This window comes from Camelina sativa, chromosome 14 (assembly GCF_030686135.1).
Source record: "Camelina sativa cultivar CO46 ecotype springtype chromosome 14, ASM3068613v1".
Lineage (NCBI taxonomy): Eukaryota > Viridiplantae > Streptophyta > Magnoliopsida > Brassicales > Brassicaceae > Camelina > Camelina sativa.
Genome location: NC_141893.1, coordinates 20,842,069 through 20,914,157, shown reverse-complemented (window position 1 = coordinate 20,914,157; position 72,089 = coordinate 20,842,069). Strand labels below are relative to the sequence as shown.

Sequence of the window (72,089 nt, the reverse complement as noted above, 5' to 3'; positions counted from 1 at the left end):
TGAATTTGGAGTGTTTAGACAACACTTAAACCCGTTTTATCCCAAAACCGGCTTAAACCAAGAAAACAGGCTAAAACCGAGAGAAAACATTGTTTCGAAGCAGTACACAGCTATGTTACTCTTTCGAGGGTCAAAATATGTAACAATCCAATTCGTTTGACTAATTATAAAGGTTTGGGTTAAATTTGGAGTGTTTAGACACCACTTTTACCCATTTTGTCCCGAAAAAGGCTAAAACCGAGAAATCATTGATTCGAAGCAGTAAACAGTTATGTTACTTTTTATAGGGTCAAAATATGTAACTATCCAATACATTTGACTAATTATAAGAGTTCGGGTTGAATTTGGAGTGTTTAGACACCACTTTTACCTATTTTGTCCCGAAACAGGCTAAAACCAAGAAAACACTGATTCGAAGCAGTAAACAGTTTTGATACTGTTTCTAGGGTCAGAATGTTTGACAATCCAATTCTTTTAACTAATTATAAAAGTTCGGGTTGGATTTGGAGTGTTTAGACACCAGGTTTACCCATTTTATCCCGAAAGAGGCTAAAACCGAGAAAACATTGATTTGAAGCAGTAAACATCTATGTTACTCTATATAGGGTCAAAACATGTAACAATCCAATGCATTTGACTAATTATAAGAGTTCGGGTTGAATTTGGAGTGTTTAGACACCACTTTTACCCATTTTGTCCCGAAACAGGCTAAAACCAAGAAAACATTCATTCGAAGCAGTAAACAGCTTTGTTACTGTTTCTTGGGTCAGAATCTGTGACACTACAATGCATTTGACTAATTGTATGAGTTCGGGATCAATTTGGAGTGTTTAGACAACACTTAAACTCTTTTTATCCCAAAACAGGCTCAAACCAAGAAAACAGGTTAAAACCGAGAGAAAACTATGATTCGAAGCAGTACACAGCTATGTTACTCTTTCTAGGGTCAAAATATGTAACAATCCAATTCTTTTAACTAATTATAAAAGTTTGGGTTGAATTTGGAGTGTTTAGACACCAGGTTTACCCATTTTGTCCCGAAAGAGGCTAAAACCGAGAAAACATTGATTCGAAGCAGTAAACATCTATGTTACTCTTTATAGGGTCAAAATATGTAACAATCCAATGCATTTGACTAATTATAAGAGTTCGGGTTGAATTTGGAGTGTTTAGACACCACTTTTACCCATTTTGTCTCGAAAGAGGCTAAAAGCGAGAAATCATTGATTCGAAGCAGTAAACAGCATTGTTACTGTTTCTAGGGTCAGAATCTGTGACAGTCCAATGCGTTTGACTAATTGTATGAGTTCGGGATGAATTTGGAGTGTTTAGACAACACTTAAACCCGTTTTATCCCAAAACAGGCTTAAACCAAGAAAACAGGCTAACACCGAGATAAAACATTGATTCGAAGCCGTAAACAGCTTTGTTACTGTTTCTATGGTCAGAATGTATGATAATCCAATGGATTTGACTAATTGTAAGAGTTCGGGATGAATTTAGAGTGTTTAGACAACACTTAAACCCGTTTTATCCTAAAACAGGCTTAAACCGAGAAAACTGGCTAAAACCGAGAAAACAGGCTAAAACCGAGAGAACACATTGATTCGAAGCAGTAAACAGCTTTGTTACTGTTTCTAGGGTCAGAATGTTTGACAATACAATGCATTCGACTAATTGTATGAGTTCGGGATGAATTTGGAGTGTTTAGACAACACTTAAACCCGTTTTATTCCAAAACAGGCTTAAACCAAGAAAACAGGCTAACACCGAGATAAAACATTGATTCGAAGCAGTACACAACTATGTTTCTCTTTCTAGGGTCAAAATATGTAACAATCCAATTCTTTTGACTAATTATAAAGGTTTGGGTTAAATTTGGAGTGTTTAGACACCACTTTTACCCATTTTGTCCTGAAAGAGGCTAAAACCGAGAAAACATTGATTCGAAGCAGTAAACAGCTATGTTACTGTTTCTAGGGTAATAATCTGTGACAATCCAATGAATTTGACTAATTGTAAGAGTTCGGGATGCATTTGGAGTGTTTAGACAACAATTAAACCTATTTTATCCCAAAACAAGCTTAAATCGAGAAAACAGGCTAAAACAAAAAGAAAACATTGATTCGAAGCAGTAAACAGCTATGTTACTCTTTCTGGGGTCAAAATATGTAACAATCCAATTCTTTTAACTAATTATAAAAGTTCGGGTTGAATTTGGAGTGTTTAGACACCAGGTTTACCCATTTTGTCCCGAAAGAGGCTAAAACTGAGAAAACATTGATTCGAAGCAGTAAACATCTATGTTACTCTTGATAGGGTCAAAATCTGTAACAATCCAATGCATTTGACTAATTTTGAATTTGGAGTGTTTAGACACTACTTTTACCCATTTTGTCCCGAAACAGGCTAAAACCAAGAAAACATTGATTCAAAGCAGTAAATAGCATTGTTACTGTTTCTAGGGTCAGAATCTGTGACAGTCCAATGCATTTGACTAATTGTATGAGTTCGGGATGAATTTGGAGTGTTTAGACAACACTTAAACCCGTTTTATCCCAAAACCGGCTTAAACCAAGAAAACAGGCTAAACCCGAGAGAAAACATTGTTTCGAAGCAGTACACAGCTATGTTACTCTTTCTAGGGTCAAAATATGTAACAATCCAATTCTTTTGACTAATTATAAAGGTTTGGGTTAAATTTGGAGTGTTTAGACACCACTTTTACCCATTTTGTCCCGAAAAAGGCTAAAACCGAGAAATCATTGATTCGAGGCAGTAAACAGTTATGTTACTTTTTATAGGGTCAAAATATGTAACTATCCAATACATTTGACTAATTATAAGAGTTCAGGTTGAATTTGGAGTGTTTAGACACCACTTTTACCTATTTTGTCCCGAAACAGGCTAAAACCAAGAAAACACTGATTCGAAGCAGTAAACAGTTTTGTTACTGTTTCTATGGTCAGAATGTTTGACAATCCAATTCTTTTAACTAATTATAAAAGTTCGGGTTGGATTTGGAGTGTTTAGACACCAGGTTTACCCATTTTATCCCGGAAGAGGCTAAAACCGAGAAAACATTGATTTGAAGCAGTAAACATCTATGTTACTCTTTATAGGGTCAAAACATGTAACAATCCAATGCATTTGACTAATTATAAGAGTTTGGGTTGAATTTGGAGTGTTTAGACACCACTTTTACCCATTTTGTCCCGAAACAGGCTAAAACCAAGAAAACATTCATTCGAAGCAGTAAATAGCATTGTTACTGTTTCTAGGGTCAGAATCTGTGACAGTCCAATGCATTTGACTAATTGTATGAGTTCGGGATGAATTTGGAGTGTTTAGACAACACTTAAACCCGTTTTATCCCAAAACCGGCTTAAACCAAGAAAACAGGCTAAAACCGAGAGAAAACATTGTTTCGAAGCAGTACACAGCTATGTTACTCTTTCGAGGGTCAAAATATATAACAATCCAATGCATTTGACTAATTATAAGAGTTCGGGTTGAATTTGGAGTGTTTAGACACCACTTTTACCCATTTTGTCCCGAAACAGGCTAAAACCAAGAAAACATTCATTCGAAGCAGTAAACAGCTTTGTTACTGTTTCTTGGGTCAGAATCTGTGGCACTACAATGCATTTGACTAATTGTATGAGTTCGGGATCAATTTGGAGTGTTTAGACAACACTTAAACTCTTTTTATCCCAAAACAGGCTCAAACCAAGAAAACAGGTTAAAACCGAGAGAAAACTATGATTCGAAGCAGTACACAGCTATGTTACTCTTTCTAGGGTCAAAATATGTAACAATCCAATTCTTTTAACTAATTATAAAAGTTTGGGTTGAATTTGGAGTGTTTAGACACCAGGTTTACCCATTTTGTCCCGAAAGAGGCTAAAACCGAGAAAACATTGATTCGAAGCAGTAAACATCTATGTTACTCTTTATAGGGTCAAAATATGTAACAATCCAATGCATTTGACTAATTATAAGAGTTGGGGTTGAATTTGGAGTGTTTAGACACCACTTTTACCCATTTTGTCTCGAAAGAGGCTAAAAGCGAGAAATCATTGATTCGAAGCAGTAAACAGCATTGTTACTGTTTCTAGGGTCAGAATCTGTGACAGTCCAATGCGTTTGACTAATTGAATGAGTTCGGGATGAATTTGGAGTGTTTAGACAACACTTAAACCCGTTTTATCCCAAAACAGGCTTAAACCAAGAAAACAGGCTAACACCGAGATAAAACATTGATTCGAAGCCGTAAACAGCTTTGTTACTGTTTCTATGGTCAGAATGTATGATAATCCAATGGATTTGACTAATTGTAAGAGTTCGGGATGAATTTAGAGTGTTTAGACAACACTTAAACCCGTTTTATCCTAAAACAGGCTTAAACCGAGAAAACTGGCTAAAACCGAGAAAACAGGCTAAAACCGAGAGAACACATTGATTCGAAGCAGTAAACAGCTTTGTTACTGTTTCTAGGGTCAGAATGTTTGACAATACAATGCATTCGACTAATTGTATGAGTTCGGGATGAATTTGGAGTGTTTAGACAACACTTAAACCCGTTTTATTCCAAAACAGGCTTAAACCAAGAAAACAGGCTAACACCGAGATAAAACATTGATTCGAAGCAGTACACAACTATGTTTCTCTTTCTAGGGTCAAAATATGTAACAATCCAATTCTTTTGACTAATTATAAAGGTTTGGGTTAAATTTGGAGTGTTTAGACACCACTTTTACCCATTTTGTCCTGAAAGAGGCTAAAACCGAGAAAACATTGATTCGAAGCAGTAAACAGCTATGTTACTGTTTCTAGGGTAATAATCTGTGACAATCCAATGAATTTGACTAATTGTAAGAGTTCGGGATGCATTTGGAGTGTTTAGACAACAATTAAACCTATTTTATCCCAAAACAAGCTTAAATCGAGAAAACAGGCTAAAACAAAAAGAAAACATTGATTCGAAGCAGTAAACAGCTATGTTACTCTTTCTGGGGTCAAAATATGTAACAATCCAATTCTTTTAACTAATTATAAAAGTTCGGGTTGAATTTGGAGTGTTTAGACACCAGGTTTACCCATTTTGTCCCGAAAGAGGCTAAAACTGAGAAAACATTGATTCGAAGCAGTAAACATCTATGTTACTCTTTATAGGGTCAAAATCTGTAACAATCCAATGCATTTGACTAATTTTGAATTTGGAGTGTTTAGACACTACTTTTACCCATTTTGTCCCGAAACAGGCTAAAACCAAGAAAACATTGATTCAAAGCAGTAAATAGCATTGTTACTGTTTCTAGGGTCAGAATCTGTGACAGTCCAATGCATTTGACTAATTGTATGAGTTCGGGATGAATTTGGAGTGTTTAGACAACACTTAAACCCGTTTTATCCCAAAACCGGCTTAAACCAAGAAAACAGGCTAAACCCGAGAGAAAACATTGTTTCGAAGCAGTACACAGCTATGTTACTCTTTCTAGGGTCAAAATATGTAACAATCCAATTCTTTTGACTAATTATAAAGGTTTGGGTTAAATTTGGAGTGTTTAGACACCACTTTTACCCATTTTGTCCCGAAAAAGGCTAAAACCGAGAAATCATTGATTCGAGGCAGTAAACAGTTATGTTACTTTTTATAGGGTCAAAATATGTAACTATCCAATACATTTGACTAATTATAAGAGTTCAGGTTGAATTTGGAGTGTTTAGACACCACTTTTACCTATTTTGTCCCGAAACAGGCTAAAACCGAGAAAACATTGATTTGAAGCAGTAAACATCTATGTTACTCTATATAGGGTCAAAACATGTAACAATCCAATGCATTTGACTAATTATAAAAGTTCGGGTTGGATTTGGAGTGTTTAGACACCAGGTTTACCCATTTTATCCCGGAAGAGGCTAAAACCGAGAAAACATTGATTTGAAGCAGTAAACATCTATGTTACTCTTTATAGGGTCAAAACATGTAACAATCCAATGCATTTGACTAATTATAAGAGTTTGGGTTGAATTTGGAGTGTTTAGACACCACTTTTACCCATTTTGTCCCGAAACAGGCTAAAACCAAGAAAACATTCATTCGAAGCAGTAAACAGCTTTGTTACTGTTTCTAGGGTCAGAATCTGTGACACTACAATGCATTTGACTAATTGTATGAGTTCGGGATCAATTTGGAGTGTTTAGACAACACTTAAACTCTTTTGATCCCAAAACAGGCTCAAACCAAGAAAACAGGTTAAAACCGAGAGAAAACATTGTTTCGAAGCAGTACACAGCTATGTTACTCTTTCTAGGGTCAAAATATGTAACAATCCAATTCTTTTAACTAATTATAAAAGTTCGGGTTGAATTTGGAGTGTTTAGACACCACGTTTACCCATTTTGTCCCGAAAGAGGCTAAAACAGAGAAAACATTGATTCGAAGCAGTAAACATCTATGTTACTGTTTATAGGGTCAAAATATGTAACAATCCAATGCATTTGACTAATTATAAGAGTTCGGGTTGAATTTGGAGTGTTTAGACACCACTTTTACCCATTTTGTCCGGAAACAGGCTAAAACCAAGAAAACATTGATTCGAAGCAGTAAACAGCATTGTTACTGTTTCTAGGGTCAGAATCTGTGACAGTCCAATGCGTTTGACTAATTGTATGAGTTCGGGATGAATTTGGAGTGTTTAGACAACACTTAAACCCGTTTTATCCCAAAACTGGCTTAAACCAAGAAAACAGGCTAACACCGAGATAAAACATTGATTCGAAGCCGTAAACAGCTTTGTTACTGTTTCTATGGTCAGAATGTATGAAAATCCAATGGATTTGACTAATTATAAGAGTTCGGGATGAATTTAGAGTGTTTAGACAACACTTAAACCCGTTTTATCCTAAAACAGGCTTAAACCAAGAAAACTGGCTAAAACCGAGAGAACACATTGATTCGAAGCAGTAAACAGCTTTGTTACTGTTTCTAAGGTCAGAATGTTTGACAATACAATGCATTTGACTAATTGTAAGAGTTCAGGATGAGTTGAGAGTGTTTAGACAACACTTAAACCCGTTTTTAACCTAAACAGGCTTAAACCAAGAAAATTGGCTAAAACCAAGAGAAAAAATTGTTTCGAAGCAGTACATATTGATCAAGGTGACCGTACGGACAAGGTGACCGTACGGACATAGGACCGTACCGTACGGACACCGTACCACACTCAATGTCACATGGGCCAAAATAACGAGACAAGAGGAGTGTGTGTGTGCTCGGCCCATACAAGAGGTCTAGAATCATCTATTCTAGCCGTTGGAGTGAGAAGAGGAAGAAGTCACATGTTCTCTTAAGCCAACGGATGGGTCACTCTCACCTTGGTCGCATACACCTCTCTCCTAATGTCACTATCACTTGTTTCTATTCTTGTCTTAGGAAGGTTGCCCTACTTCTAGTGTCTATTTAAAGGTTGTAAGACAACAATTGTATATGTCTATTCTAGTGGAACCGATTCTTCTTCTTCTTATTCTATTTGTTCACCTAATCTCTCTATCTCAACTCTTCTAAACTCTCAAGTCTTTCGCTAATTCTAACATGGTATCAGAGCAAGGTTGTTGTTCTTGACAATCTAGTTCCACTATTCTCTTATTCTCTAACTCGCCTTACTCTACCTCTCATCCTTACCGTTCTTATTCTCCGGGTAAACGCTTTATCCAACGGTCCATAGCATCCAAGCCATGGAAAACGCTAAACCTCTTGTTACACCGGTTGTTCTTAAGGGAACAAACTACTTGCTGTGGACAAGAACCACAAGAACCGCCCTTGGAGGTCGTGGCCTTTGGAGTCATGTCACAACCGACTATGTTTCAAAGCAAAACCTCAAAGGAGAAGATGAAGGCGCTTCTGAAGGGGAAGTAGAGGAAGAGAATGAGAGAAAGGCCAAGTGGTTTCAAGAAGACCAAGTGGTCCTGTCTGTTCTCCAGAACTCCCTAGATACGCCAATCCTTGAAGCCTACTCCTACTGCGAGACGACCAAGGAGCTTTGGGAAACGCTTAAAAGCGTGTATGGTAATGTCTCTAACTTGACTCGAGTCTTTGAAGTTAAGAGAGCCATCAACAGTCTGAGCCAAGATGACTTGGAGTTTACTAAGCACCTTGGTAAGTTCAGGGCCCTTTGGTCGGAGCTTGAGGCCTTACGGCCAAGTTTCCTAGATCCGACGGTTCTTAATGAGAGGAAAGAGCAAGACAAGATCTTTGGTCTCCTACTCACACTCAACCCAGCCTTTAACGACCTCATGAAGCACATTCTAAGAGGAGACAAGCTTCCTAGCTTTGAAGAAGTGTGTTCCCAAGTTCAAAAGGAACAAGGCTCACTCGATCTATTTAGTGGTAAGGGGGAGCTAATCACGGCAAATAAGGGCGTGTACAAGCAGGAAGAAAGGAAGGTGTGAGTGTGTGACCACTGCAAGAAGAAGGGTCACATGAAGGACAAATGCTGGATACTTCACCCCCATCTTAAACCAGCAAAGTTCAAAGCAAATCTCTCCAAGGAAGTGGTAGGTGAAAAAGGGGCCGGGCCATCAAGGCAAGGAGAAGAAACGGCCATGACTGCGTCCTATGGAGAGGTGGTGAGGAAGTCTGATATAGAGGCCCTTATTCGTTCCATTGCCTCACTCAAAGAATCTGGTAACTCGTTTCTTGCTTCTAAACCAAGTAGGTCTCTTGTTGTTGACTCGGGTGCTTCTCACCACATGATCAGTAACCCTAGTCTAATTAACAACATAAAACTGGCTTTAGGGAGTGTTATTATTGCTAATGGAGAACACATACCTGTGAAAGGAGTAGGGGACTTGAAATTGTTTGATAAATACTCAAAAGCTTTCTTTATGCCTACCTTCACTTCTAATCTTTTATCGGTTAAGAGGGCCACTAATGATTTGAATTGCTATGCTATCTTCGGTCCTAATAGTGTTCATTTTCAGGATATTGAGACTGGGAAAGTTCTTGGAGAAGGACAAGGGAGTGGAGATCTCTATGTCCTAGAGAAAACTTCACCAAACTTAGATACATCTATTAAATCTTGTTTTGTTGTTAATTCGAATATGGTGTGGCATGCTAGGCTAGGTCATCCACATTCTCGTGCACTTGGTTTAATGTTTCCTAGTGTTTCTTTTGATAACTCAAGTTGTGAGTCTTGTATCCTTGGAAAACATTGCAAGTCTATTTTTCCAAAGTCAACTACTATTTATGAACATTGCTTTGATTTAGTTCATTCGGATGTATGGACATCACCATGCCTATCTAGGGATAATAACAAGTATTTTGTGACATTTATTGATGAAAAATCGAAATATACTTGGGTCACACTATTACCATCTAAAGATAGGGTGTTTGATGCCTTTGTTAATTTTCAAAATTATGTTACTAATCACTTCAATGCTAAAATTAAGGTGCTAAGGTCGGATAATGGTGGGGAATACACAAGTCACAAGTTCAAAGAACATCTCTCTAGGCATGGTATTCTCCAACAAACTAGTTGTCCCTATACACCCCAACAAAATGGTGTGGCCGAAAGGAAGAACCGACACCTCATGGAAGTTGCGCGATCAATGATGTTCCACTCACATGTTACAAAGAGATATTGGGGGGATGCTGTGATGACCGCATGTTACTTGATCAACTGGATACCAACCAAAGTTCTAAATGATCTGTCACCATTTGAGGTATTAAACAAATTTAAACCATCTCTTGATTACTTACGCGTCTTTGGTTGTGTTTGCTTTGTGTTAGTGCCTGGAGAGCAGCGAAGCAAACTGGATGCGAAAAGCACAAAGTGTATGTTCATCGGTTATTCAACGACTCAAAAGGGGTACAAGTGCTATGACCCAACCACAAGCCGGTTATATGTCTCTAGAGATGTTCGGTTCATGGAGAATATTGGCTACTTTGATAATAAGGATTGGGACATCCTTAAGGACCTCTCACACTCACCAAATGACCGGGCCTCCAGCTTAAAGTTTCTTCTCGATCATCTTGGTCAACCGTCTCCGCCAACAGGTCCTATCCGGTCCGCGCCTCGTCTGCCATCCACAGTAGGAAGGCAGGATCATGATACTGTCCCTGAAGGTGACTTCCCCTCAGATCACACTATTCCTGAGCCAAGCCCACCCGTAGCCGGCGGCCATGGTGACCCTGCCCCCATGCCACCTACCGCAGCACCCTTGGCCGGTACCGGAGGTCACTCGGATGGGGCCACTACGGACGAAGGCAGTATTGAATCCTCTGGTGTCGTTCTGCCTATGCAACCGGTCCTACGAAGGAGTGACCGTGTTAAATCTCATCCGTCCACTTGGAGAGATAAGCGCGTCTATTACAACGGCCAAGCCGTTGCCCATCCTATCCAGGCGGTCTGTTCACTTGAGCTGCTCCCAAGAGATCACCAAGCATTCTTTGGCCAAGTTGATGCTCACTAGGTCCCTCAAACCTATGACGAGGCTAAGAACCACAAGGAATGGTTAGAGGCTGTCCATGACGAAACTGGTGCCATGATCCGGAACCACACGTGGGACAAAGCCGACCTTCCCAAAGGCAAAAAGGCCGTGAGCTCCAAATGGGTTTTCACCATCAAGTTCCTAAGCACCGGCGCCATTGAACGTCACAAAGCCCGGTTGGTTGCACGCGGCTTCACCCAAACGTATGGTGCTGACTACACGGAGACGTTTGCACCGGTAGCCAAACTCCACACGGTTCGGGTCGTCCTTTCCATTGCCGTCAACCTCTCATGGGATTTATGGCAGATGGATGTCAAGAACGCGTTTCTTCAAGGAGAATTAGACGAAGAAGTTTATATGACGCCTCCTCCGGGCCTTGAAGACCTGGTCGCTCCCGGGAAAGTCTTGAGGCTCCGTAAGGCCATCTATGGCCTCAAACAGTCCCCGCGTGCCTGGTATCACAAACTGAGCTCTACCCTCAAGACTCAAGGTTTTCGCCGATCGGAGGCCGATCACACTCTGTTTACACTTCAAACATCTCTTGGCCTTGTGGTGGTGCTTATCTATGTCGACGACATCATTGTGACTGGCGACGATAAGGCTGGCATTGAGGACACCAAACAGCACCTCAAATCTGCCTTTCATATTAAGGACCTAGGGGAACTCAAATACTTCCTTGGCATTGAAATCTGTCGATCTCCGGAGGGGCTCTTCCTCTCTCAACGCAAATATACCCTTGATTTGTTGGCTGAAACGGGCAAGCTTGGCGCGTCTCCGGCTCCTACACCACTTGATGAGGACTACCAGCTCAAGCGAAAGGGGGAGAGCATTCGGGCACAAGAAGGCCAACCACGGGCACCCATGGATGAGCCGTTCCCGGATGTCACACGCTACCGCCGGCTTGTAGGTAAGTTGATATATCTTACCATTACGCGCCCTGACATATGTTATGCTGTGAACCAGGTCAGTCAACACATGCAAGCTCCAACCAAGTATCAATGGAGCATGGTCGAGCGGATTCGAAGCTATCTCAAGGGGAGTCCGGGTCAAGGCATCTGGATGGGCAAGAACGATAACACTGAGATAGTGGGCTACTGTGATGCGGACTACAATGGAGATACCTTGGATAGGAGGTCAACCACTGGATATTGTACCTTCATTGGTGGAAATCTAGTCACATGGAAGTCTAAGAAGCAAAAGGTGGTATCTTGTTCAAGCGCGGAGGCCGAGTATCGAGCAATGCGGAAGCTAACAAACGAGTTGACTTGGTTAAAGGGGCTGCTCAAGGATCTTGGTATTGACTCAAAGCAACCGATCACTATGCATTGTGATAATGAGGCTGCAATCCACATAGCCACCAATTCTGTTTTCCATGAGAGAACTAAACACATTGAAAGCGATTGCCACAAGGTTCGGGAGAAGATTGAGGAAGGTGTGGTATTACCGTGTCATACTCGGAGTCAAGATCAATTGGCTGATATATTCACCAAGTCTGCGAGTCCTAAGGTTTGTGACTATATTCATAACAAACTAGGACTTGTAGACATCACAAGACCTTGATCATCTTCTCTAATCCGTGGACAGCACACTCTTTTTCCCTTGACTTAGTTTTGTCCCATGAGGTTTTCTAAGTCAAGGTTTTTAATGAGGTGCTGCTTCACGGGTTCCAAGCTTAGCCAAGGTGACCGTACGGACAAGGTGACCGTACGGACAAGGTGACCGTACGGACATAGGTGACCGTACCGCATGTTACTTGATCAAGGTGACCGTACGGACAAGGTGACCGTACGGACATAGGACCGTACCGTACGGACACCGTACCACACTCAATGTCACATGGGCCAAAAAAACGAGACAAGAGGAGTGTGTGTGTGCTCGGCCCATACAAGAGGTCTAGAATCATCTATTCTAGCCGTTGGAGTGAGAAGAGGAAGAAGTCACATGTTCTCTTAAGCCAACGGATGGGTCACTATCACCTTGGTCGCATACACCTCTCTCCTAATGTTACTATCACTTGTTTCTATTCTTGTCTTAGGAAGGTTGCCCTACTTCTAGTGTCTATTTAAAGGTTGTAAGACAACAATTGTATATGTCTATTCTAGTGGAACCGATTCTTCTTCTTCTTATTCTATTTGTTCACCTAATCTCTCTATCTCAACTCTTCTAAACTCTCAAGTCTTTCGCTAATTCTAACAGTACACAACTATGTTACTCTTTCTAGGGTCAAAATATGTAACAATCCAATTCTTTTGACTAATTATACAAGTTTGGGTTGAATTTGGAGTGTTTAGACACCACTTTTACCCATTTTGTCCTGAAAGAGGCTAAAACCGAGAAAACATTGATTCGAAGCAGTAAACAGCTATGTTACTGTTTCTAGGGTAATAATCTGTGACAATCCAATGAATTTGACTAATTGTAAGAGTTCGGGATGGATTTGGAGTGTTTAGACAACAATTAAACCTATTTTATCCAAAAACAAGCTTAAATCGAGAAAACATGCTAAAACAAAGAGAAAACATTGATTCGAAGCAGTAAACAGCTATGTTACTCTTTCTAGGGTCAAAATATGTAACAATCCAATTCTTTTTACTAATTATACAAGTTTGGGTTGAATTTGGAGTGTTTAGACACCACTTTTACCCATTTTGTCCTGAAAGAGGCTAAAACCGAGAAAACATTGATTCGAAGCAGTAAACAGCTATGTTACTGTTTCTAGGGTAATAATCTGTGACAATCCAATGAATTTTACTAATTGTAAGAGTTCGGGATGAATTTTGAGTGTTTAGACAACAATAAAACCTGTTTTATCCCAAAACAAGCTTAAATCGAGAAAACAGGCTAAAACAAAGAGAAAACATTGATTCGAAGCAGTAAACAGCTATGTTGCTCTTTCTGGGGTCAAAATATGTAACAATGCAATTCTTTTAACTAATTATAAAAGTTCGGGTTGAATTTGGAGTGTTTAGACACCAGGTTTACCCATTTTGTCCCGAAAGAGGCTAAAACCGAGAAAACATTGATTCGAAGCAGTAAACATCTATGTTACTCTTTATAGGGTCAAAATATGTAACAATCCAATGCATTTGACTAATTATAAGAGTTCGGGTTGAATTTGGAGTGTTTAGACACCACTTTTACCCATTTTGTCCCGAAACAGGCTAAAACCAAGAAAACATTCATTCGAAGCAGTAAACAGCTTTGTTACTGTTTCTAGGGTCAGAATCTGTGACAATACAATGCATTTGACTAATTGTATGAGTTCGGGATCAATTTGGAGTGTTTAGACAACACTTAAACTCTTTTTATTCCAAAACAGGCTCAAACCAAGAAAACAGGTTAAAACCGAGAGAAAACATTGATTCGAAGCAGTACACAGCTATGTTACTCTATCTAGGGTCAAAATATGTAAGAATCCAATGCATTTGACTAATTATAAGAGTTCGGGTTGAATTTAGAGTGTTTAGACACCACTTTTACCCATTTTGTCCCGAAACAGGCTAAAACCAAGAAAACATTGATTCGAAGCAGTAAACAGCATTGTTACTGTTTCTAGGGTCAGAATCTGTGACAGTCCAATGCGTTTGACTAATTGTATGAGTTCGGGATGAATTTGGAGTGTTTAGACAACACTTAAGCCCGTTTTATCCCAAAACAGGCTTAAACCAAGAAAACAGGCTAAAACCGAGAGAAAACATTGTTTCAAAGCAGTACACAGCTATGTTACTCTTTCTAGGGTCAAAATATGTAACAATCCAACTCTTTTGACTAATTATAAAGGTTTGGGTTAAATTTGGAGTGTTTAGACACCACTTTTACCCATTTTGTCCCGAAAGAGGCTGAAACCGAGATAAAACATTGATTCGAAGCAGTAAACAGTTATGTTACTCTTTATAGGGTCAAAATATGTAACTATCCAATACATTTGACTAATTATAAGAGTTCGGGTTGAATTTGGAGTGTTTAGACACCACTTTTACCTATTTTGTCCCGAAACAGGCTAAAACCAAGAAAACATTGATTCGTATTGATCATAAGACACTCGAGACTTGAAAGTGTCCGTATGGCCGTGTCCATACGGCCGTGTCCGTACGTACGTCCGTACACTTACTAATAAGGCCGAGCCATATCGAATGAAATGAGAAGAGGGGAGGCTGGACTACTTAGCAAAGCCCATTAGAAGAATCTCGAAGGAGCAATAGAGCCGTTGGAGGATAAGGTCACGGGTCGCCTCCCTTAAGGAGACCAAGTCATGTCACTTTCACCCTTGGGATTGTCCCACTCCTTCCTTTATGTCCCTATCCAAGTTGTCGAGTGTATTAGAGGGTTGCCCTAGTTCCTTTCTTACTATTTAAAGTCCTTAGCCGACATTGTAATCGACATACTAAGGGAATGATATGTTTTCTCACTTCTCTCTACATAGTTCACTCAATCCCTTTCAAATTGTTCTCTTTGCTTCCGTCTAAAACTAACATGGTATCAGAGCAAGTTCTTTGATCCTTGACTCTCTAAATCTAGTTCTGTTCTTCCTTATACTCCTAAACCATCTAAATACTACTTCATTTCAATATTCTACCTAGTTCATTCTACTTTGTCGTTTCAAATCGGTAACAATGGATAACACCAAAACCATTGTAACCCCGGTAGTGCTCAAAGGAGCAAATTACTTGTTGTGGAAGAGAACCACAAAGACCGCACTTAGTGGCCGGGGGCTGTGGATCCATGTGGAAACGGACCAGCTTCCCAAGAAAGCTACTAAGGAAGATGGTAAAGAAGAGAAGGAAGAAGACAAGGAGGCTGATCTCGAGAAGGAAGTTAAGTGGTTCCAAGAAGATCAGACCGTGCTTGCCATTCTCCAAAACTCGCTAGACGCACCTATCCTTGAAGCCTGTTCATACTGCGAGACGGCCAAGGAGTTGGGGGAGACGCTAGCGAATGTCTATGGGAACGTGACCAACCTAACCCGAGTGTTTGAAGTCAAGAAGGCAATCAATGGGCTTCATCAAGAAGATTTGGAGTTCACAAAGCACTTTGGGAAGTTTAGGTCAGTATGGGCCGAGCTTGAGATGCTCCGACCGAGTACAATTGATCCGGCCATCCTCAACGAAAGAAAGGAGCAAGACAAGGTGTTTGGCCTCCTACTCACCCTTAACCCGGCGTTTAATGACTTAATCAAACATATCCTCCGGGGAGACAAGCTGCCTACGCTTGAAGACGTTTGTTCCCAAGTGCAAAAGGAACAAGGTTCCCTTGGTCTCTTTAGTGGAAAGGAAGACTTGGCAACTGCAAACAAGGGCGCCTACAAACATGACGAGCGGAGAGCCATGGTGTGTGACCACTGCAAAAAGAAGGGACACATGAAGGACAAGTGCTGGGTTCTTCACCCTCACCTCAAGCCGGCCAAGTTCAAAGCGAACCTCTCACATGAAGGACCAAGCGGTCAAGGTTCCGGTGCAGCAAACCAAGGCAGTGCGGCGGCTACGGCTATGGCAGCCTCGTTTGGGGATCTTGTGAGGAAGTCTGACCTGGAGGCTCTCATCAAATCCATTGCCACGCTAAAAGAATCTGGTACCACCTTCTTTGCCTCACAGCCTAGTAAAACCCTTGTTGTTGACTCGGGTGCTTCTCACCACATGATAAGTAATCCTAGTCTTATACACAACATAAAACCGGCTGTGGGTAATGTTATTATTGCTAATGGGGATAGAATACCAGTAAAGGGTGTAGGAGACTTGAAGCTCTTTGACAAGGATTCAAAGGCTTTCTTTATGCCTACTTTTACCTCTAACCTCTTATCGGTTAAAAGAGCTACAACTGATTTAAACTGCTACACTATCTTTGGCCCTAACAGTGTGCATTTTCAGGATATTAAGACTGGAAAGGTTCTTGGAGGAGGAGATGCTAAGGGAGATCTATATGTCCTAGAAAAAACCTCATCAAGTCCATCTAATGTGTTTTCGCTTATATCAAACCTTAGTAGTATTTCGAGTGATGTTTGGCATGCTAGACTAGGCCACCCTCACTCTAAGGCTTTTAAATTAATGTTGCCTAATGTTTCCTTTGATAATTCAAGTTGTGAACCTTGTATTCTTGGCAAACATTGCAAGTCTATTTTTCCTAAGTCAACTACTATTTATGAACATTGTTTTGATTTAGTGCATTCTGATGTTTGGACCTCACCTTGCTTATCTAGAGATAATAACAAGTATTTTGTGACTTTTATTGATGAAAAATCAAAGTACACTTGGCTTACTTTGTTACCATCTAAAGATAGAGTCGATGATGCATTTGTTAACTTTCAGAATTATGTCACTAATCATTTCAATGCTAAAATAAAGGTACTAAGATCGGACAATGGAGGAGAATACACAAGTCATAAACTTAGAGCTCACTTGTCCAAACACGGCATACTACAACAAACTAGTTGCCCTTATACGCCCCAGCAAAATGGTGTGGCCGAGAGAAAGAACCGGCATCTTATGGAGGTGGCAAGGGCGATGATGTTTCAAACCAATGTCACCAAACGCTTTTGGGGAGACGCCGTGATGACAGCTTGTTACCTGATCAATAGGACTCCCACCAAAGTCTTACACGATAAATCACCATATGAGGTATTGAATCAAAATAAACCCTCATTGGATCACTTACGCGTATTTGGGTGTGTGTGTTTTGTCTTGGTACCAGGTGAACAAAGGACTAAGCTCGACGCCAAAAGCACCAAATGCATGTTCATCGGCTACTCGACGAGCCAAAAGGGGTATAAGTGCTATGATCCCACCACCGGCCGCTTACTTATCTCCCGAGACGTGAAGTTCCTTGAACAACAAGGATACTACGAGACAAAGGACTGGGACGGCCTCAAGGATCTATCTCATTCCAACTCCGATCGAGCTACCAACCTAAGATTCCTACTGAATCATCTTGGTGTCACAATGCCATCTACTCGCACGGACCAAGACCAACCTGATCAGGCTCAGCCAGAACTAACTGAAGACTCTACACCAACCTCCTCCGAGCCGCCTAGTCAAGAAGATGATCAAGAGAATGCTTCGGAGCTGCTTGATCTTTCCGCTGATGAACCTCTTGATTTATCAATCCCTGGTATCCCGGAGGCTCGTGGTCACCCGAGTGCTGACAATGATACACATCAACAAGAATCCAGCATAGCTCTTCCTCGTCGGAGTGAACGGCTCAAGTTTCACCCGTCCACTTGGAAAGACAAACGGGTTTATTACAACAACCAGGCCGTGGCCCATCCGATTCAAGCTGTGTGTTCACTTGACCTGCTCCGTCCAGAACACGCTGCCTTCCTCACCAAGATCGATGCTCAGTTTATCCCACAAACCTATGATGAGGCCAAAGACCACACTGAATGGTTAGATGCTATTGATGAAGAGACCGGGGCCATGATCCGCAATCATACTTGGGACGAGGCAGATCTCCCCAAGGGAAAGAAAGCGGTCAGCTCTAAATGGGTGTTCACAATCAAGTATCTAAGTAATGGTGCTGTGGAATGGTACAAAGCTCGTCTGGTTGCCCGCGGCTTCACCCAGACCTATGGCACCGATTATACGGACACGTTTGCACCGGTGGCCAAACTTCACACGGTACGTGTTGTTCTCTCCCTAGCCACCAATCTATCATGGGACTTATGGCAGATGGACGTCAAGAATGCGTTCCTTCAGGGGGAGCTCGAAGAAGAAGTCTATATGCACCCTCCTCCGGGCTTAGAGGCTACAGTCGCTCCAGGCAAAGTTCTTCGCCTCTGCAAGGCCATCTATGGCTTGAAGCAGTCCCCTAGGGCGTGGTACCACAAACTCAGCTCCACGCTTCGCCAGCATGGCTTCACACGATCTGAAGCCGACCACACTCTCTTCACTCTTAGGACTAAGAATGGTCGAGTGGTCGTTCTCGTCTATGTTGATGACATAATCATTACCGGCGATGACCGTGATGGGATCTCTACCACTAAGGCTCTGTTTCACTCCACCTTTGATATTAAAGATCTCGGAGAGCTCAAGTACTTCCTTGGCATTGAAATTTCTCGATCACCGGAGGGGCTGTTTCTCTCTCAACGGAAGTATGCCCTTGACCTTCTCCGTGAAACTGGCAAGCTAGGCGCCAAACCGGCTCCCACACCCCTTGAAGAAGGTTACCAGGTCAAGCGAAAGGGGGAGATGCGGAACGTAACCAAGCTGGCTGAGCCATATGAGGATGTGGGCAGATATCGTAGGCTTGTGGGAAAGCTCATCTACCTTACAATCACAAGACCGGATCTTTGCTATGCAGTAAACCAAGTTAGCCAACATATGAAGGCTCCAACAAAGTTTGACTGGCAAATGCTCGAACGGATCCTTTGTTATCTCAAGGGAAGTCCTGGCCAAGGCATCTGGATGGGGAAGAACAACGATACTGAATTCGTGGGCTATTGTGACGCGGACTATGCAGGTGATACAACTGACCGGAGATCCACCACAGGGTATTGTACGTTCATTGGAGGAAACCTAGTCACTTGGAAGTCGAAGAAACAAAAGGTTGTGTCCCAATCAAGCGCCACGTCAGAATATAGGGCCATGAAGAAGCTCACCAACGAGCTTACATGGCTCAAAGGCCTCCTCAAGGACCTTGGAGTAGAGACTGAAAGACCGATCACCATGCATTGTGACAACAAGGCTGCAATACACATATCAACCAACTCGGTATTTCATGAAAGAACTAAGCACATTGAGGTAGATTGCCATAAGGTACGAGAGAAGATAGAAGAGGGTGTGATCCTACCATGTTATACGCCAAGCCAAGAGCAATTGGCAGACATCTTCACAAAGGCTACTAGTCCACAGATTTGCGAATACATCTCCAGCAAACTTGGACTAATAGACCCTACACATCCGTGAACAAACTCCTCTAACCCGTGTAGATCACACTCTTTTCCTTAACATGGCTTTGTCCCATGTGGTTTTCCATGTTAAGGTTTTTAATGAGGTGGTCTCTCGCGGGTTCCAAGCTTAGCCATTCCACTTGGCTAAGCTTGAGGGGGAGTATTGATCATAAGACACTCGAGACTTGAAAGTGTCCGTACGTCCGTACGTCCGTACGTCCGTACGTCCGTACACTTACTAATAAGGCCGAGCCATATCGAATGAAATGAGAAGAGGGGAGGCTGGACTACTTAGCAAAGCCCATTAGAAGAATCTCGAAGGAGCAATAGAGCCGTTGGAGGATAAGGTCACGGGTCGCCTCCCTTAAGGAGACCAAGTCATGTCACTTTCACCCTTGGGATTGTCCCACTCCTTCCTTTATGTCCCTATCCAAGTTGTCGAGTGTATTAGAGGGTTGCCCTAGTTCCTTTCTTACTATTTAAAGTCCTTAGCCGACATTGTAATGGACATACTAAGGGAATGATATGTTTTCTCACTTCTCTCTACATAGTTCACTCAATCCCTTTCAAATTGTTCTCTTTGCTTCCGTCTAAAACTAACAATTCGAAGCAGTAAACAGTTTTGTTACTGTTTCTAGGGTCAGAATGTTTGACAATCCAATTCTTTTAACTAATTATAAAAGTTCGGGTTGGATTTGGAGTGTTTAGACACCAAGTTTACCCATTTTATCCCGAAAGAGGCTAAAACCGAGAAAACATTGATTTGAAGCAGTAAACATCTATGTTACTCTTTATAGGGTCAAAATATGTAACAATCCAATGCATTTGACTAATTATAAGAGTTTGGGTTGAATTTGGAGTGTTTAGACACCACTTTTACCCATTTTGTCCCGAAACAGGCTAAAACCAAAAAAACATTCATTCGAAGCAGTAAACAGCTTTGTTACTGTTTCTAGGGTCAGAATCTGTGACAATCCAATGCATTTGACTAATTGTATGAGTTCGGGATGAATTTGGAGTGTTTAGACAACACTTTAACCCGTTTTATCCCAAAACAGGCTTAAACCAAGAAAACAGGCTAACACCGAGATAAAACATTGATTCGAAGCAGTAAACAGCTTTGTTACTGTTTCTATGGTCAGAATGTATGACAATCCAATGGATTTGACTAATTGTAAGAGTTCGGGATGAATTTGGAGTGTTTAGACAACACTTAAACCCGTTTTATCCTAAAACTGGCTAAAACCGAGAAAACAGGCTAAAACCGAGAGAACACATTGATTCGAAGCAGTAAACAGCTTTGTTACTGTTTCTAGGGTCAGAATGTTTGACAATACAATGCATTTGACTAATTGTAAGAGTTCAGGATGAATTGAGAGTGTTTAGACAACACTAACCCGTTTTATCCCAGAACAGGCTTAAACCAAGAATACAGGCTAAAACCGAGAGAAAAAATTAATTCGAAGCAGTACACAACTATGTTACTCTTTCTAGGGTTAAAATATGTAACAATCCAATTCTTTTTACTAATCATACAAGTTTGGGTTGAATTTGGAGTGTTTAGACACCACTTTTACCCATTTTGTCCTGAAAGAAGCTAAAACCGAGAAAACATTGATTCGAAGCAGTAAACAGCTATGTTACTGTTTCTAGGGTAATAATCTGTGACAATCCAATGAATTTGACTAATTGTAAGAGTTCGGGATGAATTTGGAGTGTTTAGACAACAATTAGACCTGTTTTATCCCAAAACAAGCTTAAATCGAGAAAACAGGCTACAACAAAGAGAAAACATTGATTCGAAGCAGTAAACAGCTATGTTACTCTTTCTGGGGTCAAAATATGTAACAATCCAATTCTTTTAACTAATTATAAAAGTTCGGGTTGAATTTGGAGTGTTTAGACACCAGGTTTACCCATTTTGTCCCGAAAGAGGCTAAAACCGAGAAAACATTGATTCGAAGCAGTAAACATCTATGTTACTCTTTATAGGGTCAAAATATGTAACAATCCAATGCATTTGACTAATTATAAGAGTTCGGGTTGAATTTGGAGTGTTTAGACACCACTTTTACCCATTTTGTCCTGAAACAGGCTAAAACCAAGAAAACATTGATTCGAAGCAGTAAACAGCGTTGTTACTGTTTCTAGGGTCAGAATCTGTGACAATCCAATGCATTTGACTAATTGTATGAGTTCGGGATGAATTTGGAGTGTTTAGACAACACTTAAACCCGTTTTATCCCAAAACAGGCTTAAACCAAGAAAACAGGCTAACACCGAGATAAAACATTGATTCGAAGCAGTAAACAGCTTTGTTACTGTTTCTAGGGTCAAAATATGTAACAATCCAACTCTTTTGACTAATTATAAAGGTTTGGGTTAAATTTGGAGTGTTTAGACACCACTTTTACCCATTTTGTCCCGAAAGAGGCTAAAACCGAGAAAACATTGATTCGAAGCAGTAAACAGCTATGTTACTCTTTATAGGGTCAAAATATGTAACTATACAATACATTTGACTAATTATAAGAGTTCGGGTTGAATTTGGAGTGTTTAGACACCACTTTTACCTATTTTGTCCCGAAACAGGCTAAAACCAAGAAAACATTGATTCGAAGCAGTAAACAGTTTTGTTACTGTTTCTAGGGTCAGAATGTTTGACAATCCAATTCTTTTAACTAATTATAAAAGTTCGGGTTGGATTTGGAGTGTTTAGACACCAGGTTTACCCATTTTGTCCCGAAAGAGGCTAAAACCGAGAAAACATTGATTTGAAGCAGTAAACATCTATGTTACTCTTTATAGGGTCAAAATATGTAACAATCCAATGCATTTGACTAATTATAAGAGTTCGGGTTGAATTTGGAGTGTTTAGACACCACTTTTACCCATTTTGTCCCGAAACAGGCTAAAACCAAGAAAACATTGATTCGAAGCAGTAAACAGCTTTGTTACTCTTTATAGGGCCAGAATCTGTGACAATCCAATTCATTTGACTAATTGTATGAGTTCGGGATGAATTTGGGGTGTTTAGACAACACTTAAACCCGTATTATCTCAAAACAGGCTTAAACCAAGAAAACAGGCTAAAACCGAGATAAAACATTGATTCGAAGCAAGACACAGCTATGTTACTCTTTCTAGGGTCAAAATATGTAACAATCCAATTCTTTTGACTAATTATACAAGTTTGGGTTGAATTTGGAGTGTTTAGACACCACTTTTACCCATTTTGTCCCAAAAGAGGCTAAAACCGAAAAAACATTGATTCGAAGCAGTAAACAGCTAAGTTACTCTTTATAGGGTCAAAATATGTAACAATCCAATGCATTTGACTAATTATAAGAGTTCGGGTTGAATTTGGAGTGTTTAGACACCACTTTTACCCATTTTGTCCCGAAACAGGCTAAAACCAAAAAAACATTCATTCGAAGCAGTAAACAGCTTTGTTACTGTTTCTAGGGTCAGAATCTGTGACAATCCAATGCATTTGACTAATTGTATGAGTTCGGGATGAATTTGGAGTGTTTAGACAACACTTTAACCCGTTTTATCCCAAAACAGGCTTAAACCAAGAAAACAGGCTAACACCGAGATAAAACATTGATTCGAAGCAGTAAACAGCTTTGTTACTGTTTCTATGGTCAGAATGTATGACAATCAAATGGATTTGACTAATTGTAAGAGTTCGGGATGAATTTGGAGTGTTTAGACAACACTTAAACCCGTTTTATCCTAAAACTGGCTAAAACCGAGAAAACAGGCTAAAACCGAGAGAACACATTGATTCGAAGCAGTAAACAGCTTTGTTACTGTTTCTAGGGTCAGAATGTTTGACAATACAATGCATTTGACTAATTGTAAGAGTTCAGGATGAATTGAGAGTGTTTAGACAACACTAACCCGTTTTATCCCAGAACAGGCTTAAACCAAGAATACAGGCTAAAACCGAGAGAAAAAATTAATTCGAAGCAGTACACAACTATGTTACTCTTTCTAGGGTCAAAATATGTAACAATCCAATTCTTTTTACTAATTATACAAGTTTGGGTTGAATTTGGAGTGTTTAGACACCACTTTTACCCATTTTGTCCTGAAAGAAGCTAAAACCGAGAAAACATTGATTCGAAGCAGTAAACAGCTATGTTACTGTTTCTAGGGTAATAATCTGTGACAATCCAATGAATTTGACTAATTGTAAGAGTTCGGGATGAATTTGGAGTGTTTAGACAACAATTAGACCTGTTTTATCCCAAAACAAGCTTAAATCGAGAAAACAGGCTAAAACAAAGATAAAACATTGATTCGAAGCAGTACACAGCTATGTTACTCTTTCTAGGGTCAAAATATGTAACAATCCAATTCTTTTGACTAATTATACAAGTTTGGGTTGAATTTGGAGTGTTTAGACACCACTTTTACCCATTTTGTCCCGAAAGAGGCTAAAACCGAGAAAACATTGATTCGAAGCAGTAAACAGCTATGTTACTCTTTATAGGGTCAAAATATGTAACTATACAATACATTTGACTAATTATAAGAGTTCGGGTTGAATTTGGAGTGTTTAGACACCACTTTTACCTATTTTGTCCCGAAACAGGCTAAAACCAAGAAAACATTGATTCGAAGCAGTAAACAGTTTTGTTACTGTTTCTAGGGTCAGAATGTTTGACAATCCAATTCTTTTAACTAATTATAAAAGTTCGGGTTGGATTTGGAGTGTTTAGACACCAGGTTTACCCATTTTGTCCCGAAAGAGGCTAAAACCGAGAAAACATTGATTTGAAGCAGTAAACATCTATGTTACTCTTTATAGGGTCAAAATATGTAACAATCCAATGCATTTGACTAATTATAAGAGTTCGGGTTGAATTTGGAGTGTTTAGACACCACTTTTACCCATTTTGTCCCGAAACAGGCTTAAACCAAGAAAACATTGATTCGAAGCAGTAAACAGCTTTGTTACTCTTTATAGGGCCAGAATCTGTGACAATCCAATTCATTTGACTAATTGTATGAGTTCGGGATGAATTTGGGGTGTTTAGACAACACTTAAACCCGTATTATCTCAAAACAGGCTTAAACCAAGAAAACAGGCTAAAACCGAGATAAAACATTGATTCGAAGCAGTACACAGCTATGTTACTCTTTCTAGGGTCAAAATATGTAACAATCCAATTCTTTTGACTAATTATACAAGTTTGGGTTGAATTTGGAGTGTTTAGACACCACTTTTACCCATTTTGTCCCAAAAGAGGCTAAAACCGAAAAAACATTGATTCGAAGCAGTAAACAGCTAAGTTACTCTTTATAGGGTCAAAATATGTAACAATCCAATGCATTTGACTAATTATAAGAGTTCGGGTTGAATTTGGAGTGTTTAGACACCACTTTTACCCATTTTGTCCCGAAACAGGCTAAAACCAAAAAAACATTCATTCGAAGCAGTAAACAGCTTTGTTACTGTTTCTAGGGTCAGAATCTGTGACAATCCAATGCATTTGACTAATTGTATGAGTTCGGGATGAATTTGGAGTGTTTAGACAACACTTTAACCCGTTTTATCCCAAAACAGGCTTAAACCAAGAAAACAGGCTAACACCGAGATAAAACATTGATTCGAAGCAGTAAACAGCTTTGTTATTGTTTCTATGGTCAGAATGTATGACAATCCAATGGATTTGACTAATTGTAAGAGTTCGGGATGAATTTGGAGTGTTTAGACAACACTTAAACCCGTTTTATCCTAAAACTGGCTAAAACCGAGAAAACAGGCTAAAACCGAGAGAACACATTGATTCGAAGCAGTAAACAGCTTTGTTACTGTTTCTAGGGTCAGAATGTTTGACAATACAATGCATTTGACTAATTGTAAGAGTTCAGGATGAATTGAGAGTGTTTAGACAACACTAACCCGTTTTATCCCAGAACAGGCTTAAACCAAGAATACAGGCTAAAACCGAGAGAAAAAATTAATTCGAAGCAGTACACAACTATGTTACTCTTTCTAGGGTCAAAATATGTAACAATCCAATTCTTTTTACTAATTATACAAGTTTGGGTTGAATTTGGAGTGTTTAGACACCACTTTTACCCATTTTGTCCTGAAAGAAGCTAAAACCGAGAAAACATTGATTCGAAGCAGTAAACAGCTATGTTACTGTTTCTAGGGTAATAATCTGTGACAATCCAATGAATTTGACTAATTGTAAGAGTTCGGGATGAATTTGGAGTGTTTAGACAACAATTAGACCTGTTTTATCCCAAAACAAGCTTAAATCGAGAAAACAGGCTAAAACAAAGAGAAAACATTGATTCGAAGCAGTAAACAGCTATGTTACTCTTTCTGGGGTCAAAATATGTAACAATCCAATTGTTTTAACTAATTATAAAAGTTCGGGTTGAATTTGGAGTGTTTAGACACCAGGTTTACCCATTTTGTCCCGAAAGAGGCTAAAACCGAGAAAACATTGATTCGAAGCAGTAAACATCTATGTTACTCTTTATAGGGTCAAAATATGTAACAATCCAATGCATTTGACTAATTATAAGAGTTCAGGTTGAATTTGGAGTGTTTAGACACCACTTTTACCCATTTTGTCCTGAAACAGGCTAAAACCAAGAAAACATTGATTCGAAGCAGTAAACAGCGTTGTTACTGTTTCTAGGGTCAGAATCTGTGACAATCCAATGCATTTGACTAATTGTATGAGTTCGGGATGAATTTGGAGTGTTTAGACAACGCTTAAACCCGTTTTATCCCAAAACAGGCTTAAACCAAGAAAACAGGCTAACACCGAGATAAAACATTGATTCGAAGCAGTAAACAGCTTTGTTACTGTTTCTAGGGTCAAAATATGTAACAATCCAACTCTTTTGACTAATTATAAAGGTTTGGGTTAAATTTGGAGTGTTTAGACACCACTTTTACCCATTTTGTCCCGAAAGAGGCTAAAACCGAGAAAACATTGATACGAAGCAGTAAACAGCTATGTTACTCTTTATAGGGTCAAAATATGTAACTATACAATACATTTGACTAATTATAAGAGTTCGGGTTGAATTTGGAGTGTTTAGACACCACTTTTACCTATTTTGTCCCGAAACAGGCTAAAACCAAGAAAACATTGATTCGAAGCAGTAAACAGTTTTGTTACTGTTTCTAGGGTCAGAATGTTTGACAATCCAATTCTTTTAACTAATTATAAAAGTTCGGGTTGGATTTGGAGTGTTTAGACACCAGGTTTACCCATTTTATCCCGAAAGAGGCTAAAACCGAGAAAACATTGATTTGAAGCAGTAAACATCTATGTTACTCTTTATAGGGTCAAAATATGTAACAATCCAATGCATTTGACTAATTATAAGAGTTCGGGTTGAATTTGGAGTGTTTAGACACCACTTTTACCCATTTTGTCCCGAAACAGGCTAAAACCAAGAAAACATTGATTCGAAGCAGTAAACAGCTTTGTTACTCTTTATAGGGCCAGAATCTGTGACAATCCAATTCATTTGACTAATTGTATGAGTTCGGGATGAATTTGGGGTGTTTAGACAACACTTAAACCCGTATTATCTCAAAACAGGCTTAAACCAAGAAAACAGGCTAAAACCGAGATAAAACATTGATTCGAAGCAGTACACAGCTATGTTACTCTTTCTATGGTCAAAATATGTAACAATCCAATTCTTTTGACTAATTATACAGGTTTGGGTTGAATTTGGAGTGTTTATACACCACTTTTACCCATTTTGTCCCAAAAGAGGCTAAAACCGAAAAAACATTGATTCGAAGCAGTAAACAGCTATGTTACTCTTTATAGGGTCAAAATATGTAACAATCCAATACATTTGACTAATTATAAGAGTTCGGGTTCAATTCGGAGTGTTTAGACACCAGTTTTACCTATTTTGTCCCGAAACAGGCTAAAACCAAGAAAACATTGATTCGAAGCAGTAAACAGTTTTTTCATTGTTTCCAGGGTCAGAATGTTTGACAATCCAATTCTTTTGACTAATTATAAAAGTTCGGGTTGAATTTAGAGTGTTTAGACACCACTTTTACCCATTTTGTCCCGAAACAGGCTAAAACCAAGAAAACAGGCTAACACCAAGATAAAACATTGATTCGAAGCAGTAAACAGGTTTGTTACTGTTTCTATGGTCAGAATGTATGACAATCCAATGGATTTGAATAACTGTAAGAGTTGGGGATGAATTTAGAGTGTTTAGACAACACTTAAACCCGTTTTATCCCAAAACAGGCTTAAACCAAGAAAACAGGCTAAAACCGAGAGAAAAAAATTGATTCGAAGCAGTACATATTGATCTAAGGGAAGAAGGACATGAGATCAAGGCCGGCCGTACGAGTGTCCGTACAAACGGCCGTACAAGTGTCCGTACAGCCAAGATCAATAGGCCATGGACCGGTTCGCAAAATAAAGAAGAGGCTTGGGGTTGTTAAGGCCCAAGGAGAAGAAGGATCGAGAAGATGGAGGATAAATATCTAAGTGAAGAGAAGAGTCACATGTTTACCTTGGTGTGCAAGTGGTAGGCGAGTCAACCAAGGGAAGGGCAGGTCGCTTTCGCCATTAATAAGGACCAAGACATGCCCACACAAGTCTCTATCCTCCTTCCTTTGTATCTAACGGCTATATGCCCTTTGTCTCTCTATATTAAGCCATGTAACAAACATAAGAATAAGCTAATTAAGTCTTTTTGAATATACATTCTCTTTTACCTCTTATTCTCTCATTTCTCTCCATTCTACTCTTGTTCATTCCGCAATCCTAACATGGTATAAGAGCCAGGTTGTTGTTCTTGACAAACTGACCCTTATTCTCTATTCTTTGTTCCAAAATCTCAACTCTTGTTCGCTATTCTATTGTGCTATTTCACTATTACCTGCCGGACAAACGGTTTACCCAACGGTCCATAACATTTGGCCATGGAAAACAACAAGCCGCTTGTCTTGCCTACAGTTCTCAAAGGAGGAAACTACCTCTTATGGTCAAGGACCACCAAAACCGCACTATGTGGCCGCGGACTTTGGAGCCATATCGAAGGAAGCACGGTTCTAAAGAAAGCCACGGAAGACGGTGGAAAAGAAACCACCAAAGAAGAAGGAGAGGAGGCCAAACCTGATGAAGAGGCCAAATGGTTCCAAGAAGATCAAACTGTCCTCTCTATACTCCAGAACTCACTTGAAGGCCCCATACTCGAAGCATACTCATATTGCGAGACGGCAAGGGAACTATGGGAGACCCTCAAAAATGTCTTTGGCAATGTCTCCAACCTCACTCGAGTCTTTGAAGTTAGGAAGGCTATCAACGACTTGAGCCAAGAAGACATGGAGTTTAACAAACATTTTGGCAAGTTCAGGTCACTTTGGGCCGAATTCGAAATGCTTAGGCCAAACACCATGGACCCGGCGGTTCTTAATGAGCGAAGGGAACAAGACAAAGTTTTTGCCCTGCTCCTCACACTCAACCCCACCTTCAACGACCTCACAAAACACATCCTAAGATCGGATAAGCTCCCTAGCCTAGATGACGTGTGTTCGCAGATCCAAAAGGAGCAAGGCTCTCTTGGTCTCTTCAGTGGTAAGGGGGAGCTCATTACGGCTAATAAAGGAGTGTACAAGCAGGAGGACAGAAGGTCTAAGGGAGGATGTGAGCATTGCAAGAGGAAGAGCCACACCAAAGAAAAATGCTGGTTTCTCCACCCACACTTACGGCCAAGTCACAACCATACAACCAAGGACCCAAGGGCTAACCTAACTCACTCCAAAGAAGAACAAGGCCAGGCCGGTTCATCTAAGAGTGGAGAGGAGACAATGTCCGGGGAGTATGTGAAGAAATCTGACTTGGAAGCCTTCATCAAGTCTTTGGCCCTTAAAGAGTCTGGTAAAACTTTCTTAACCCTTAAACCTAATAGTTCACTTGTTGTTGATTCGGGTGCATCACATCACATGATTAGCAATTCGAATCTTCTAAACAATATTGAACCGGTTAAGGGTAATGTTATGATAGCTAATGGAGATAAAATCCCAATTCAAGGGATTGGTAACCTTAGACTATTTAATAAAGAGTCCAAGGCGTTTTATATGCCAAAGTTCACCTCTAACCTTTTGTCGGTAAAAAGGGCTACTAATGATCTGAATTGCTATGCTATATTTGGGCCTAATGATGTTTACTTTCAGGATATTGAGACTGGAAAACTGATTGGTGAAGGTGGAACCAAAGATGACCTTTATATTCTTGAAGAGAGTTCACCAAGCTCACCTAAATCATGTTCCCTTAGTTCTTATCTTGGTGTTTCTTTTAATGTGTTGTGGCATGCTAGACTAGGACACCCTCACTCTAGAGCTCTTGAGTTGATGATACCTAATGCTATGTTTGATCATTCTAGTTGTGAAGCTTGTATTCTTGGGAAGCATTGTAAAACTGTTTTCTCTAAGTCTACTACCTTTTATGAAAATTGTTTTGACTTGGTTCATTCAGATGTTTGGACCTCCCCATGTGTCTCTAGAGACAATAATAGATATTTTGTGACCTTTATTGATGAAAAGTCCAAGTATACATGGGTTACATTGCTTCCATCTAAGGATCGTGTGATTGATGCTTTTACAAACTTTCAGAATTATGTTACTAATCAATTTAATGCTAAGATTAAAGTGTTTAGAACAGAGAATGGAGGTGAGTACACAAGTAATAGGTTCAAAGAACATCTAGCTAAACATGGCATTATCCATCAAACAAGTTGCCCATACACACCTCAACAAAATGGTGTGGCCGAAAGAAAAAACCGACATCTCATGGAAGTGGCTAGATCAATGATGTTTCACACCAATGTACCTAAGAGATACTGGGGAGATGCAGTGATGATGGCTTGCTATCTCATAAACAGGATTCCAACTAAGATCTTCGAAGACCGATCACCATTTGAGGTATTGAACAAATTTAAACCATCCATTAGTCATTTGAAAGTGTTTGGGTGTGTTTGTTTTGTCTTAGTACCCGGCGAGATGAGGAACAAGTTAGAGGCTAAGAGTACCAAGTGTATGTTCCTTGGTTACTCCACCACACAAAAGGGCTACAAATGCTTTGACCCCATCCAACATCGCACATTTGTCTCCCGTGATGTCAAATTCCTTGAAGGACAAGGCTACTTCGACAAAAGAGATTGGGCCGACCTTGAAGACTTGGCCACTCCAACTGATAAAGCTACCAGTCTCAAGTTCCTCCTCGACCACCTTGGAGTTTCATCAGGCCCGCCTCATGTTGTGTCCCAGGATACTTCACCTGACTCATCTGACCGGACCGGCCCACCCGCACCATCTCAGCCGCCGCCTATGGCCGAACGTCCTAGTGATCAAACGGACATTGTGGTTCCGGAGCCGGAGGGGGAGAACAGCACGGTACCCGAGGAACCATCAGAGGCACAAGTCGAATCATTGGACACTAATCCGTCTCCAGCTCAGTTGCGTCGGAGTACGCGGGTTCGGACACATCCATCCACTTGGAAGGACAAACGCGTCTACTATAACCATCAAGCCATAGCTCACCCAATACAAGCTGTGTGTTCACTTGCTAACCTACCGGTTGATCATCAAGCGTTTCTTGGAAAGATAGATGAACATTCTATACCAAACACTTATGATGAAGCAAAAGAAAGCAAAGTATGGCTTGGAGCGATAGACGATGAAGTTGAGGCCATGACACGCAACCACACTTGGGATGAAGCTGACCTTCCACCAGGAAAGAGAGCCGTAAGCTCCAAATGGGTGTTCACAATCAAGTACTTGAGCAATGGAAACATTGAACGATACAAGGCTCGACTTGTAGCTCGCGGTTTCACTCAAACATACGACCAAGACTACAAAGACACATTCGCACCAGTAGCCAAACTTCACACGGTAAGGGTAGTTCTCTCCTTGGCTACTAACCTAGCTTGGGAGTTGTGGCAGATGGATGTCAAAAATGCCTTCTTACAAGGAGAGTTGAAAGAAGAGGTGTACATGACGCCACCACCGGGCCTTGAAAACACCATTGCTCCGGGAAAGGTACTAAGACTAAGAAAGGCTATCTATGGCCTAAAGCAATCCCCAAGAGCCTGGTATCACAAGCTGAGCACTACACTCATAGAATATGGGTTTAGAAAGTCTCAGTCGGATACCACTCTCTTTACTCTTCAAAGCGACAAAGGTATAGTGGTTGTTCTTATCTATGTAGATGATCTTATCATCTCTGGAGACAACCAAGGAGGTATTAAGGATATAAAGACACACTTAAATTCAGTATTTAATATCAAAGACCTTGGTGAACTTAAGTACTTCCTTGGAATCGAAGTATGTCGCTCTCCGGAGGGCTTATTTCTTTCACAAAGGAAGTACACTCTTGATTTACTTTGTGAAACAGGAAAACTAGGAGCTAAACCAGTAGACACTCCACTTCCAGATGGATACCAGGTCGAACGAAAGGGGGAGAGAAGGGATCCATTATATGAAGACCCTTCTCGCTATCGCCGTCTAGTAGGTAAGCTAATATACTTGACACTTACTCGACCTGATATATGCTTTGCTGTGAACCAGGTCAGCCAGTACATGAACGCTCCTACAACATATCACTGGAGCATTTTGGAGAGGATCCTTCATTACCTCAAGAAGAGTCCTGGCCAAGGCATATGGATGGGCATGAACTCCAACACCGATCTTGTGGGATATTGTGACGCAGATTGGGCCGGTGATAGGACAGATAGGCGATCTACGACTGGCTACTGCACATTCATAGGAGGGAACCTAGTGACTTGGAAAACCAAGAAGCAAAAAGTAGTGTCGATGTCAAGTGCCGAATCAGAATACCGAGCAATGAGGAAGCTAACTACCGAACTCACATGGCTCAAGGCATTACTAGAAGATTTAGGCATCAAGTCATCAACACCAATTCCTATGCATTGCGACAATGAAGCTGCCATACACATAGCCACAAACTCAGTGTTCCATGAAAGAACCAAACACATTGAGTTGGATTGTCACAAGGTCCGAGAAAAGATTGAAGAGGGTGTCACGCTCCCATACCACACACCAAGTGTAGATCAGCTCGCCGACATCTTTACCAAGGCTGCAAGGCGCCAAGTTTGTGATCACATTTACAACAAACTTGGACTTGTGGACTTAACACAACCTTGATCTCTAGTCCTCCACCCATGACCATCACACTCTTTTTCCCTCAAGAAAGTTTTGTCCCATGAGGTTTTCTATTCTTGAGGTTTTTAACGAGGTGATGGCTATGGGTCGCCAAGCTTAGCTGTTATACTAAGCTAAGCTTGAGGGGGAGTATTGATCTAAGGGAAGAAGGACATGAGATCAAGGCCGGCCGTACGAGTGTCCGTACAAACGGCCGTACAAGTGTCCGTACAGCCAAGATCAATAGGCCATGGACCGGTTCGCAAAATAAAGAAGAGGCTTGGGGTTGTTAAGGCCCAAGGAGAAGAAGGATCGAGAAGATGGAGGATAAATATCTAAGTGAAGAGAAGAGTCACATGTTTACCTTGGTGTGCAAGTGGTAGGCGAGTCAACCAAGGGAAGGGCAGGTCGCTTTCGCCATTAATAAGGACCAAGACATGCCCACACAAGTCTCTATCCTCCTTCCTTTGTATCTAACGGCTATATGCCCTTTGTCTCTCTATATTAAGCCATGTAACAAACATAAGAATAAGCTAATTAAGTCTTTTTGAATATACATTCTCTTTTACCTCTTATTCTCTCATTTCTCTCCATTCTACTCTTGTTCATTCCGCAATCCTAACAGTACACAACTATGTTACTCTTTCTAGGGTCAAAATATGTAACAATCCAATTCTTTTTACTAATTATACAAGTTTGGGTTGAATTTGGAGTGTTTAGACACCACTTTTACCCATTTTGTCCTGAAAGAGGCTAAAACCGAGAAAACATTGATTCGAAGCAGTAAACATCTATGTTACTCTTTATAGGGTCAAAATATGTAACAATCCAATGCATTTGACTAATTATAAGAGTTCGGGTTCAATTTGGAGTGTTTAGACACCACTTTTACCCATTTTGTCCCGAAACAGGCTAAAACCAAGAAAACATTCATTCGAAGCAGTAAACAGCTTTGTTACTGTTTCTAGGGCCAGAATCTGTGACAATCCAATTCATTTGACTAATTGTATGAGTTCGGGATGAATTTGGAGTGTTTAGACAACACTTAAACCCGTATTATCCCAAAAGAGGCTTAAACCAAGAAAACAGGCTAAAACCGCGAGAAAACATTGATTCGAAGCAGTACACAGCTATGTTACTCTTTCTAGGGTCAAAATATGTAACAATCCAATTCTTTTGACTAATTATACAGGTTTGGGTTGAATTTGGAGTGTTTAGACACCACTTTTACCCATTTTGTCCCAAAAGAGGCTAAAACCGAAAAAAACATTGATTCGAAGCAGTAAACAGCTATGTTACTCTTTATAGGGTCAAAATATGTAACAATCCAATACATTTGACTAATTATAAGAGTTTGGGTTCAATTTGGAGTGTTTAGACACCACTTTTACCTATTTTGTCCCGAAACAGGCGAAAACCAAGAAAACATTGATTCGAAGCAGTAAACAGTTTTTTCACTGTTTCCAGGGTCAGAATGTTTGACAATCCAATTCTTTTGACTAATTATAAAAGTTCGGGTTGAATTTAGAGTGTTTAGACACCACTTAAACCCGTTTTATCCCAAAACAGGCTTAAACCAAGAAAACAGGCTAACACCGAGATAAAACATTGATTCGAAGCAGTAAACAGGTTTGTTACTGTTTCTATGGTCAGAATGTATGACAATCCAATGGATTTGAATAACTCTAAGAGTTGGGGATGAATTTAGAGTGTTTAGACTACACTTAAACCTGTTTTATCCCAAAACAGGCTTAAACCAAGAAAACAGGCTAAAACCGAGAGAAAAAAATTGATTCGAAGCAGTACACAACTATGTTACTCTTTCTAGGGTCAAAATATGTAACAATCCAATTCTTTTTACTAATTATACAAGTTTGGGTTGAATTTGGAGTGTTTAGACACCACTTTTACCCATTTTGTCCTGAAAGAGGCTAAAACCGAGAAAACATTGATTCGAAGCAGTAAACAGCTATGTTACTGTTTCTAGGGTAATAATCTGTGACAATCCAATGAATTTGACTAATTGTAAGAGTTCGGGATGAATTTGGAGTGTTTAGACAACAATTAAACCTATTTTATCCCAAAACAAGCTTAAATCTAGAAAACATTCATTCGAAGCAGTAAACAGCTTTGTTACTGTTTCTAGGGTCAGAATCTGTGACAATCCAATGCATTTGACTAATTGTATGAGTTCGGGATGAATTTGGAGTGTTTAGACAACACTTTAACCCGTTTTATCCCAAAACAGGCTTAAACCAAGAAAACAGGCTAACACCGAGATAAAACATTGATTCGAAGCAGTAAACAGCTTTGTTACTGTTTCTAGGGCCAGAATCTGTGACAATCCAATTCATTTGACTAATTGTATGATTTCGGGATGAATTTGGAGTGTTTAGACAACACTTAAACCCGTATTATCCCAAAAGAGGCTTAAACCAAGAAAACAGGCTAAAACCGCGAGAAAACATTGATTCGAAGCAGTACACAGCTATGTTACTCTTTCTAGGGTCAAAATATGTAACAATCCAATTCTTTTGACTAATTATACAGGTTTGGGTTGAATTTGGAGTGTTTAGACACCACTTTTACCCATTTTGTCCCAAAAGAGGCTAAAACCGAAAAAAACATTGATTCGAAGCAGTAAACAGCTATGTTACTCTTTATAGGGTCAAAATATGTAACAATCCAATGCATTTGACTAATTATAAGAGTTCGGGTTCAATTTGGAGTGTTTAGACACCACTTTTACCCATTTTGTCCCGAAACAGGCTAAAACCAAGAAAACATTCATTCGAAGCAGTAAACAGCTTTGTTACTGTTTCTAGGGCCAGAATCTGTGACAATCCAATTCATTTGACTAATTGTATGAGTTCGGGATGAATTTGGAGTGTTTAGACAACACTTAAACCCGTATTATCCCAAAAGAGGCTTAAACCAAGAAAACAGGCTAAAACCGCGAGAAAACATTGATTCGAAGCAGTACACAGCTATGTTACTCTTTCTAGGGTCAAAATATGTAACAATCCAATTCTTTTGACTAATTATACAGGTTTGGGTTGAATTTGGAGTGTTTAGACACCACTTTTACCCATTTTGTCCCAAAAGAGGCTAAAACCGAAAAAAACATTGATTCGAAGCAGTAAACAGCTATGTTACTCTTTATAGGGTCAAAATATGCAACAATCCAATACATTTGACTAATTATATGAGTTTGGGTTCAATTTGGAGTGTTTAGACACCACTTTTACCTATTTTGTCCCGAAACAGGCTAAAACCAAGAAAACATTGATTCGAAGCAGTAAACAGTTTTTTCACTGTTTCCAGGGTCAGAATGTTTGACAATCCAATTCTTTTGACTAATTATAAAAGTTCGGGTTGAAATTAGAGTGTTTAGACACCACTTAAACCCGTTTTATCCCAAAACAGGCTTAAACCAAGAAAACAGGCTAACACCGAGATAAAACATTGATTCGAAGCAGTAAACAGGTTTGTTACTGTTTCTATGGTCAGAATGTATGACAATCCAATGGATTTGAATAACTGTAAGAGTTGGGGATGAATTTAGAGTGTTTAGACTACACTTAAACCTGTTTTATCCCAAAACAGGCTTAAACCAAGAAAACAGGCTAAAACCGAGAGAAAAAAATTGATTCGAAGCAGTACACAACTATGTTACTCTTTTTAGGGTCAAAATATGTAACAATCCAATTCTTTTTACTAATTATACAAGTTTGGGTTGAATTTGGAGTGTTTAGACACCACTTTTACCCATTTTGTCCTGAAAGAGGCTAAAACCGAGAAAACATTGATTCGAAGCAGTAAACAGCTATGTTACTGTTTCTAGGGTAATAATCTGTGACAATCCAATGAATTTGACTAATTGTAAGAGTTCGGGATGAATTTGGAGTGTTTAGACAACAATTAAACCTATTTTATCCCAAAACAAGCTTAAATCTAGAAAACAGGCTAAAACAAAGAGAAAACATTGATTCGAAGCAGTAAACAGTTATGTTACTCTTTATAGGGTCAAAATATGTAACTATCCAATACATTTGACTAATTATAAGAGTTTGGGTTCAATTTGGAGTGTTTAGACACCACTTTTACCTATTTTGTCCCGAAACAGGCTAAAACCAAGAAAACATTGATTCGAAGCAGTAAACAGTTTTTTCACTGTTTCCAGGGTCAGAATGTTTGACAATCCAATTCTTTTGACTAATTATAAAAGTTCGGGTTGAATTTAGAGTGTTTCGACACCACTTAAACCCGTTTTATCCCAAAACAGGCTTAAACCAAGAACACAGGCTAACACCAAGATAAAACATTGATTAGAAGCAGTAAACAGGTTTGTTACTGTTTCTATGGTCCGAATGTATGACAATCCAATGGATTTGAATAACTGTAAGAGTTGGGGATGAATTTAGAGTGTTTAGACAACACTTAAACCCGTTTTATCCCAAAACAGGCTTAAACCAAGAAAACAGGCTAAAACCGAGAGAAAAAAATTGATTCGAAGCAGTACACAACTATGTTACTCTTTCTAGGGTCAAAATATGTAACAATCCAATTCTTTTTACTAATTATACAAGTTTGGGTTGAATTTGGAGTGTTTAGACACCACTTTTACCCATTTTGTCCTGAAAGAGGCTAAAACCGAGAAAACATTGATTCAAAGCAGTAAACAGCTATGTTACTGTTTCTAGGGTAATAATCTGTGACAATCCAATGAATTTGACTAATTGTAAGAGTTCGGGATGAATTTGGAGTGTTTAGACAACAATTAAACCTATTTTATCCCAAAACAAGCTAAAATCTAGAAAACAGGCTAAAACAAAGAGAAAACATTGATTCGAAGCAGTAAACAGTTATGTTACTCTTTATAGGGTCAAAATATGTAACTATCCAATAAATTTGACTAATTATAAGAGTTCGGGTTGAATTTGGAGTGTTTAGACACCACTTTTACCTATTTTGTCCCGAAACAGGCTAAAACCAAGAAAACATTGATTCGAATAGTAAACAGTTTTGTTACTGTTTCTAGGGTCAGAATGTTTGACAATCCAATTCTTTTAACTAATTATAAAAGTTCGGGTTGGATTTGGAGTGTTTAGACACCAGGTTTACCCATTTTATCCCGAAAGAGGCTAAAACCGAGAAAACATTGATTTGAACCAGTAAACATCTATGCTACTCTTTATAGGGTCAAAATATGTAACAATCCAATGCATTTGACTAATTATAAGAGTTCGGGTTGAATTTGGAGTGTTTAGACACCACTTTTATCCATTTTGTCCCGAACCAGGCTAAAACCAAGAAAACATTCATTCAAAGCAGTAAACAGCTTTGTTACTGTTTCTAGGGCCAGAATCTGTGACAATCCAATTCATTTGACTAATTGTATGAGTTCGGGATGAATTTGGAGTGTTTAGACAACACTTAAACCCGTATTATCCCAAAACAGGCTTAAACCAAGAAAACAGGTTGAAACCGAGAGAAAACATTGATTCGAAGCAGTACACAGCTATGTTACTCTTTGTAGGGTCAAAATATGTAACAATCCAATTCTTTTGACTAATTATACAGGTTTGGGTTGAATTTGGAGTGTTTAGACACCACTTTTACCCATTTTGTCCCAAAAGAGGCTTAAACCGAAAAAACATTGATTCGAAGCAGTAAACAGCTATGTTACTCTTTATAGGGTCAATATATGTAACAATCCAATACATTTGACTAATTATAAGAGTTCGGGTTCAATTTGGAGTGTTTAGACACCACTTTTACCTATTTTGTCCCGAAACAGGCTAAAACCAAGAAAACATTGATTCGAAGCAGTAAACAGTTTTTTCACTGTTTCCAGGGTCAGAATGTTTGACAATCCAATTCTTTTGACTAATTATAAAAGTTCGGGTTGCATTTAGAGTGTTTAGACACCACTTTTACCCATTTTGTCCCGAAACAGGCTAAAACCAAGACAACATTGATTCGAAGCAGTAAACAGCTTTGTTACTGTTTCTAGGGTCAGAATCTGTGACAATCCAATGCATTTGACTAATTGTATGAGTTCGGGATGAATTTGGAGTGTTTAGACAACACTTTAACCCGTTTTATCCCAAAACAGGCTTAAACCAAGAAAACAGGCTAACACCGAGATAAAACATTGATTCAAAGCAGTAAACAGCTTTGTTACTGTTTCTATGGTCAGAATGTATGACAATCCAATGGATTTGACTAATTGTAAGAGTTCGGGATGAATTTGGAGTGTTTAGACAACACTTAAACCCGTTTTATCCTAAAAGAGGCTAAAACCGACAAAACAGGCTAAAACCAAGAGAACACATTGATTCGAAGCAGTAAACAGCTTTGTTACTGTTTCTAGGGTCAGAATGTTTGACAATACAATGCATTTGACTAATTGTAAGAGTTCAGGATGAATTGAGAGTGTTTAGACAACACTTAAACCCGTTTTATCCCAGAACAGGCTTAAACCAAGAATACAGGCTAAAACCGAGAGAAAAAATTAATTCGAAGCAGTACACAACTATGTTACTCTTTCTAGGGTCAAAATATGTAACAATCCAATTCTTTTTACTAATTATACAAGTTTGGGTTGAATTTGGAGTGTTTAGACACCACTTTTACCCATTTTGTCCTGAAAGAGGCTAAAACCGAGAAAACATTGATTCCAAGCAGTAAACAGCTATGTTACTGTTTCTAGGGTAATAATCTGTGACAATCCAATGATTTTAACTAATTATAAAAGTTCGGGTTGAATTTAGAGTGTTTAGACAACACTTAAACCCGTTTTATCCCAAAACAGGCTTAAACCAAGAAAACAGACTAAAACCGAGAGAAAAAATTGATTTGAAGCAGTACACAGCTATGTTACTGTTCCTAGGGTCAGAATGTGTGACAATCCAATGGATTTGACTAATTGTAAGATTCGGGATTAATTTGGAGTGTTTAGACAACACTTAAACCCGTTTTATCCTAAAACATGCTTAAACCGAGAAAACAGGCTAAAACCGAGAGAACACATTGATTCGAAGCAGTAAACAGCTTTGTTACTGTTTCTAGGGTCAGAATGTTTGACAATACAATGCATTTGACTAATTGTAAGAGTTCGGGATGAATTTGGAGTGTTTAGACAACACTTAAACCTGTTTTATCCCAAAACAGGCTTAAACCGATAAAACAGGCTAAAACCGAGAAAACATTGATTCAAAGCAGTAAACAGCTTTGTTACTGTTCCTAGGGTCAGAATGTGTAACAATCCATTTCTTTCGACTAATTATAAAAGTTTTGGTTGAATTTGGAGTGTTTAGAAACCACTTTTACCCATTTTGTCCCGAAAGAGGCTTAAACCGAGAAAACATTGATTCGAAGCAGTAAACAGCTTTGTTACTGTTTCTAGGGTCAGAATGTGTGACAATCCAATGGATTTGACTAATTGTAAGAGGTCGGGATGAATTTGGAGTGTTTAGACAACACATAACCCGTCTTATCCTAAAACAAGTTTAAACCGAGAAAACAAGCTAAAACCGAGAGAACACATTGATTCGAAGCAGTAAACAGCTTTTTTACTGTTTCTAGGGTCAGAATGTTTGACAATACATTGCATTTGACTAATTGTAAGAGTTTGGGATGAATTTGGATTGTTTAGACAACACTTAAACCCGTTTTATCCCAAAACAGGCTTAAACCAAGAAAACAGGCTAAAACCGAGAGAAAAATTTGAGTCTAAGAAGTACACAGTTATGTTACTCTTTCTAGGGTCAAAATATGTAACAATCCAATGCATTTGACTAATTATAAGTGTTTGGGTTGAATTTGGAGTGTTTAGACACCACTTTTACACATTTTGTCCTGAAACAGGCTAAAACCGAGAAAACATTGATTCGAAGCAGTAAACAGCTATGTTACTCTTTATAGGGTCAAAATATGTAACAATCCAATGCATTTGACTAATTATAAGAGTTGGGTTGAATTTGGAGTGTTTAGACACCACTTTTACCCATTTTGTCCCAAAAGAGGCTAAAACCGACAAAACATTGATTCGAAGCAGTAAACAGCTTTGTTACTGTTTCTAGGGTCAGAAGCTGTGACAATCCAATGACTTTGATTCATTATAAGAGTTCGGAATGAATATGGAGTGTTTAGACAACAATTAAACTCGTTTTATCCCAAAACAAGCTTAAATCGAGAAAACAGGCTAAAACCGAGAAAACATTGATTCAAAGCAGTAAACAGCTTTGTTACTGTTCCTAGGGTCAGAATGTGTGACAATCCAATGGATTTGACTAATTGTAAGATTCGGGATTAATTTGGAGTGTTTAGACAACACTTAAACCCGTTTTATCCTAAAACATGCTTAAACCGAGAAAACAGGCTAAAACCGAGAGAACACATTGATTCGAAGCAGTAAACAGCTTTGTTACTGTTTCTAGGGTCAGAATGTTTGACAATATAATGCATTTGACTAATTGTAAGAGTTCGGGATGAATTTGGAGTGTTTAGACAACACTTAAACCTGTTTTATCCCAAAACAGGCTTAAACCGATAAAACAGGCTAAAACCGAGAAAACATTGATTCAAAGCAGTAAACAGCTTTGTTACTGTTCCTAGGGTCAGAATGTGTAACAATCCATTTCTTTCGACTAATTATAAAAGTTTGGGTTGAATTTGGAGTGTTTAGAAACCACTTTTACCCATTTTGTCCCGAAAGAGGCTTAAACCGAGAAAACATTGATTCGAAGCAGTAAACAGCTTTGTTACTGTTTCTAGGGTCAGAATGTGTGACAATCCAATGGATTTGACTAATTGTAAGAGGTCGGGATGAATTTGGAGTGTTTAAACAACACATAACCCGTCTTATCCTAAAACAAGTTTAAACCGAGAAAACAAGCTAAAACCGAGAGAACACATTGATTCGAAGCAGTAAACAGCTTTTTTACTGTTTCTAGGGTCAGAATGTTTGACAATACATTGCATTTGACTAATTGTAAGAGTTTGGGATGAATTTGGATTGTTTAGACAACACTTAAACCCGTTTTATCCCAAAACAGGCTTAAACCAAGAAAACAGGCTAAAACCGAGAGAAAAATTTAAGTCTAAGAAGTACACAGTTATGTTACTCTTTCTAGGGTCAAAATATGTAACAATCCAATGCATTTGACTAATTATAAGAGTTTGGGTTGAATTTGGAGTGTTTAGACACCACTTTTACACATTTTGTCCCGAAACAGGCTAAAACCGAGAAAACATTGATTCGAAGCAGTAAACAGCTATGTTACTCTTTATAGGGTCAAAATATGTAACAATCCAATGCATTTGACTAATTATAAGAGTTGGGTTGAATTTGGAGAGTTTAGACACCACTTTTACCCATTTTGTCCCAAAAGAGGCTAAAACCGACAAAACATTGATTCGAAGCAGTAAACAGCTTTGTTACTGTTTCTAGGGTCAGAAGCTGTGACAATCCAATGACTTTGATTCATTATAAGAGTTCGGAATGAATATGGAGTGTTTAGACAACAATTAAACTCGTTTTATCCCAAAACAAGCTTAAATCGAGAAAACAGGCTAAAACCGAGAAAACATTGATTCAAAGCAGTAAACAGCTTTGTTACTGTTCCTAGGGTCAGAATGTGTGACAATCCAATGGATTTGACTAATTGTAAGATTCGGGATTAATTTGGAGTGTTTAGACAACACTTAAACCCGTTTTATCCTAAAACATGCTTAAACCGAGAAAACAGGCTAAAACCGAGAGAACACATTGATTCGAAGCAGTAAACAGCTTTGTTACTGTTTCTAGGGTCAGAATGTTTGACAATATAATGCATTTGACTAATTGTAAGAGTTCGGGATGAATTTGGAGTGTTTAGACAACACTTAAACCTGTTTTATCCCAAAACAGGCTTAAACCGATAAAACAGGCTAAAACCGAGAAAACATTGATTCAAAGCAGTAAACAGCTTTGTTACTGTTCCTAGGGTCAGAATGTGTAACAATCCATTTCTTTCGACTAATTATAAAAGTTTGGGTTGAATTTGGAGTGTTTAGAAACCACTTTTACCCATTTTGTCCCGAAAGAGGCTTAAACCGAGAAAACATTGATTCGAAGCAGTAAACAGCTTTGTTACTGTTTCTAGGGTCAGAATGTGTGACAATCCAATGGATTTGACTAATTGTAAGAGGTCGGGATGAATTTGGAGTGTTTAAACAACACATAACCCGTCTTATCCTAAAACAAGTTTAAACCGAGAAAACAAGCTAAAACCGAGAGAACACATTGATTCGAAGCAGTAAACAGCTTTTTTACTGTTTCTAGGGTCAGAATGTTTGACAATACATTGCATTTGACTAATTGTAAGAGTTTGGGATGAATTTGGATTGTTTAGACAACACTTAAACCCGTTTTATCCCAAAACAGGCTTAAACCAAGAAAACAGGCTAAAACCGAGAGAAAAATTTAAGTCTAAGAAGTACACAGTTATGTTACTCTTTCTAGGGTCAAAATATGTAACAATCCAATGCATTTGACTAATTATAAGAGTTTGGGTTGAATTTGGAGTGTTTAGACACCACTTTTACACATTTTGTCCCGAAACAGGCTAAAACCGAGAAAACATTGATTCGAAGCAGTAAACAGCTATGTTACTCTTTATAGGGTCAAAATATGTAACAATCCAATGCATTTGACTAATTATAAGAGTTTGGGTTGAATTTGGAGTGTTTAGACACCACTTTTACACATTTTGTCCCGAAACAGGCTAAAACCGAGAAAACATTGATTCGAAGCAGTAAACAGCTATGTTACTCTTTATAGGGTCAAAATATGTAACAATCCAATGCATTTGACTAATTATAAGAGTTGGGTTGAATTTGGAGTGTTTAGACACCACTTTTACCCATTTTGTCCCAAAAGAGGCTAAAACCGACAAAATATTGATTCGAAGCAGTAAACAACTTTGTTACTGTTTCTAGGGTCAGAAGCTGTGACAATCCAATGACTTTGATTAATTATAAGAGTTCGGAATGAATATGGAGTGTTTAGACAACAATTAAACCAGTTTTATCCCAAAACAAGCTTAAATCGAGAAAACAGGCTAAAACCGAGAAAACATTGATTCAAAGCAGTACACAGCTTTGTTACTGTTCCTAGGGTCAGAATGTGTGACAATCCAATGGATTTGACTAATTGTAAGATTCGGGATTAATTTGGAGTGTTTAGACAACACTTAAACCCGTTTTATCCTAAAACATGCTTAAACTGAGAAAACAGGCTAAAACCGAGAGAACACATTGATTCGAAGCAGTAAACAGCTTTGTTACTGTTTCTAGGGTCAGAATGTTTGACAATACAATGCATTTGACTAATTGTAAGAGTTCGGGATGAATTTGGAGTGTTTAGACAACACTTAAACCTGTTTTATCCCAAAACAGGCTTAAACCGATAAAACAGGCTAAAACCGAGAAAACATTGATTCAAAGCAGTAAACAGCTTTGTTACTGTTCCTAGGGTCAGAATGTGTAACTATCCATTTCTTTCGACTAATTATAAAAGTTTGGGTTGAATTTGGAGTGTTTAGAAACCACTTTTACCCATTTTGTCCCGAAAGAGGCTTAAACCGAGAAAACATTGATTCGAAGCAGTAAACAGCTTTGTTACTATTTCTAGGGTCAGAATGTGTGACAATCCAATGGATTTGACTAATTGTAAGAGGTCGGGATGAATTTGGAGTGTTTAGACAACACATAACCCGTCTTATCCTAAAACAAGTTTAAACCGAGAAAACAAGCTAAAACCGAGAGAACACATTGATTCGAAGCAGTAAACAGCTTTTTTACTGTTTCTAGGGTCAGAATGTTTGACAATACATTGCATTTGACTAATTGTAAGAGTTTGGGATGAATTTGGATTGTTTAGACAACACTTAAACCCGTTTTATCCCAAAACAGGCTTAAACCAAGAAAACAGGCTAAAACCGAGAGAAAAATTTGAGTCTAAGAAGTACACAGTTATGTTACTCTTTCTAGGGTCAAAATATGTAACAATCCAATGCATTTGACTAATTATAAGAGTTTGGGTTGAATTTGGAGTGTTTAGACACCACTTTTACACATTTTGTCCCGAAACAGGCTAAAACCGAGAAAACATTGATTCGAAGCAGTAAACAGCTATGTTACTCTTTATAGGGTCAAAATATGTAACAATCCAATGCATTTGACTAATTATAAGAGTTTGGGTTGAATTTGGAGTGTTTAGACACCACTTTTACACATTTTGTCCCGAAACAGGCTAAAACCGAGAAAACATTGATTCGAAGCAGTAAACAGCTATGTTACTCTTTATAGGGTCAAAATATGTAACAATCCAATGCATTTGACTAATTATAAGAGTTGGGTTGAATTTGGAGTGTTTAGACACCACTTTTACCCATTTTGTCCCAAAAGAGGCTAAAACCGACAAAATATTGATTCGAAGCAGTAAACAACTTTGTTACTGTTTCTAGGGTCAGAAGCTGTGACAATCCAATGACTTTGATTAATTATAAGAGTTCGGAATGAATATGGAGTGTTTAGACAACAATTAAACCAGTTTTATCCCAAAACAAGCTTAAATCGAGAAAACAGGCTAAAACCGAGAAAACATTGATTCAAAGCTGTAAACAGCTTTGTTACTGTTCCTAGGGTCAGAATGTGTGACAATCCAATGGATTTGACTAATTGTAAGATTCGGGATTAATTTGGAGTGTTTAGACAACACTTAAACCCGTTTTATCCTAAAACATGCTTAAACCGAGAAAACAGGCTAAAACCGAGAGAACACATTGATTCGAAGCAGTAAACAGCTTTGTTACTGTTTCTAGGGTCAGAATGTTTGACAATACAATGCATTTGACTAATTGTAAGAGTTCGGGATGAATTTGGAGTGCTTAGACAACACTTAAACCTGTTTTATCCCAAAACAGGCTTAAACCGATAAAACAGGCTAAAACCGAGAAAACATTGATTCAAAGCAGTAAACAGCTTTGTTACTGTTCCTAGGGTCAGAATGTGTAACAATCCATTTCTTTCGACTAATTATAAAAGTTTGGGTTGAATTTGGAGTGTTTAGAAACCACTTTTACCCATTTTGTCCCGAAAGAGGCTTAAACCGAGAAAACATTGATTCGAAGCAGTAAACAGCTTTGTTACTGTTTCTAGGGTCAGAATGTGTGACAATCCAATGGATTTGACTAATTGTAAGAGGTCGGGATGAATTTGGAGTGTTTAGACAACACATAACCCGTCTTATCCTAAAACAAGTTTAAACTGAGAAAACAAGCTAAAACCGAGAGAACACATTGATTCGAAGCAGTAAACAGCTTTTTTACTGTTTCTAGGGTCAGAATGTTTGACAATACATTGCATTTGACTAATTGTAAGAGTTTGGGATGAATTTGGATTGTTTAGACAACACTTAAACCCGTTTTATCCCAAAACAGGCTTAAACCAAGAAAACAGGCTAAAACCGAGAGAAAAATTTGAGTCTAAGAAGTACACAGTTATGTTACTCTTTCTAGGGTCAAAATATGTAACAATCCAATGCATTTGACTAATTATAAGAGTTTGGGTTGAATTTGGAGTGTTTAGACACCACTTTTACACATTTTGTCCCGAAACAGGCTAAAACCGAGAAAACATTGATTCGAAGCAGTAAACAGCTATGTTACTCTTTATAGGGTCAAAATATGTAACAATCCAATGCATTTGACTAATTATAAGAGTTGGGTTGAATTTGGAGTGTTTAGACACCATTTTTACCCATTTTGTCCCGAAACAGGCTAAAACCAAGAAAACATTCATTCGAAGCAGTAAACAGCTTTGTTACTGTTTCTAGGGTCAGAATCTGTGACAATACAATGCATTTGACTAATTGTATGAGTTCGGGATCAATTTGGAGTGTTTAGACAACACTTAAACTCTTTTTATTCCAAAACAGGCTCAAACCAAGAAAACAGGTTAAAACCGAGAGAAAACATTGATTCGAAGCAGTACACAGCTATGTTACTCTATCTAGGGTCAAAATATGTAAGAATCCAATGCATTTGACTAATTATAAGAGTTCGGGTTGAATTTAGAGTGTTTAGACACCACTTTTACCCATTTTGTCCCGAAACAGGCTAAAACCAAGAAAACATTGATTCGAAGCAGTAAACAGCATTGTTACTGTTTCTAGGGTCAGAATCTGTGACAGTCCAATGCGTTTGACTAATTGTATGAGTTCGGGATGAATTTGGAGTGTTTAGACAACACTTAAGCCCGTTTTATCCCAAAACAGGTTTAAACCAAGAAAACAGGCTAAAACCGAGAGAAAACATTGTTTCAAAGCAGTACACAGCTATGTTACTCTTTCTAGGGTCAAAATATGTAACAATCCAACTCTTTTGACTAATTATAAAGGTTTGGGTTAAATTTGGAGTGTTTAGACACCACTTTTACCCATTTTGTCCCGAAAGAGGCTAAAACCGAGATAAAACATTGATTCGAAGCAGTAAACAGTTATGTTACTCTTTATAGGGTCAAAATATGTAACTATCCAATACATTTGACTAATTATAAGAGTTCGGGTTGAATTTGGAGTGTTTAGACACCACTTTTACCTATTTTGTCCCGAAACAGGTTAAAACCAAGAAAACATTGATTCGTATTGATCATAAGACACTCGAGACTTGAAAGTGTCCGTATGGCCGTGTCCGTACGGCCGTGTCCGTACGTACGTCCGTACACTTACTAATAAGGTCGAGCCATATCGAATGAAATGAGAAGAGGGGAGGCTGGACTACTTAGCAAAGCCCATTAGAAGAATCTCGAAGGAGCAATAGAGCCGTTGGAGGATAAGGTCACGGGTCGCCTCCCTTAAGGAGACCAAGTCATGTCACTTTCACCCTTGGGATTGTCCCACTCCTTCCTTTATGTCCCTATCCAAGTTGTCGAGTGTATTAGAGGGTTGCCCTAGTTCCTTTCTTACTATTTAAAGTCCTTAGCCGACATTGTAATGGACATACTAAGGGAATGATATGTTTTCTCACTTCTCTCTACATAGTTCACTCAATCCCTTTCAAATTGTTCTCTTTGCTTCCGTCTAAAACTAACATGGTATCAGAGCAAGTTCTTTGATCCTTGACTCTCTAAATCTAGTTCTGTTCTTCCTTATACTCCTAAACCATCTAAATACTACTTCATTTCAATATTCTACCTAGTTCATTCTACTTTGTCGTTTCAAATCGGTAACAATGGATAACACCAAAACCATTGTAACCCCGGTAGTGCTCAAAGGAGCAAATTACTTGTTGTGGAAGAGAACCACAAAGACCGCACTTAGTGGCCGGGGGCTGTGGATCCATGTGGAAACGGACCAGCTTCCCAAGAAAGCTACTAAGGAAGATGGTAAAGAAGAGAAGGAAGAAGACAAGGAGGCTGATCTCGAGAAGGAAGTTAAGTGGTTCCAAGAAGATCAGACCGTGCTTGCCATTCTCCAAAACTCGCTAGACGCACCTATCCTTGAAGCCTTTTCATACTGCAAGACGGCCAAGGAGTTGTGGGAGACGCTAGCGAATGTCTATGGGAACGTGACCAACCTAACCCGAGTGTTTGAAGTCAAGAAGGCAATCAATGGGCTTCATCAAGAAGATTTGGAGTTCACAAAGCACTTTGGGAAGTTTAGGTCACTATGGGCCGAGCTTGAGATGCTCCGACCGAGTACAATTGATCCGGCCATCCTCAACGAAAGAAAGGAGCAAGACAAGGTGTTTGGCCTCCTACTCACCCTTAACCCGGCGTTTAATGACTTAATCAAACATATCCTCCGGGGAGACAAGCTGCCTACGCTTGAAGACGTTTGTTCCCAAGTGCAAAAGGAACAAGGTTCCCTTGGTCTCTTTAGTGGAAAGGAAGACTTGGCAACTGCAAACAAGGGCGCCTACAAACATGACGAGCGGAGAGCCATGGTGTGTGACCACTGCAAAAAGAAGGGACACATGAAGGACAAGTGCTGGGTTCTTCACCCTCACCTCAAGCCGGCCAAGTTCAAAGCGAACCTCTCACATGAAGGACCAAGCGGTCAAGGTTCCGGTGCAGCAAACCAAGGCAGTGCGGCGGCTACGGCTATGGCAGCCTCGTTTGGGGATCTTGTGAGGAAGTCTGACCTGGAGGCTCTCATCAAATCCATTGCCACGCTAAAAGAATCTGGTACCACCTTCTTTGCCTCACAGCCTAGTAAAACCCTTGTTGTTGACTCGGGTGCTTCTCACCACATGATAAGTAATCCTAGTCTTATACACAACATAAAACCGGCTGTGGGTAATGTTATTATTGCTAATGGGGATAGAATACCAGTAAAGGGTGTAGGAGACTTGAAGCTCTTTGACAAGGATTCAAAGGCTTTCTTTATGCCTACTTTTACCTCTAACCTCTTATCGGTTAAAAGAGCTACAACTGATTTAAACTGCTACACTATCTTTGGCCCTAACAGTGTGCATTTTCAGGATATTAAGACTGGAAAGGTTCTTGGAGGAGGAGATGCTAAGGGAGATCTATATGTCCTAGAGAAAACCTCATCAAGTCCATCTAATGTGTTTTCGCTTATATCAAACCTTAGTAGTATTTCGAGTGATGTTTGGCATGCTAGACTAGGCCACCCTCACTCTAAGGCTTTTAAATTAATGTTGCCTAATGTTTCCTTTGATAATTCAAGTTATGAACCTTGTATTCTTGGCAAACATTGCAAGTCTATTTTTCCTAAGTCAACTACTATTTATGAACATTGTTTTGATTTAGTGCATTCTGATGTTTGGACCTCACCTTGCTTATCTAGAGATAATAACAAGTATTTTGTGACTTTTATTGATGAAAAATCAAAGTACACTTGGCTTACTTTGTTACCATCTAAAGATAGAGTCGATGATGCATTTGTTAACTTTCAGAATTATGTCACTAATCATTTCAATGCTAAAATAAAGGTACTAAGATCGGACAATGGAGGAGAATACACAAGTCATAAACTTAGAGCTCACTTGTCCAAACACGGCATACTACAACAAACTAGTTGCCCTTATACGCCCCAGCAAAATGGTGTGGCCGAGAGAAAGAACCGGCATCTTATGGAGGTGGCAAGGGCGATGATGTTTCAAACCAATGTCACCAAACGCTTTTGGGGAGACGCCGTGATGACAGCTTGTTACCTGATCAATAGGACTCCCACCAAAGTCTTACACGATAAATCACCATATGAGGTATTGAATCAAAATAAACCCTCATTGGATCACTTACGCGTATTTGGGTGTGTGTGTTTTGTCTTGGTACCAGGTGAACAAAGGACTAAGCTCGACGCCAAAAGCACCAAATGCATGTTCATCGGCTACTCGACGAGCCAAAAGGGGTATAAGTGCTATGATCCCACCACCGGCCGCTTACTTATCTCCCGAGACGTGAAGTTCCTTGAACAACAAGGATACTACGAGACAAAGGACTAGGACGGCCTCAAGGATCTATCTCATTCCAACTCCGATCGAGCTACCAACCTAAGATTCCTACTGAATCATCTTGGTGTCACAATGCCATCTACTCGCACGGACCAAGACCAACCTGATCAGGCTCAGCCAGAACTAACTGAAGACTCTACACCAACCTCCTCCGAGCCGCCTAGTCAAGAAGAAGATCAAGAGAATGCTTCGGAGCTGCTTGATCTTTCCGCTGATGAACCTCTTGATTTATCAATCCCTGGTATCCCGGAGGCTCGTGGTCACCCGAGTGCTGACAATGATACACATCAACAAGAATCCAGCATAGCTCTTCCTCGTCGGAGTGAACGGCTCAAGTTTCACCCGTCCACTTGGAAAGACAAACGGGTTTATTACAACAACCAGGCCGTGGCCCATCCGATTCAAGCTGTGTCTTCACTTGACCTGCTCCCTCCAGAACACGCTGCCTTCCTCACCAAGATCGATGCTCAGTTTATCCCACAAACCTATGATGAGGCCAAAGACCACACTGAATGGTTAGATGCTATTGATGAAGAGACCGGGGCCATGATCCGCAATCATACTTGGGACGAGGCAGATCTCCCCAAGGGAAAGAAAGCGGTCAGCTCTAAATGGGTGTTCACAATCAAGTATCTAAGTAATGGTGCTGTGGAATGGTACAAAGCTCGTCTGGTTGCCCGCGGCTTCACCCAGACCTATGGCACCGATTATACGGACACGTTTGCACCGGTGGCCAAACTTCACACGGTACGTGTTGTTCTCTCCCTAGCCACCAATCTATCATGGGACTTATGGCAGATGGACGTCAAGAATGCGTTCCTTCAGGGGGAGCTCGAAGAAGAAGTCTATATGCACCCTCCTCCGGGCTTAGAGGCTACAGTCGCTCCAGGCAAAGTTCTTCGCCTCCGCAAGGCCATCTATGGCTTGAAGCAGTCCCCTAGGGCGTGGTACCACAAACTCAGCTCCACGCTTGGCCAGCATGGCTTCACACGATCTGAAGTCGACCACACTCTCTTCACTCTTAGGACTAAGAATGGTCGAGTGGTCGTTCTCGTCTATGTTGATGACATAATCATTACCGGCGATGACCGTGATGGGATCTCTACCACTAAGGCTCTGTTTCACTCCACCTTTGATATTAAGGATCTCGGAGAGCTCAAGTACTTCCTTGGCATTGAAATTTCTCGATCACCGGAGGGGCTGTTTCTCTCTCAACGGAAGTATGCCCTTGACCTTCTCCGTGAAACTAGCAAGCTAGGCGCCAAACCGGCTCCCACACCCCTTGAAGAAGGTTACCAGGTCAAGCGAAAGGGGGAGATGCGGAACGTAACCAAGCTGGCTGAGCCATATGAGGATGTGGGCAGATATCGTAGGCTTGTGGGAAAGCTCATCTACCTTACAATCACAAGACCGGATCTTCGCTATGCAGTAAACCAAGTCAGCCAACATATGAAGGCTCCAACAAAGTTTGACTGGCAAATGCTCGAACGGATCCTTTGTTATCTCAAGGGAAGTCCTGGCCAAGGCATCTGGATGGGGAAGAACAACGATACTGAATTCGTGGGCTATTGTGACGCGGACTATGCAGGTGATACAACTGACCGGAGATCCACCACAGGGTATTGTACGTTCATTGGAGGAAACCTAGTCACTTGGAAGTCGAAGAAACAAAAGGTTGTGTCCCAATCAAGCGCCGAGTCAGAATATAGGGCCATGAAGAAGCTCACCAACGAGCTTACATGGCTCAAAGGCCTCCTCAAGGACCTTGGAGTAGAGACTGAAAGACCGATCACCATGCATTGTGACAACAAGGCTGCAATACACATATCAACCAACTCGGTATTTCATGAAAGAACTAAGCACATTGAGGTAGATTGCCATAAGGTACGAGAGAAGATAGAAGAGGGTGTGATCCTACCATGTTATACGCCAAGCCAAGAGCAATTGGCAGACATCTTCACAAAGGCTACTAGTCCACAGATTTGCGAATACATCTCCAGCAAACTTGGACTAATAGACCCTACACATCCGTGAACAAACTCCTCTAACCCGTGTAGATCACACTCTTTTCCTTAACATGGCTTTGTCCCATGTGGTTTTCCATGTTAAGGTTTTTAATGAGGTGGTCTCTCGCGGGTTCCAAGCTTAGCCATTCCACTTGGCTAAGCTTGAGGGGGAGTATTGATCATAAGACACTTGAGACTTGAAAGTGTCCGTACGTCCGTACGTCCGTACGTCCGTACGTCCGTACACTTACTAATAAGGCCGAGCCATATCGAATGAAATGAGAAGAGGGGAGGCTGGACTACTTAGCAAAGCCCATTAGAAGAATCTCGAAGGAGCAATAGAGCCGTTGGAGGATAAGGTCACGGGTCGCCTCCCTTAAGGAGACCAAGTCATGTCACTTTCACCCTTGGGATTGTCCCACTCCTTCCTTTATGTCCCTATCCAAGTTGTCGAGTGTATTAGAGGGTTGCCCTAGTTCCTTTCTTACTATTTAAAGTCCTTAGCCGACATTGTAATGGACATACTAAGGGAATGATATGTTTTCTCACTTCTCTCTACATAGTTCACTCAATCCCTTTCAAATTGTTCTCTTTGCTTCCGTCTAAAACTAACAATTCAAAGCAGTAAACAGTTTTGTTACTGTTTCTAGGGTCAGAATGTTTGACAATCCAATTCTTTTAACTAATTATAAAAGTTCGGGTTGGATTTGGAGTGTTTAGACACCAGGTTTACCCATTTTATCCCGAAAGAGGCTAAAACCGAGAAAACATTGATTTGAAGTAGTAAACATCTATGTTACTCTTTATAGGGTCAAAATATGTAACAATCCAATGCATTTGACTAATTATAAGAGTTCGGGTTGAATTTGGAGTGTTTAGACACCACTTTTACCCATTTTGTCCCGAAACAGGCTAAAACCAAAAAAACATTCATTCGAAGCAGTAAACAGCTTTGTTACTGTTTCTAGGGTCAGAATCTGTGACAATCCAATGCATTTGACTAATTGTATGAGTTCGGGATGAATTTGGAGTGTTTAGACAACACTTTAACCCGTTTTATCCCAAAACAGGCTTAAACCAAGAAAACAGGCTAACACTGAGATAAAACATTGATTCGAAGCAGTAAACAGCTTTGTTACTGTTTCTATGGTCAGAATGTATGACAATCCAATGGATTTGACTAATTGTAAGAGTTCAGGATGAATTGAGAGTGTTTAGACAACACTAACCCGTTTTATCCCAGAACAGGCTTAAACCAAGAATACAGGCTAAAACCGAGAGAAAAAATTAATTCGAAGCAGTACACAACTATGTTACTCTTTCTAGGGTCAAAATATGTAACAATCCAATTCTTTTTACTAATTATACAAGTTTGGGTTGAATTTGGAGTGTTTAGACACCACTTTTACCCATTTTGTCCTGAAAGAAGCTAAAACCGAGAAAACATTGATTCGAAGCAGTAAACAGCTATGTTACTGTTTCTAGGGTAATAATCTGTGACAATCCAATGAATTTGACTAATTGTAAGAGTTCGGGATGAATTTGGAGTGTTTAGACAACAATTAGACCTGTTTTATCCCAAAACAAGCTTAAATCGAGAAAACAGGCTAAAACAAAGAGAAAACATTGATTCGAAGCAGTAAACAGCTATGTTACTCTTTCTGGGGTCAAAATATGTAACAATCCAATTCTTTTAACTAATTATAAAAGTTCGGGTTGAATTTGGAGTGTTTAGACACCAGGTTTACCCATTTTGTCCCGAAAGAGGCTAAAACCGAGAAAACATTGATTCGAAGCAGTAAACATCTATGTTACTCTTTATAGGGTCAAAATATGTAACAATCCAATGCATTTGACTAATTATAAGAGTTCGGGTTGAATTTGGAGTGTTTAGACACCACTTTTACCCATTTTGTCCTGAAACAGGCTAAAACCAAGAAAACATTGATTCGAAGCAGTAAACAGCGTTGTTACTGTTTCTAGGGTCAGAATCTGTGACAATCCAATGCATTTGACTAATTGTATGAGTTCGGGATGAATTTGGAGTGTTTAGACAACACTTAAACCCGTTTTATCCCAAAACAGGCTTAAACCAAGAAAACAGGCTAACACCGAGATAAAACATTGATTCGAAGCAGTAAACAGCTTTGTTACTGTTTCTAGGGTCAAAATATGTAACAATCCAACTCTTTTGACTAATTATAAAGGTTTGGGTTAAATTTGGAGTGTTTAGACACCACTTTTACCCATTTTGTCCCGAAAGAGGCTAAAACCGAGAAAACATTGATTCGAAGCAGTAAACAGCTATGTTACTCTTTATAGGGTCAAAATATGTAACTATACAATACATTTGACTAATTATAAGAGTTCGGGTTGAATTTGGAGTGTTTAGACACCACTTTTACCTATTTTGTCCCGAAACAGGCTAAAACCAAGAAAACATTGATTCGAAGCAGTAAACAGGTTTGTTACTGTTTCTAGGGTCAGAATGTTTGACAATCCAATTCTTTTAACTAATTATAAAAGTTCGGGTTGGATTTGGAGTGTTTAGACACCAGGTTTACCCATTTTATCCCGAAAGAGGCTAAAACCGAGAAAACATTGATTTGAAGCAGTAAACATCTATGTTACTCTTTATAGGGTCAAAATATGTAACAATCCAATGCATTTGACTAATTATAAGAGTTCGGGTTGAATTTGGAGTGTTTAGACACCACTTTTACCCATTTTGTCCCGAAACAGGCTAAAACCAAGAAAACATTGATTCAAAGCAGTAAACAGCTTTGTTACTCTTTATAGGGCCAGAATCTGTGACAATCCAATTCATTTGACTAATTGTATGAGTTTGGGATGAATTTGGGGTGTTTAGAGAACACTTAAACCCGTATTATCTCAAAACAGGCTTAAACCAAGAAAACAGGCTAAAACCGAGATAAAACATTGATTCGAAGCAGTACACAGCTATGTTACTCTTTCTAGGGTCAAAATATGTAACAATCCAATTCTTTTGACTAATTATACAGGTTTGGGTTGAATTTGGAGTGTTTAGACACCACTTTTACCCATTTTGTTCCAAAAGAGGCTAAAACCGAAAAAAACATTGATTCGAAGCAGTAAACAGCTATGTTACTCTTTATAGGGTCAAAATATGTAACAATCCAATACATTTGACTAATTATAAGAGTTCGGGTTCAATTTGGAGTGTTTAGACACCAGTTTTACCTATTTTGTCCCGAAACAGGCTAAAACCAAGAAAACATTGATTCGAAGCAGTAAACAGTTTTTTCATTGTTTCCAGGGTCAGAATGTTTGACAATCCAATTCTTTTGACTAATTATAAAAGTTCGGGTTGAATTTAGAGTGTTTAGACACCACTTTTACCCATTTTGTCCCGAAACAGGCTAAAACCAAAAAAACAGGCTAACACCAAGATAAAACATTGATTCGAAGCAGTAAACAGGTTTGTTACTGTTTCTATGGTCAGAATGTATGACAATCCAATGGATTTGAATAACTGTAAGAGTTGGGGATGAATTTAGAGTGTTTAGACAACACTTAAACCCGTTTTATCCCAAAACAGGCTTAAACCAAGAAAACAGGCTAAAACCGAGAGAAAAAAATTGATTCGAAGCAGTACATATTGATCTAAGGGAAGAAGGACATGAGATCAAGGCCGGCCGTACGAGTGTCCGTACAAACGGCCGTACAAGTGTCCGTACAGCCAAGATCAATAGGCCATGGACCGGTTCGCAAAATAAAGAAGAGGCTTGGGGTTGTTAAGGCCCAAGGAGAAGAAGGATCGAGAAGATGGAGGATAAATATCTAAGTGAAGAGAAGAGTCACATGTTTACCTTGGTGTGCAAGTGGTAGGCGAGTCAACCAAGGGAAGGGCAGGTCGCTTTCGCCATTAATAAGGACCAAGACATGCCCACACAAGTCTCTATCCTCCTTCCTTTGTATCTAACGGCTATATGCCCTTTGTCTCTCTATATTAAGCCATGTAACAAACATAAGAATAAGCTAATTAAGTCTTTTTGAATATACATTCTCTTTTACCTCTTATTCTCTCATTTCTCTCCATTCTACTCTTGTTCATTCCGCAATCCTAACATGGTATAAGAGCCAGGTTGTTGTTCTTGACAAACTGACCCTTATTCTCTATTCTTTGTTCTAAAATCTCAACTCTTGTTCGCTATTCTATTGTGCTATTTCACTATTACCTGCTGGACAAACGGTTTACCCAACGGTCCATAACATTTGGCCATGGAAAACAACAAGCCGCTTGTCTTGCCTACAGTTCTCAAAGGAGGAAACTACCTCTTATGGTCAAGGACCACCAAAACCGCACTATGTGGCCGCGGACTTTGGAGCCATATCGAAGGAAGCACGGTTCTAAAGAAAGCCACGGAAGACGGTGGAAAAGAAACCACCAAAGAAGAAGGAGAGGAGGCCAAACCTGATGAAGAGGCCAAATGGTTCCAAGAAGATCAAACTGTCCTCTCTATACTCCAGAACTCACTTGAAGGCCCCATACTCGAAGCATACTCATATTGCGAGACGGCAAGGGAACTATGGGAGACCCTCAAAAATGTCTTTGGCAATGTCTCCAACCTCACTCGAGTCTTTGAAGTTAGGAAGGCTATCAACGACTTGAGCCAAGAATACATGGAGTTTAACAAACATTTTGGCAAGTTCAGGTCACTTTGGGCCGAATTCGAAATGCTTAGGCCAAACACCATGGACCCGGCGGTTCTTAATGAGCGAAGGGAACAAGACAAAGTTTTTGCCCTGCTCCTCACACTCAACCCCACCTTCAACGACCTCACAAAACACATCCTAAGATCGGATAAGCTCCCTAGCCTAGATGACGTGTGTTCGCAGATCCAAAAGGAGCAAGGCTCTCTTGGTCTCTTCAGTGGTAAGGGGGAGCTCATTACGGCTAATAAAGGAGTGTACAAGCAGGAGGACAGAAGGTCTAAGGGAGGATGTGAGCATTGCAAGAGGAAGAGCCACACCAAAGAAAAATGCTGGTTTCTCCACCCACACTTACGGCCAAGTCACAACCATACAACCAAGGACCCAAGGGCTAACCTAACTCACTCCAAAGAAGAACAAGGCCAGGCCGGTTCATCTAAGAGTGGAGAGGAGACAATGTCCGGGGAGTATGTGAAGAAATCTGACTTGGAAGCCTTCATCAAGTCTTTGGCCCTTAAAGAGTCTGGTAAAACTTTCTTAACCCTTAAACCTAATAGTTCACTTGTTGTTGATTCGGGTGCATCACATCACATGATTAGCAATTCGAATCTTCTAAACAATATTGAACCGGTTAAGGGTAATGTTATGATAGCTAATGGAGATAAAATCCCAATTCAAGGGATTGGTAACCTTAGACTATTTAATAAAGAGTCCAAGGCGTTTTATATGCCAAAGTTCACCTCTAACCTTTTGTCGGTAAAAAGGGCTACTAATGATCTGAATTGCTATGCTATATTTGGGCCTAATGATGTTTACTTTCAGGATATTGAGACTGGAAAACTGATTGGTGAAGGTGGAACCAAAGATGACCTTTATATTCTTGAAGAGAGTTCACCAAGCTCACCTAAATCATGTTCCCTTAGTTCTTATCTTGGTGTTTCTTTTAATGTGTTGTGGCATGCTAGACTAGGACACCCTCACTCTAGAGCTCTTGAGTTGATGATACCTAATGCTATGTTTGATCATTCTAGTTGTGAAGCTTGTATTCTTGGGAAGCATTGTAAAACTGTTTTCTCTAAGTCTACTACCTTTTATGAAAATTGTTTTGACTTGGTTCATTCAGATGTTTGGACCTCCCCATGTGTCTCTAGAGACAATAATAGATATTTTGTGACCTTTATTGATGAAAAGTCCAAGTATACATGGGTTACATTGCTTCCATCTAAGGATCGTGTGATTGATGCTTTTACAAACTTTCAGAATTATGTTACTAATCAATTTAATGCTAAGATTAAAGTGTTTAGAACAGAGAATGGAGGTGAGTACACAAGTAATAGGTTCAAAGAACATCTAGCTAAACATGGCATTATCCATCAAACAAGTTGCCCATACACACCTCAACAAAATGGTGTGGCCGAAAGAAAAAACCGACATCTCATGGAAGTGGCTAGATCAATGATGTTTCACACCAATGTACCTAAGAGATACTGGGGAGATGCAGTGATGATGGCTTGCTATCTCATAAACAGGATTCCAACTAAGATCTTCGAAGACCGATCACCATTTGAGGTATTGAACAAATTTAAACCATCCATTAGTCATTTGAAAGTGTTTGGGTGTGTTTGTTTTGTCTTAGTACCCGGCGAGATGAGGAACAAGTTAGAGGCTAAGAGTACCAAGTGTATGTTCCTTGGTTACTCCACCACACAAAAGGGCTACAAATGCTTTGACCCCATCCAACATCGCACATTTGTCTCCCGTGATGTCAAATTCCTTGAAGGACAAGGCTACTTCGACAAAAGAGATTGGGCCGACCTTGAAGACTTGGCCACTCCAACTGATAAAGCTACCAGTCTCAAGTTCCTCCTCGACCACCTTGGAGTTTCATCAGGCCCGCCTCATGTTGTGTCCCAGGATACTTCACCTGACTCATCTGACCGGACCGGCCCACCCGCACCATCTCAGCCGCCGCCTATGGCCGAACGTCCTAGTGATCAAACGGACATTGTGGTTCCGGAGCCGGAGGGGGAGAACAGCACGGTACCCGAGGAACCATCAGAGGCACAAGTCGAATCATTGGACACTAATCCGTCTCCAGCTCAGTTGCGTCGGAGTACGCGGGTTCGGACACATCCATCCACTTGGAAGGACAAACGCGTCTACTATAACCATCAAGCCATAGCTCACCCAATACAAGCTGTGTGTTCACTTGCTAACCTACCGGTTGATCATCAAGCGTTTCTTGGAAAGATAGATGAACATTCTATACCAAACACTTATGATGAAGCAAAAGAAAGCAAAGTATGGCTTGGAGCGATAGACGATGAAGTTAAGGCCATGACACGCAACCACACTTGGGATGAAGCTGACCTTCCACCAGGAAAGAGAGCCGTAAGCTCCAAATGGGTGTTCACAATCAAGTACTTGAGCAATGGAAACATTGAACGATACAAGGCTCGACTTGTAGCTCGCGGTTTCACTCAAACATACGACCAAGACTACAAAGACACATTCGCACCAGTAGCCAAACTTCACACGGTAAGGGTAGTTCTCTCCTTGGCTACTAACCTAGCTTGGGAGTTGTGGCAGATGGATGTCAAAAATGCCTTCTTACAAGGAGAGTTGAAAGAAGAGGTGTACATGACGCCACCACCGGGCCTTGAAAACACCCTTGCTCTGGGAAAGGTACTAAGACTAAGAAAGGCTATCTATGGCCTAAAGCAATCCCCAAGAGCCTGGTATCACAAGCTGAGCACTACACTCATAGAATATGGGTTTAGAAAGTCTCAGTCGGATACCACTCTCTTTACTCTTCAAAGCGACAAAGGTATAGTGGTTGTTCTTATCTATGTAGATGATCTTATCATCTCTGGAGACAACCAAGGAGGTATTAAGGATATAAAGACACACTTAAATTCAGTATTTGATATCAAAGACCTTGGTGAACTTAAGTACTTCCTTGGAATCGAAGTATGTCACTCTCCGGAGGGCTTATTTCTTTCACAAAGGAAGTACACTCTTGATTTACTTTGTGAAACAGGAAAACTAGGAGCTAAACCAGTAGACACTCCACTTCCAGATGGATACCAGGTCGAACGAAAGGGGGAGAGAAGGGATCCATTATATGAAGACCCTTCTCGCTATCGCCGTCTAGTAGGTAAGCTAATATACTTGACACTTACTCGACCTGATATATGCTTTGCTGTGAACCAGGTCAGCCAGTACATGAACGCTCCTACAACATATCACTGGAGCATTTTGGAGAGGATCCTTCATTACCTCAAGAAGAGTCCTGGCCAAGGCATATGGATGAGCATGAACTCCAACACCGATCTTGTGGGATATTGTGACGCAGATTGGGCCGGTGATAGGACAGATAGGCGATCTACGACTGGCTACTGCACATTCATAGGAGGGAACCTAGTGACTTGGAAAACCAAGAAGCAAAAAGTAGTGTCGATGTCAAGTGCCGAATCAGAATACCGAGCAATGAGGAAGCTAACTACCGAACTCACATGGCTCAAGGCATTACTAGAAGATTTAGGCATCAAGTCATCAACACCAATTCCTATGCATTGCGACAATGAAGCTGCCATACACATAGCCACAAACTCAGTGTTCCATGAAAGAACCAAACACATTGAGTTGGATTGTCACAAGGTCCGAGAAAAGATTGAAGAGGGTGTCACGCTCCCATACCACACACCAAGTGTAGATCAGCTCGCCGACATCTTTACCAAGGCTGCAAGGCGCCAAGTTTGTGATCACATTTACAACAAACTTGGACTTGTGGACTTAACACAACCTTGATCTCTAGTCCTCCACCCATGACCATCACACTCTTTTTCCCTCAAGAAAGTTTTGTCCCATGATGTTTTCTATTCTTGAGGTTTTTAACGAGGTGATGGCTATGGGTCGCCAAGCTTAGCTGTTATACTAAGCTAAGCTTGAGGGGGAGTATTGATCTAAGGGAAGAAGGACATGAGATCAAGGCCGGCCGTACGAGTGTCCGTACAAACGGCCGTACAAGTGTCCGTACAGCCAAGATCAATAGGCCATGGACCGGTTCGCAAAATAAAGAAGAGGCTTGGGGTTGTTAAGGCCCAAGGAGAAGAAGGATCGAGAAGATGGAGGATAAATATCTAAGTGAAGAGAAGAGTCACATGTTTACCTTGGTGTGCAAGTGGTAGGCGAGTCAACCAAGGGAAGGGCAGGTCGCTTTCGCCGAATGTAAGGACCAAGACATGCCCACACAAGTCTCTATCCTCCTTCCTTTGTATCTAACGGCTATATGCCCTTTGTCTCTCTATATTAAGCCATGTAACAAACATAAGAATAAGCTAATTAAGTCTTTTTGAATATACATTCTCTTTTACCTCTTATTCTCTCATTTCTCTCCATTCTACTCTTGTTCATTCCGCAATCCTAACAGTACACAAATATGTTACTCTTTCTAGGGTCAAAATATGTAACAATCCAATTCTTTTTACTAATTATACAAGTTTGGGTTGAATTTGGAGTGTTTAGACACCACTTTTACCCATTTTGTCCTGAAAGAGGCTAAAACCGAGAAAACATTGATTCGAAGCAGTAAACATCTATGTTACTCTTTATAGGGTCAAAATATGTAACAATCCAATGCATTTGACTAATTATAAGAGTTCGGGTTCAATTTGGAGTGTTTAGACACCACTTTTACCCATTTTGTCCCGAAACAGGCTAAAACCAAGAAAACATTCATTCGAAGCAGTAAACAGCTTTGTTACTGTTTCCAGGGCCAGAATCTGTGACAATCCAATTCATTTGACTAATTGTATGAGTTCGGGATGAATTTGGAGTGTTTAGACAACACTTAAACCCGTATTATCCCAAAAGAGGCTTAAACCAAGAAAACAGGCTAAAACCGCGAGAAAACATTGATTCGAAGCAGTACACAGCTATGTTACTCTTTCTAGGGTCAAAATATGTAACAATCCAATTCTTTTGACTAATTATACAGGTTTGGGTTGAATTTGGAGTGTTTAGACACCACTTTTACCCATTTTGTCCCAAAAGAGGCTAAAACCGAAAAAAACATTGATTCGAAGCAGTAAACAGCTATGTTACTCTTTATAGGGTCAAAATATGTAACAATCCAATACATTTGACTAATTATAAGAGTTTGGGTTCAATTTGGAGTGTTTAGACACCACTTTTACCTATTTTGTCCCGAAACAGGCGAAAACCAAGAAAACATTGATTCGAAGCAGTAAACAGTTTTTTCACTGTTTCCAGGGTCAGAATGTTTGACAATCCAATTCTTTTGACTAATTATAAAAGTTCGGGTTGAATTTAGAGTGTTTAGACACCACTTAAACCCGTTTTATCCCAAAACAGGCTTAAACCAAGAAAACAGGCTAACACCGAGATAAAACATTGATTCGAAGCAGTAAACAGGTTTGTTACTGTTTCTATGGTCAGAATGTATGACAATCCAATGGATTTGAATAACTCTAAGAGTTGGGGATGAATTTAGAGTGTTTAGACTACACTTAAACCTGTTTTATCCCAAAACAGGCTTAAACCAAGAAAACAGGCTAAAACCGAGAGAAAAAAATTGATTCGAAGCAGTACACAACTATGTTACTCTTTCTAGGGTCAAAATATGTAACAATCCAATTCTTTTTACTAATTATACAAGTTTGGGTTGAATTTGGAGTGTTTAGACACCACTTTTACCCATTTTGTCCTGAAAGAGGCTAAAACCGAGAAAACATTGATTCGAAGCAGTAAACAGCTATGTTACTGTTTCTAGGGTAATAATCTGTGACAATCCAATGAATTTGACTAATTGTAAGAGTTCGGGATGAATTTGGAGTGTTTAGACAACAATTAAACCTATTTTATCCCAAAACAAGCTTAAATCTAGAAAACATTCATTCGAAGCAGTAAACAGCTTTGTTACTGTTTCTAGGGTCAGAATCTGTGACAATCCAATGCATTTGACTAATTGTATGAGTTCGGGATGAATTTGGAGTGTTTAGACAACACTTTAACCCGTTTTATCCCAAAACAGGCTTAAACCAAGAAAACAGGCTAACACCGAGATAAAACATTGATTCGAAGCAGTAAACAGCTTTGTTACTGTTTCTAGGGCCAGAATCTGTGACAATCCAATTCATTTGACTAATTGTATGAGTTCGGGATGAATTTGGAGTGTTTAGACAACACTTAAACCCGTATTATCCCAAAAGAGGCTTAAACCAAGAAAACAGGCTAAAACCGCGAGAAAACATTGATTCGAAGCAGTACACAGCTATGTTACTCTTTCTAGGGTCAAAATATGTAACAATCCAATTCTTTTGACTAATTATACAGGTTTGGGTTGAATTTGGAGTGTTTAGACACCACTTTTACCCATTTTGTCCCAAAAGAGGCTAAAACCGAAAAAAACATTGATTCGAAGCAGTAAACAGCTATGTTACTCTTTATAGGGTCAAAATATGTAACAATCCAATACATTTGACTAATTATATGAGTTTAGGTTCAATTTGGAGTGTTTAGACACCACTTTTACCTATTTTGTCCCGAAACAGGCTAAAACCAAGAAAACATTGATTCGAAGCAGTAAACAGTTTTTTCACTGTTTCCAGGGTCAGAATGTTTGACAATCCAATTCTTTTGACTAATTATAAAAGTTCGGGTTGAATTTAGAGTGTTTAGACACCACTTAAACCCGTTTTATCCCAAAACAGGCTTAAACCAAGAAAACAGGCTAACACCGAGATAAAACATTGATTCGAAGCAGTAAACAGGTTTGTTACTGTTTCTATGGTCAGAATGTAAGACAATCCAATGGATTTGAATAACTGTAAGAGTTGGGGATGAATTTAGAGTGTTTAGACAACACTTAAACCCGTTTTATCCCAAAACAGGCTTAAACCAAGAAAACAGGCTAAAACCGAGAGAAAAAAATTGATTCGAAGCAGTACACAACTATGTTACTCTTTTTAGGGTCAAAATATGTAACAATCCAATTCGTTTTACTAATTATACAAGTTTGGGTTGAATTTGGAGTGTTTAGACACCACTTTTACCCATTTTGTCCTGAAAGAGGCTAAAACCGAGAAAACATTGATTCGAAGCAGTAAACAGCTATGTTACTGTTTCTAGGGTAATAATCTGTGACAATCCAATGAATTTGACTAATTGTAAGAGTTCGGGATGAATTTGGAGTGTTTAGACAACAATTAAACCTATTTTATCCCAAAACAAGCTTAAATCTAGAAAACAGGCTAAAACAAAGAGAAAACATTGATTCGAAGCAGTAAACAGTTATGTTACTCTTTATAGGGTCAAAATATGTAACTATCCAATACATTTGACTAATTATAAGAGTTTGGGTTCAATTTGGAGTGTTTAGACACCACTTTTACCTATTTTGTCCCGAAACAGGCTAAAACCAAGAAAACATTGATTCGAAGCAGTAAACAGTTTTTTCACTGTTTCCAGGGTCAGAATGTTTGACAATCCAATTCTTTTGACTAATTATAAAAGTTCGGGTTGAATTTAGAGTGTTTAGACACCACTTAAACCCGTTTTATCCCAGAACAGGCTTAAACCAAGAACACAGGCTAACACCAAGATAAAACATTGATTAGAAGCAGTAAACAGGTTTGTTACTGTTTCTATGGTCAGAATGTATGACAATCCAATGGATTTGAATAACTGTAAGAGTTGGGGATGAATTTAGAGTGTTTAGACAACACTTAAACCCGTTTTATCCCAAAACAGGCTTAAACCAAGAAAACAGGCTAAAACCGAGAGAAAAAAATTGATTCGAAGCAATACACAACTATGTTACTCTTTCTAGGGTCAAAATATGTAACAATCCAATTCTTTTTACTAATTATACAAGTTTGGGTTGAATTTGGAGTGTTTAGACACCACTTTTACCCATTTTGTCCTGAAAGAGGCTAAAACCGAGAAAACATTGATTCAAAGCAGTAAACAGCTATGTTACTGTTTCTAGGGTAATAATCTGTGACAATCCAATGAATTTGACTAATTGTAAGAGTTCGGGATGAATTTGGAGTGTTTAGACAACAATTAAACCTATTTTATCCCAAAACAAGCTTAAATCTAGAAAACAGGCTAAAACAAAGAGAAAACATTGATTCGAAGCAGTAAACAGTTATGTTACTCTTTATAGGGTCAAAATATGTAACTATCCAATAAATTTGACTAATTATAAGAGTTCGGGTTGAATTTGGAGTGTTTAGACACCACTTTTACCTATTTTGTCCCGAAACAGGCTAAAACCAAGAAAACATTGATTCGAAGTAGTAAACAGTTTTGTTACTGTTTCTAGGGTCAGAATGTTTGACAATCCAATTCTTTTAACTAATTATAAAAGTTCGGGTTGGATTTGGAGTGTTTAGACACCAGGTTTACCCATTTTATCCCGAAAGAGGCTAAAACCGAGAAAACATTGATTTGAACCAGTAAACATCTATGTTACTCTTTATAGGGTCAAAATATGTAACAATCCAATGCATTTGACTAATTATAAGAGTTCGGGTTGAATTTGGAGAGTTTAGACACCACTTTTACCCATTTTGTCCCGAACCAGGCTAAAACCAAGAAAACATTCATTCAAAGCAGTAAACAGCTTTGTTACTGTTTCTAGGGCCAGAATCTGTGACAATCCAATTCATTTGACTAATTGTATGAGTTCGGGATGAATTTGGAGTGTTTAGACAACACTTAAACCCGTATTATCCCAAAACAGGCTTAAACCAAGAAAACAGACTAAAACCGAGAGAAAACATTGATTCGAAGCAGTACACAGCTATGTTACTCTTTGTAGGGTCAAAATATGTAACAATCCAATTCTTTTGACTAATTATACAGGTTTGGGTTGAATTTGGAGTGTTTAGACACCACTTTTACCCATTTTGTCCCAAAAGAGGCTTAAACCGAAAAAACATTGATTCGAAGCAGTAAACAGCTATGTTACTCTTTATAGGGTCAATATATGTAACAATCCAATACATTTGACTAATTATAAGAGTTCGGGTTCAATTTGGAGTGTTTAGACACCACTTTTACCTATTTTGTCCCGAAACAGGCTAAAACCAAGAAAACATTGATTCGAAGCAGTAAACAGTTTTTTCACTGTTTCCAGGGTCAGAATGTTTGACAATCCAATTCTTTTGACTAATTATAAAAGTTCGGGTTGCATTTAGAGTGTTTAGACACCACTTTTACCCATTTTGTCCCGAAACAGGCTAAAACCAAGAAAACATTGATTCGAAGCAGTAAACAGCTTTGTTACTGTTTCTAGGGTCAGAATCTGTGACAATCCAATGCATTTGACTAATTGTATGAGTTCGGGATGAATTTGGAGTGTTTAGACAACAGTTTAACCCGTTTTATCCCAAAACAGGCTTAAACCAAGAAAACAGGCTAACACCGAGATAAAACATTGATTCAAAGCAGTAAACAGCTTTGTTACTGTTTCTATGGTCAGAATGTATGACAATCCAATGGATTTGACTAATTGTAAGAGTTCGGGATGAATTTGGAGTGTTTAGACAACACTTAAACCCGTTTTATCCTAAAACTGGCTAAAACCGAGAAAACAGGCTAAAACCGAGAGAACACATTGATTCGAAGCAGTAAACAGCTTTGTTACTGTTTCTAGGGTCAGAATGTTTGACAATACAATGCATTTGACTAATTGTAAGAGTTCAGGATGAATTGAGAGTGTTTAGACAACACTTAAACCCGTTTTATCCCAGAACAGGCTTAAACCAAGAATACAGGCTAAATCCGAGAGAAAAAATTAATTCGAAGCAGTACACAACTATGTTACTCTTTCTAGGGTCAAAATATGTAACAATCCAATTCTTTTTACTAATTATACAAGTTTGGGTTGAATTTGGAGTGTTTAGACACCACTTTTACCCATTTTGTCCTGAAAGAGGCTAAAACCGAGAAAACATTGATTCGAAGCAGTAAACAGCTATGTTACTGTTTCTAGGGTAATAATCTGTGACAATCCAATGATTTTAACTAATTATAAAAGTTCGGGTTGAATTTAGAGTGTTTAGACAACACTTAAACCCGTTTTATCCCAAAACAGGCTTAAACCAAGAAAACAGGCTAAAACCGAGAGAAAAAATTGATTTGAAGCAGTACACAGCTATGTTACTCTTTCTAGGGTCAAAATATGTAACAATCCAATTCTTTTGACTAATTATAAAAGTTTGGGTTGAATTTGGAGTGTTTAGACACCACTTTTACCCATTTTGTCCCAAAAGAGGCTAAAACCGACAAAACATTGATTCGAAGCAGTAAACAGCTTTGTTGCTGTTTCTAGGGTCAGAATCTGAGACAATCCAATGAATTTGTCTAATTGTAAGAGTTCGGGATGAATTTGGAGTGTTTAGACAACAATTAAATTCGTTTTATCCCAAAACAAGCTTAAATCGAGAAAACAGGCTAAAACCGAGAAAACATTGATTCAAAGCAGTAAACAGCTTTGTTACTGTTCCTAGGGTCAGAATGTGTGACAATCCAATGGATTTGACTAATTGTAAGATTCGGGATTAATTTGGAGTGTTTAGACAACACTTAAACCCGTTTTATCCTAAAACATGCTTAAACCGAGAAAACAGGCTAAAACCGAGAGAACACATTGATTCGAAGCAGTAAACAGCTTTGTTACTGTTTCTAGGGTCAGAATGTTTGACAATACAATGCATTTGACTAATTGTAAGAGTTCGGGATGAATTTGGAGTGTTTAGACAACACTTAAACCTGTTTTATCCCAAAACAGGCTTAAACCGATAAAACAGGCTAAAACCGAGAAAACATTGATTCAAAGCAGTAAACAGCTTTGTTACTGTTCCTAGGGTCAGAATGTGTAACAATCCATTTCTTTCGACTAATTATAAAAGTTTTGGTTGAATTTGGAGTGTTTAGAAACCACTTTTACCCATTTTGTCCCGAAAGAGGCTTAAACCGAGAAAACATTGATTCGAAGCAGTAAACAGCTTTGTTACTGTTTCTAGGGTCAGAATGTGTGACAATCCAATGGATTTGACTAATTGTAAGAGGTCGGGATGAATTTGGAGTGTTTAGACAACACATAACCCGTCTTATCCTAAAACAAGTTTAAACCGAGAAAACAAGCTAAAACCGAGAGAACACATTGATTCGAAGCAGTAAACAGCTTTTTTACTGTTTCTAGGGTCAGAATGTTTGACAATACATTGCATTTGACTAATTGTAAGAGTTTGGGATGAATTTGGATTGTTTAGACAACACTTAAACCCGTTTTATCCCAAAACAGGCTTAAACCAAGAAAACAGGCTAAAACCGAGAGAAAAATTTGAGTCTAAGAAGTACACAGTTATGTTACTCTTTCTAGGGTCAAAATATGTAACAATCCAATGCATTTGACTAATTATAAGTGTTTGGGTTGAATTTGGAGTGTTTAGACACCACTTTTACACATTTTGTCCCGAAACAGGCTAAAACCGAGAAAACATTGATTCGAAGCAGTAAACAGCTATGTTACTCTTTATAGGGTCAAAATATGTAACAATCCAATGCATTTGACTAATTATAAGTGTTTGGGTTGAATTTGGAGTGTTTAGACACCACTTTTACACATTTTGTCCCGAAACAGGCTAAAACCGAGAAAACATTGATTCGAAGCAGTAAACAGCTATGTTACTCTTTATAGGGTCAAAATATGTAACAATCCAATGCATTTGACTAATTGTATGAGTTCGGGATGAATTTGGAGTGTTTAGACAACACTTTTACCCATTTTGTCCCAAAAGAGGCTAAAACCGACAAAACATTGATTCGAAGCAGTAAACAGCTTTGTTACTGTTTCTAGGGTCAGAAGCTGTGACAATCCAATGACTTTGATTCATTATAAGAGTTCGGAATGAATATGGAGTGTTTAGACAACAATTAAACTCGTTTTATCCCAAAACAAGCTTAAATCGAGAAAACAGGCTAAAACCGAGAAAACATTGATTCAAAGCAGTAAACAGCTTTGTTACTGTTCCTAGGGTCAGAATGTGTGACAATCCAATGGATTTGACTAATTGTAAGATTCGGGATTAATTTGGAGTGTTTAGACAACACTTAAACCCGTTTTATCCTAAAACATGCTTAAACCGAGAAAACAGGCTAAAACCGAGAGAACACATTGATTCGAAGCAGTAAACAGCTTTGTTACTGTTTCTAGGGTCAGAATGTTTGACAATATAATGCATTTGACTAATTTTAAGAGTTCGGGATGAATTTGGAGTGTTTAGACAACACTTAAACCTGTTTTATCCCAAAACAGGCTTAAACCGATAAAACAGGCTAAAACCGAGAAAACATTGATTCAAAGCAGTAAACAGCTTTGTTACTGTTCCTAGGGTCAGAATGTGTAACAATCCGTTTCTTTCGACTAATTATAAAAGTTTGGGTTGAATTTGGAGTGTTTAGAAACCACTTTTACCCATTTTGTCCCGAAAGAGGCTTAAACCGAGAAAACATTGATTCGAAGCAGTAAACAGCTTTGTTACTGTTTCTAGGGTCAGAATGTGTGACAATCCAATGGATTTGACTAATTGTAAGAGGTCGGGATGAATTTGGAGTGTTTAGACAACACATAACCCGTCTTATCCTAAAACAAGTTTAAACCGAGAAAACAAGCTAAAACCGAGAGAACACATTGATTCGAAGCAGTAAACAGCTTTTTTACTGTTTCTAGGGTCAGAATGTTTGACAATACATTGCATTTGACTAATTGTAAGAGTTTGGGATGAATTTGGATTGTTTAGACAACACTTAAACCCGTTTTATCCCAAAACAGGCTTAAACCATAAAACAGGCTAAAACCGAGAGAAAAATTTGAGTCTAAGAAGTACACAGTTATGTTACTTTTTCTAGGGTCAAAATATGTAACAATCCAATGCATTTGACTAATTATAAGAGTTTGGGTTGAATTTGGAGTGTTTAGACACCACTTTTACACATTTTGTCCCGAAACAGGCTAAAACCGAGAAAACATTGATTCGAAGCAGTAAACAGCTATGTTACTCTTTATAGGGTCAAAATATGTAACAATCCAATGCATTTGACTAATTATAAGAGTTTGGGTTGAATTTGGAGTGTTTAGACACCACTTTTACACATTTTGTCCCGAAACAGGCTAAAACCGAGAAAACATTGATTCGAAGCAGTAAACAGCTATGTTACTCTTTATAGGGTCAAAATATGTAACAATCCAATGCATTTGACTAATTATAAGAGTTGGGTTGAATTTGGAGTGTTTAGACACCACTTTTACCCATTTTGTCCCAAAAGAGGCTAAAACCGACAAAATATTGATTCGAAGCAGTAAACAACTTTGTTACTGTTTCTAGGGTCAGAAGCTGTGACAATCCAATGACTTTGATTAATTATAAGAGTTCGGAATGAATATGGAGTGTTTAGACAACAATTAAACCAGTTTTATCCCAAAACAAGCTTAAATCGAGAAAACAGGCTAAAACCGAGAAAACATTGATTCAAAGCAGTAAACAGCTTTGTTACTGTTCCTAGGGTCAGAATGTGTGACAATCCAATGGATTTGACTAATTGTAAGATTCGGGATTAATTTGGAGTGTTTAGACAACACTTAAACCCGTTTTATCCTAAAACATGCTTAAACCGAGAAAACAGGCTAAAACCGAGAGAACACATTGATTCGAAGCAGTAAACTGCTTTGTTACTGTTTCTAGGGTCAGAATGTTTGACAATACAATGCATTTGACTAATTGTAAGAGTTCGGGATGAATTTGGAGTGTTTAGACAACACTTAAACCTGTTTTATCCCAAAACAGGCTTAAACCGATAAAACAGGCTAAAACCGAGAAAACATTGATTCAAAGCAGTAAACAGCTTTGTTACTGTTCCTAGGGTCAGAATGTGTAACAATCCATTTTTTCGACTAATTATAAAAGTTTGGGTTGAATTTGGAGTGTTTAGAAACCACTTTTACCCATTTTGTCCCGAAAGAGGCTTAAACCGAGAAAACATTGATTCGAAGCAGTAAACAGCTTTGTTACTGTTTCTAGGGTCAGAATGTGTGACAATCCAATGGATTTGACTAATTGTAAGAGGTCGGGATGAATTTGGAGTGTTTAGACAACACATAACCCGTCTTATCCTAAAACAAGTTTAAACCGAGAAAACAAGCTAAAACCGAGAGAACACATTGATTCGAAGCAGTAAACAGCTTTTTTACTGTTTCTAGGGTCAGAATGTTTGACAATACATTGCATTTGACTAATTGTAAGAGTTTGGGATGAATTTGGATTGTTTAGACAACACTTAAACCCGTTTTATCCCAAAACAGGCTTAAACCAAGAAAACAGGCTAAAACCGAGAGAAAAATTTAAGTCTAAGAAGTACACAGTTATGTTACTCTTTCTAGGGTCAAAATATGTAACAATCCAATGCATTTGACTAATTATAAGAGTTTGGGTTGAATTTGGAGTGTTTAGACACCACTTTTACACATTTTGTCCCGAAACAGGCTAAAACCGAGAAAACATTGATTCGAAGCAGTAAACAGCTATGTTACTCTTTATAGGGTCAAAATATGTAACAATCCAATGCATTTGACTAATTATAAGAGTTTGGGTTGAATTTGGAGTGTTTAGACACCACTTTTACACATTTTGTCCCGAAACAGACTAAAACCGAGAAAACATTGATTCGAAGCAGTAAACAGCTATGTTACTCTTTATAGGGTCAAAATATGTAACAATCCAATGCATTTGACTAATTATAAGAGTTGGGTTGAATTTGGAGTGTTTAGACACCACTTTTACCCATTTTGTCCCAAAAGAGGCTAAAACCGACAAAATATTGATTCGAAGCAGTAAACAACTTTGTTACTGTTTCTAGGGTCAGAAGCTGTGACAATCCAATGACTTTGATTAATTATAAGAGTTCGGAATGAATATGGAGTGTTTAGACAACAATTAAACCAGTTTTATCCCAAAACAAGCTTAAATCGAGAAAACAGGCTAAAACCGAGAAAACATTGATTCAAAGCAGTAAACAGCTTTGTTACTGTTCCTAGGGTCAGAATGTGTGACAATCCAATGGATTTGACTAATTGTAAGATTCGGGATTAATTTGGAGTGTTTAGACAACACTTAAACCCGTTTTATCCTAAAACATGCTTAAACCGAGAAAACAGGCTAAAACCAAGAGAACACATTGATTCGAAGCAGTAAACAGCTTTGTTACTG

General features: G+C 39.1%; 1 protein-coding gene across 1 annotated transcript; it reads left to right on the top strand.

Moving 5' to 3' along the window:
• Nucleotides 1-48,295: 48,295 nt before the first annotated feature.
• On the top strand, nucleotides 48,296-48,947 carry LOC147928469 (uncharacterized). Its single transcript, XM_087486163.1, has 2 exons — nucleotides 48,296-48,869; nucleotides 48,937-48,947. The coding sequence occupies exons 1-2, from the start codon at nucleotides 48,296-48,298 to the stop codon at nucleotides 48,945-48,947; spliced, it is 585 nt and encodes a 194-aa protein (XP_087342289.1).
• Nucleotides 48,948-72,089: the final 23,142 nt, after the last annotated feature.

Coding starts and splice junctions, on each gene's coding strand:
- LOC147928469 (XM_087486163.1), top strand. CDS start 48,296: ATGCTCCGACCGAGTACAATTGATCCGGCCATCCTCAACGAAAGAAAG.